The following is a 72,089-nucleotide window of genomic DNA, read 5'->3' as shown; positions in this document are numbered from 1 at the left end:
CAGCAGGGAACACCTTAAGGGGAACCCTGAGGTATGCCTTTGAAGCAAGAAGCCTTCCTGTTATATTTGTTACATATATTTTGGCCATTGGAGGTCAGTTTCATTGCTCTGTAGATAAGATTTTTCTTTTTCCAAATGTGACGGGGAAGAGGCCTCAGAAGTTCAGAGAAGGTGAGTATAAATGAGGGAGTTAAAACCAGACAGTGGCAAGCATGACTGATAAATGTTCTCCATCTCCTTAGCTGCTGGGATGGCCACCTCATTTTGGGTGTTATCACAATTGAGTTTTCCTCTCTGACTCTGTTAAAAAGAGACTGGGGCTGTACAAGTGAAACAGGTGATCTCTGATACCTGATACACTGTGTTTTACTTTGTATTAACAAGGTGCTTTTATTTAAAAAAAATTTTAGCCACACTTGACAGCATGTGGGACCTTAGTTCTCTGACCAGGGATCAAACCATGCCCCGCTGCAGTGGAAGGCAGAGTCTTAACTACTGGGCCACCAGGGAATTCCTTTAACTTTTAAATCCTTGCTCTTTACCATAAATTAATTTTAGTTATTAGTGCTTTGGCATTGGCTTGAATTATTGTGTTAGCTGTGAGAAGATCATTCAGAAAGGGGTTCTGTTTTTTATAAAAGTTACCCATGACTGCTCCCTGAACTATCTCACATACAGTATTAGACACAGGTAGTTGGTACATGGGCTTCCCTGGTGGCTTAGCAGTAAAGAATCCTTCTGCCAGTGCAGGAGATGGGAGATTGATCCCTGAGTCTGTAAAATGCCCTGGGAAGGAACCCACTCCAGTATTCTTGCCTGGGAAATCCCATGGACAGAGGAGCCTAGTAGGCTAGAGTCCATGGGGTGGCAGAGTCGGATACGACGTAGCGACTAAACAACAAATCAGTACATGATTTTGCTCCATGACTGAAAAAACAGTGCTGTGTGCAAACCTGCTTTGTGCCAGGGGCTCTAACAAAGCCTAAGTTATGTTTTAAGTGTATTGTAAGTGGCTTGGACTGCAGAGGAATAAATTAAGATGACTGTAAGGGGGATGTGAGTCCAGCCACATTCCCACCTCTCCTGCCCTTATGGTGTGTCTGTTGCAAGCTGTAGTCTCCTGGGGATGTATTTTTACTTCTCAGAACTGTTCACAAGCTATTACAGTGTTTGCAGTAATGAAGGACAATACAGGATATTTCCCCTCCCTCTGAGTATGGAAATGTGTTGAAATGTACAGAGGAACTTCTTTGGCAGTCCAGAGATTAAGACTTCACCTTCCAATGTAGAGGCTGTGGGTTGGATATCTACTCGGGGAGCTAAGATCCCATGTGCAAAAAACCAAAACATAAAACAGAAGCAGAATTGTAACAAATTCAATAAAGACTTAAAAATATACAGAGACTTACTGAATTTGTAATAAATGTTGAACTCTTTAAAGTGCTTTAGAGAAATCATGACCTGGTGAGCAGTTTGCATCTGCCTTCAGAAAAGGGGTAAGCCTTTTCTTCACTGGGCTTTTTTTCTTCGACTCAAAGGATAAATAGCAGTAATGCTGTGATACTGAGACAAGAGCAACAGTAGTCTAGTAATGAAGTAGAGGGAGTCTAGAAAATTCTGGAAATCTTGGTAAAAGAACAGGATTCAGGATCCTAGAATCCAGAAAGCCACAGAATCAGTAGCAGTGACTTCAGCAAGTGATTATGGAATCCAGGATATCTGGAGTAGGTGCAGACTGCAAAGGAGTTCTTGAAGATTTTACCTGTTTTAATCTTTTTAACCTTCAAGTTGGTGTGTGCTGAGAAAAGGTAGTATCTCTCTAGCATGGAGGTTAATGTATGGGGATTTATGCAGTGGTTTTCAAATCATGGTCGTGGAACCAGCAGCATGAGCATCATCTAGAAGTGCAAATTCTTGGGCCAGATCAGACAGTAGTGAACCAGCAGTTTGTTTGAACACGTTTCCAGGTGATTCTGATACTCGTGCAAGCAGGAGGGCCACCTGTGTATACACCTTCAGAGGATCCCACCCATAGGTAAGCGGGACTGTCAGACGAACTCTTGGTGAAGTGGTGAGATGACAGCTTGGTTTGTGAGCTCTCTGGTAGTGAATGAGTTAATAGGAGTTAATAGCCACTGCGTTTCAGTGGCTAAATTTGTCCACATATTTAACAACAAAATTTCTTTCTCTAAAATCTGGGAGATGGCTTGTCACTTCAACATAAAATACTCCTGAAGCTAAGAAGGAAGGTACTGACTTAAGGAAGATGAAAAAAGGGTGATTCTGGGAAGCATCCAGACACACACCTGACTGGCTGTCAGTTGACAGTATGAAAATCACTGTGCCCCAAAGAAAACTTATTCGATGATATTCAATGAAATGTTATCCAAATGAAAGCATTTGAAAAGTAAATATGGGTGGATAATTGCCATGAAATTGTTGAATTTCAGTAAAGGCAATTTTCATTTGTGGAAATGACATTTTTTAACTCTCTACCAGTTCAGAGGCACCATCAGCAGGAAGAGTAGTCATGGGATTTTTAGTCATTTTTAAGCCTTGGATCAGTTATGTAAAAAGTCTAATGAGAATCAAATGGTATGAAGATTAAATATGAAGGCTCTCTTGCAAATCATTATATGTGTAACATGTTCTTCCTGTTAAAGTCAGTTCATTTGGTGAATATAAGGAATTCCAGTTGGATTATGGAATCTGATGGATATTTTCCTTCATAAGTGTAACCAGAATTTAAGGGGCTGCCATGAGGGCAGAAGAGTATTAATGTTCTCATTCTTTCTCCAAACAACAATAGAAAGTGTCAGCCACATTCATATGAAGGGTGAATAAGGTTTTTAATTTTATTTTTCAAATCTTCTTTATTTTTACAACTTTTTGTTTTATGTTGGAGTACAGCTGTTTAACAGGGTTATGATTGTCTCAGGTGGACGGCAGAGGGACGCAGCCGTAGATATACCCGTGTCCATTCTTCCCCAAACCCCCTCCTGTCCAGCTGCCACATAACATTGAACATAGTCCCATGTGCTCTATACCAGAAGGCAATGGCAGCCCCCTCCAGTGTTCTTGCCTGGAGAATCCCAGAGACAGAGGAGCCTGGCGGGCTGCCATCTATGGGGTTGCACAGAGTTGGACATGACTGAAGCGACAGCCGCAGCAGCAGCAGCTGTATGCTAGGTCCTTGTTGATTATTCATTTTAGATATAGTAGTGGTACATTGCTGTCCTTCAGCCCCTAACTCGTGTCTGACCCTTTGCAACCCCATGGACGGCAGGACGCCAGGCTTTGCTGACCTTCACTATCTCCCAGAGTTTGCTCAGGTTCATCTCCATTGCATCAGTGATGCTGTCTAACCACCTCATCCTCTGCTGCCCTCTTCTCCTCTTGCCTTCACTCTTTCTCAGAATCAGGCTCTTTTCCAATGAGTTGGCTCTTCACATCAGATAGCCAAAGTATTGGAGCTTCAGCTTCAGCATCAGTCCTTCCAATGAATATTCAGGGTTGATTTGCTTTAGGATTGAGTGATCTGATCTCCTGCTGTCTAAGGGACTCTCAAGAGTCTACTCCAGCACCACAGTTTGAAAGCATCAAGTTTTCAGCAGTCTTGTTTATGGTCCAGCTTTTAAATCTGTATATGACTACCAGAAAAACCATAGCTTTTACTAGATGGATCTTTGTCAGCAAAGTGATGTCTCTGCTTTTTAGCATGCTATCTAGGTTTGTCATAACTTTTCTTCAAAGGATAAAATGTCTTTTAATTTCATGGCTGCAGTCACTGCCCTTCATGGATGACTGTCCTTCATGTAGTCACCCTTTCATGGATCACAGCCTTGTCATGGCAAAGGGGCTTCTATGACTTGAAGCTACCAGCCATGCCGTGTAGGACCACCCAAGACGGACAGGTCATACTGCAGAGTTCTGACAAAATGTGGTCTAGTGGAGGAGGGGATGGCAAACCATTCCAGTAGTCTTGCCACGAGAACCCTATGAACAGTATGAAAAGTGTGCACATGTCTGTCCCAAACTCCCTAAATATTCTCTTCCCTTCATTCTTGAAGGGTGAGCAAGATTTTTCACTACAGCATTACACCAAAATGAAAAGTATACAAAATTAAATGCAAACAAACTTTACCTCAAGAAAACTGCTTTTGGAAATAAGAACCTTTATATGCATAAGGAGAAACCATATGCAAAACTAAGAATATCACCTTAGGAGTGCCTTACCTTTGAGATATGAGGCTCTTAATTTTCTAAAATTACCCTTCCTTTGTGTGGTATTATCTGCTGAGTTAATGATTTCTCACTGAGCATCCTTTTTGAATGAATAACTCCCCTGTCAAGCTATCCTGGAATGGCGAAGACTGAAATTGATTTTGAGAAGCCTGAGTATATCAGACACTGCTGAAAAAAGAATTCCTCAATTCCTCACGTATCCACTTCTTGACTTATTCTTTGGATTATATGTGAGTCACTTTTGTAAACAATAGTCTTTTGAATCTTTTTAATAAAATGTATGCTTTCTGCTACTGGGTGTCTAGAAAACAATGGAGTAATATATCTTCCTCAGAGTTCTAGTGAGGATTCTTTTATGTTAATATTATTTTTAACAAATGAAGCTTTAGGATAAAAGTCCAATTCAGCAACATCTGTGGGAAATAAATGATAAGCCGGAGACCATATTTAGAAATGTGATCAGAAAAGAAGGCTAGTGTTTAACTTAGGGCTGGTTGAAGCTGGTGGAACATAAAGTTGTTCTAGAGTTCTGGTCGTAGGGAAATACATACATACATTATGTTTATCTAGCATATATATCTAACTAGGCAATATGACCTCTTCCCATAGCAGGCCAAAATCATTATGGGAAGAAAACCTTCATTATATTTATTTTTAAATTTTATAATATTTTAATTACATAATAGAGCAGCATGAATTTATGTAAATTGAATGTAATATCTGTGATACAATTTCTTGTATTAAAAAAAAAAGAGTTCCATATTTATTTCTGTGTAAATTCTCTATGGGCACTTTTTCTCCTAAACAACATATACATTACTTTTTAATTAAAAAATTTTTTTCCCATTTATTTTTATTAGTTGGAGGCTAATTACTTTACAACATTGTAGTGGTTTTTGTCATACATTGACATGAATCAGCCATGGATTTACACGCATTCCCCATCCCGATCCCCGCTCCCACCTCCCTCTCTACCCGACCCCTCTGGGTCTTCCCAGTGCACTTGTCTCATGCATCCTACCTGGGCTGGTGATCTGTTTCACCCTAGATAATGTACATGTTTCGATGCTGTTCTCTCGAAACATCCCACCCTCGCCTTCTCCCGCAGAGTCCAAAAGTCTGTTCTGTACATCTGTGTCTCTTTTTCTGTTTTGCATTTAGGTTGAATATATTGATTTGTACTTTCCTATTAAACTTATATATGCAAGTAATAGATCACTTATTTTTTAATTGTTCGAAATTGGAGTGTAAGAGCTCTACAAGGTTGGGTCAGTTCCTACTGCACAATAACCTGAGTCAGCTGTAAGTAAACATGTGGCCTCTCCGCCCCGCTGCCTGTCACGCACTTCTGGGTCATCACGAGCACCACGCTGAGCTCCCATGGTGTCACACGGCAGCTTCTCTTTTACACAGTCATTATATTTAAACAGTTGGAATATGTGAAATTAAGACTTTGGAAGGCAATATGTGGGAATAAACATTAAAATGAGAGGAGGAGCTACTATTTCAAACTTAAGTCACCCAATTGTGTCTGACTCTTTGTGACCCCCACGGACTGTAGCCTGCCAGGCTCCTCTGTCCATGGAATTCTCCAGGCAAGAATACTGGAGTGGGTTGCCATTTCCTCCTCCAGGGGATCTTCCCAATCCGGGGATCAAACTCGTGTCTCCTGCATTGACAGGTGGATTCTTTACCCCTGAGCCACCCGGGAAGCCCCAAGTGTTTTCTATACATTATATCATATAATACTCAAGAGGAGCTTCAAGGATAGTATCTCCATTTTACAGATGAAGTTTGGAGGGATCAATAATATCCTCAAGATCATGGACTAAAAATAGGAATTTATTGCAGAAATCTTAGCAAAGATCCAAATCTGTGGTGCTGGGATGGTAAAGTCCATGCAACCCAGAGCCCTGATGGGATAAACAGTTGGTGAAAATATGTGTACTCTGGCCTTTGCCCTTCCTCATTTACTGCCTTCTGTCAATGCTGCTATTTACTTTCTGAATTTACAGATAAAATCTTTGGCCAAAGAAATTGTTCAAAGTTGGTGGAGAAAAAGTCCAATATTCAGAATAGATAAGTAACTCTTACTTATCAAGAATTTATCAACTTATCAACAATCAACAATAAAGAGACAAAAAACCCAGTTAAAAATGGGCAAATAATCTTGAATAGATAGTTGTCCAAAGAAGATTGACAAATGCCAATAAGCAAATGAAGAGATGCTCAACATCATTAGTCACCAGGGAAATTCAAGTCAAAACCATAATGAGATACTTCTTCATACCCATTAGGGATGTGGAGAAATTGAAACCTTGTTCATTTTGCTGATGAAAATTTAGACTGGTATAGCCACTGTGGAAAAGTTTGGCAGTTCCTTAAAAAGTTAAACAGATTTATCATCTGATCCAATCATTTGACTCCAAGTTATATACTCAGAACTGAGAACATGAGTGAGTGAGTGAAAGTTGATCAGTTGTGTCTGACTCTTTGTGACCCTATGGACTGTAGTCTGCCAGGCTCCTTTGTCCATGGAATTCTCCAGGCCAGAATACTGGAGTGGGTAGCCTTTCCCTTCTCCAGAGGATCTTCCCAAGCCAGGGATCGTACCCAGGTCTCTTGCATTGCAGGCAGATTCTTTACAGTTTGAGCCATCAGAGAAATCCAAGAATACTGGAGTGGGTAGCCTATCCCTTCTCCAGGGGAAATTCCTGACCCAGGAATTGAACCAGGGTCTCCTGCATTGCAGGAGGATTCTTTACCAGCGGAGCTACCAGGGAAGCCCCACTGTAAACATATGTTCACACAAAACCTTATATGTGAATTAAAAAAATTATTTATTTATTTGGATGGGTCAAGTCATAGTTGTGGCTCATGGGATCTTTCTTGTGTCCACTCACTCTAGTTGTGGCACGTGGGCTTGGTTGCTCCAAGGCCTGTGGAATCTTCCCTGACCAGGGATCAAACCTTCTTCCCTTGCATAGCAAGGCAGATTCTTAACCACTGGATCACCCAGAAAGCCCCTACATGAATGTTTATAGCAGTATTATTTTTAATAGTCCCAAAGGTAGAAACTCAAATATCTATCTTATGAATGGTTCAAGAAAATATGATATACCTATGCAATGGAATATATTCCATCATAAAAAGGAAGAGGCACTATCTGCCACAACATGGACGAACCTTGAAAACACTATGCTAAGTGAAAGAAACCAGTTATAAAAGGCTACTTATTCTATGATTCCTTTTATATGATAGGAAATTCATGGAGACAGAAAACAGATCAGTGGGCTAAAGAAGGAAGTGGAAAATGATGGCTTATGGGTATGGGTACTCTTTTGGGGGTAATGAAAATGTTCTTGAATTAGATAGTGGTAATAGTTTGCACATTCTCCCAAATATACTAAAGACCAAATAATTGTCCTAAAGGAAATCAGTCCTGGAAATTCATTGGAAGGATTGATGCTGAAGCTGAAACTCCAGTACTTTGGCCCCTTTATGCTAAGAACTGACTCATTGGAAAAGACCCTAATGCTGGGAAAGATTGAAGGTGGGAGAAGGGGGCGACAGAAGATAAGATGGTTAGATGGCATCACTGACTTGATGGACATGAATTTGAGCAAGCTGAATTAAACAAATTTTATGCTTTAAAAGGATGGATTTGACGGCATATTAAAAAGTAATTAAAATATTTATAGCCCCCCAGATAAGAAATAAAGCCAAAGGTTGCTTCTTTGACTAGATAAATTAGATTAATCAGTTCAGTTCAGTCACTCAGTCATGTCCGACTCTTTGTGACCCCATGGACTGTATGCAGCACACCAGGTCTTCCTGTCCATCACGAACTCCCGGAGCTTACTCAAACTCATGTCCATTAAGTCGGTGATGCCATCCAACCATCTCATCCTCTGTCATCCCCTTCTCCTCCTGCCTTCAATCCTTCTGAGCATTAGAGTCTTTTCCAATGAGTCAGCTCTTTGCATCAGGTGGGCAAAGCATTGGAACTTCAACTTCAGCATCAGTCCTTCCAATGAATATTCAGGACTGATTTCCCTTAGGATTGACTGGTTTGATCTCCTTGCAGTCCAAGGGACTCTCAAGAGTCTTCTCCAACACCACAGTTCAAACGAATCAATTCTTCATGGCGTTCAGTTTTCTTTAGAGTCCAACTCTCACATCCATACATGACTACTAGAAAAACCATAGCTTTGACTAGATGGACCTTTGTTGGCAAAGTAATGTCTCTACTTTTTAATATGCTGTCTAGGTTAGTCATAGCTTTTCTTCCAAGGAGCAAGCGTCTTTTAATTTCATGGCTGCAGTCACCATCTGCAGTGATCTTGGAGCCCCCCAAAATAAAGTCTCTCCATGTTTCCATTGTTTCCCCATCTATTTGCCATGAAGTGATGGGACCAGATGCCATGATCTTAGTTTTCTGAATGTTGAGCTTTAAGCCAGCTTTTTCACTCTCCTCTTTCACTTTCATCAAGAGGCTCTTTAGTTCTTTTTTTCTGCTATAAGGGTGGTGTCATCTGCATATCTGAGGTTATTGATATTTCTCCCAGCAATCTTGATTCCAGCTTGTGCTTCTTCCAGCCCAGCATTTTGCATGATGTACTCTGCATATAAGTTAAATAAGCAGGATGACAATATGCGGCCTTGACATACTCCTTTCCCGATTTGGAACCAATCTGTTATTCCATGTCCAGTTCTAACTGTTGCTTCTTGACCTGCATAAAGATTTCTCAGGAGGCAGGTTAGGTGGTCTGGTATTCCCATCTCTTGAAAAATTTTCCAGTTTGTCGTGATACACACAGTCAAAGGCTTTGGCATAGTCAGTAAAGTCAGAAGTAGATGTTTTCCTGGAACTGGAACTCTCTTGTTTTTTCTATGATCCAATGGATGTTGGAAATTTGATCTTTGGTTCCTCTGCCTTTTTCTAAGTCCAGCTTGAACATCTGGAATTTCATGGTTCACACACTGTTGAAGCCTGGCTTGGAGAATTTTGAGCATTACTTTGCTAGCGTGTGAGATGAGTGCAATTGTGCTATAGCTAGAAAATTCTTTGGCATTGCTTTTCTTTGGGATTGGAATGAAAACTGACCTTTCCCAGTCCTGTGGCCACTGTCGAGTTTTCTAAATTTGCCTGCATATTGAGTGCAGCACTTTCATAGCATCATCTTTTAAGATTTGAAATAGCTCAACTGGAATTTCATCACCTCTGTTAGCTTTGTTCGTAGTGATGCTTCCTAAGGGCTACTTGACTTTACATTCCAGGATGTCTGGCTCTACGTGAGTGATCACACCATTGTGGTTATCTGGGTCATGAAGATCTTTTTTGTATAGTTCTTCTGTGTATTCTTGCCACCTCTTCTTAATATCTTCTGCTTCTTTTAGGTCCGTACTATTTCTTTCCTTTATTATGCCCATCTTTGCGTGAAAAGTTCCCTTGGTACCTCTAATTTTCTTGAAGAGATCTCTAGTCTTTCCCATTCTCTTGATAGAGATTGATAAACTCTAACAAATGTGTTGGGGGAAAAGAAATTAAATAAAATTAAATAAGATACAGAAGGAGAATGGTCAAATAAATAGACACAACAGAAATATAAAAAAAAATAACAAAAATTATAGAAACACTTCGCAATGATATAAACTTGATATATCAGGATTGAAGATGTATCCTGCCTGTGTTCTCAATGGCTGTGGTCTTTAGTTTTAATCTTTTCTGGGAGGTCTGTGGTGCGAATGTGAAGGTGGGGTCGGGGGGGAACAGCAAACAATCTCTGAAGAGACCTCAAAGTGAGCAGGAGTCCGTTAGCCTAAATCTTCAGCATTGGACCGCCAGCAAACTGGGGAATTCGTAGAATTTCTGCCTGTTAAGTTTTGGCTAACTTGGGTCTTAGAATTGTTGCAATCTACGATATAGCCACTAGATGGCATCACAGTGCAGCTAGCCAGGATAAATCTGACCTCTGCAGTGTTGCAATTCCTGGTCCCCGGTTGTAAAAGTTCATCCTGAACATTTTATTAGTGTCACAGTTAAATATCTCTTCATTTACATGACTAATTTTTAAAATTAATTTATTTTAATTGGAGGCTAATTACTTTACAATATTGTGGCTTTTTGCCATACATTGACGTGAATCAGCCACAGGTGTACATGTGTCCCCCATCCCAAACCCCCCTCCCACCTTCCTCCCCATCCCATCTCTCTGGGTTGTCCCAGTGCACCGGCTTTGAGTGCCCTGTTTCATGCATCTAACTTGCACTGCATCGAACTTTACATTAGTTTTTAATGCTTCCATTATACTTATGGCTTTTTCTCTGCTATGAATAACTATATGTGAGTGAACTTAAAAAGTAGGTGAAGTGGATACATTTCTTGAAAAATAGAAGATGTCACAATTAGCACAAATTTAATAGAAAATTTAAAGAGAATCATAAATAAATATGAAATAAACTGAAATGGAATTTAATGGCTTCCCCTCTCTAGAACTCTAAGCTCAAACTATTTTTCAGGTAAAGTCTAAGAAACTTCCAAGAGACAGTTGTTTTCTAATGTACACTGGTTGTTCCAGATAATGGAGAAGGATAAAAACTGCCTGGCTCATTTTATGAACCCAGGGTAAGAAATAAGATTCACACTGTGTATGTGAGTGCACCCTCTGCTGGGGGCTGTGGCTGTCTCAGCGCCAGGGAGACATTGGAGCCTGGCCTTTGCCTACTGAGTCCAACGATGTGCCACAAAGATGCCAGGTCCTTCTCTCTCCCTTCTTCCCCGACCTCTCCAGCGGACAAGAGCTCCATGTACTCAGGTTGGGAGACCTCAGCTGGTATGTGGGGACTTCAGGACCTCCTGGAGAGAGGACACTTGCAGAGAGAAGGGGGCAGCACGTTTCCTTCCTAGGGTAGCTGGGTCAGAATGTCTTTCCTTGGTCTGAGCTGAAATCTGCTTCGTTAGGGCACTCCCTGAGTGCTTGATCTGCTTGAGCAGCTCAGCTGGGACAGTGAATAGCAACCAGCTGGGAAGAAACAGGGTCTTCAGGTCTGTGGTGCTGCAGTTACAGATCAAGTTCCAAGAAGATACTGGTTACCATACACTGGGGACCTGAAGCAGATGGAGGACAGACCAGGAGAGTGAAGAAGGGTTTTGATTGGAGGGGCCCACGGCAGCTGGGTTAGTTGTTCTGCACACAACTGCTGTTTCTGAGTAGCACAGGATATGAATGGTGTTGAGAATATCCCATATTAACCAGAAACTTCTCAGTTATACTGATATCATTTTGTAAAGTATTTATTTATTTATTGGCTGTGCCTGATTTATTTATTGGGCTTCCCTTGTGGCTCAGATGGTTAAGAATCTGCCTGCAATGCAGGAGACCTGGGTTCGATCCCTGGTCTAGGGGTCTAGGAAGATCCCCTAGAGAAGGGAATGGCATCTCACTCCAGTACTCTTTCCTGGGAAATCCATAGACAGAGGAGTCTGGTGGGCTACAGTCCATGGGGTTGCAGAGAGGCAGAAGCCACTGAGCATGCACTGCACCACCTAGTCTTACTCGAAGCCCATGGGACCTTTGATCTTCTTTGTGGCATGCAGGATCTTTAGTTGCAGCATGTGGGACCTTAGTTCCCTGAGCAGGGATTGAATCCTGGCCCCCTGCATTGAGAGCAAGGAGTCTTAGGGAAGTCCCTAAGATACCAGGTAAGTCCCTGATATCATTTGTCTATCAGTCTGTGTATAGGAACATCTGCAAGACAGACTGTATCTAGGAATTAATTTATCCAAGATTATGCACGTGCTCTATGGGGAAAATTTTTTAAATGTAAATAACATAGAAGATGACCTGAATAAATGGAGAAATATTTCATGCTCTTGGATGAAATGGCTAATATAATGAAGATGGCAATTTTTCCTAAATTATGTATAATTTCCATTCAATCCTGATTACAATTCCATTTGGATTTTTGGATGAATTTTATAGCCTCTACTTGAAAATTTAGTAGAAATTTCATATAGAAAGCTGAGCGCTGAAGAATTGATGCTTTTGAACCATGATGTTGAAGACTCTTCAGGGTCCTTGGACAGCACGGAGATCAAACCAGTCAATCCTAAAGGAAATCAGTCCTGAATATTCATTGTAAGGATTGATGCTGAAGCTCCAATACTTTGGCCACCTGATGCAAAAAACTGACTCATTGGAAAAGACCCTAATGCTCAGAAAGATTGAAAGCAGGAGGAGAAAGGGATGACAGAGGATGAGATGGTTGAATGGCATCCCCGACTCAATGGACATGAGTTTAAGCAAGCTCCAGGAGTTGGTGATGGACAGGGAAGCCTGGTGTGCTGCAGTTCATGGGGTTGCAAAGCATCAGACATGACTAAACAACTTAATTTGAAAATTTATACAGAATAATAAAAGTGCACAAATAGTAAGCCAATATCTTTTTAAAAATTGTAGTAAACACATCAGATCGTTGCTCCTGACAAATGTACAGTACAATAATGCTACCTATAAGCAGAATGTTATACAGCAGATCTCCAGAACTTTTTCATAATAAGCCAAGCTTGCAGAAAAAAACGGAATATAGCATTTCCTGGCAGATACTGAGACAGACTACCAAGTCATAGTAATGAAAACAGTGCGATATTGGTACAAGGGCAGGCAAATTGATCAGTGGAACAGAATAGAGAGTTCTACAGATTCATGTATTGATTGGAAGTTAATATATTGTAAAGGTGGTACCACATGTTGATAGGGAAAGGAAAGATTGTATATTAGACAGTACTGGATGAACAGGCTCATTACACAGAGAAGAATAAGGTTGATCTTGTCAAACATCATATACAAAGGCAGATTCCAGATGACTAAAAGACCTAAATGTAGAAGTTTAAACTGTACAGTTATTAGAAGAAAATGTAGAATTTCTTTGTGACCTTAAGGTGGGGATTTATTAACGAAAAGCTCAAATGTGAGATCTTTAAGAAGAAAAGTTGATTTTGTTTACCTCTGAGCAATGTTATTACAAAGATTAGAATGTTAACAGACTATGAATAAAGTTCTAAGGGCAACAAAGGACTGATGTCTGAAAACTACTGCAAATTAACAAGAAAAAGGTACAATCTCTGGTGGAAAATGGTGACGTATAGGAAAAGAAAATTTACAGAATAAATGCAAAATTTTACAAGAACATTTGCAGATAAAAGAGTATACGTTGTTTATAAAGAAGGGGAGAAATGCTGGTGGGCCATGGGGACTTAAAATATGCATGTGAATAAACAAAGGAGTAAGTGAATAAGAGAGGAGTCTGTGGACCAATGAACTGAGCCCCACCAACTGAGGCATGGCATCACCTTCTTCTTCTCTGAAGGAGACCCAAAAAGAAAAGGAAAGCAACATAATTGAAGGTATCTGTCTTTTTAAAGCTTTGAACCCTCCCTTTCCTTCCTAGTGTTAAAGCAACATAATTGAAGGTATCTGTCTTTTTAAAGCTTTGAACCCTCCCTTTCCTTCCTAGTGTTATCCCTTGAGGCCCCGTAAACATCTTCCCGCTAATTAGGTGACCTCAGAGACTGTCTTGATGATTATCTGAAGTGATGTATGTAGGGCACCATGCACAGAGAATATCCTCAAATGCTAGTTTCCTGGTCCTTACTTGAATATTTTCTTTTTCATCGGCTTTCCCCCCAACAGTGCTTCATTTAACATTTAAAAATCTTTCACCGTTGGGTTCTTTCTTCTCTGGTTTTCTCTATTGCCCTCCATCACTCTTTCATACTCTATCTAAATGTGGTCACCTTAGTTTTCTCCTTCATGTGTGTCTCCCTTCTGGAGATCTCATGTCTGTGAATGCAGCCTGGGAGAGAATAAGCCACATCACCCTGATGGCTCAGGTGGAGTACCCCCCCATCCCTCCGTCCCCACCCCAGAATCTACCAAGTTACTTCTACTGTCAGCAATGTTTATTTCCCACCCGCTCTTTGTGTCATACTTTTTCAGCCCAATGAAGAGAGGTTACCTGTTGAATTTCATCTCATTAAATTTGCTCTCAGCCTGTCAATTGTGCTATCAAAGAAGGTCTCCAGCTTTGTATCATTCTGGAATCTGATACATGTATTAGGTAGATTTCCATGGTGATGTGGGCAGAGCTAGGCCAAACTGAGGGATGGTCCAAAAGGCAGGTTTAACTTCAACATAGAGAAGACTTTGAAAAATCAGAGCTGTCTCAACATGGAATGGGTTTCCCTGGAAAGTAGTGAGTTCATCATCAGTGGGGGTGTTCCAAGTGTGGTTGCTTGATCAAGGCAGGCTGGTGGAGTCCTGAGGATCTCGATTCTCCTGTCACATTAGAATCGTCTGGTTGTTGTTGTCATTTAGTCACTAAGTCATGTCCAACTCTTTGTGACGCCATGGACTGCAGCACGATAGGCTCCTCTGTCCTAGCTCCCAGAATTTGGTAAAACTCATGTCCATTGAGTCGGTGATGCCAGACAATCATCTCATCCTCTGTTGTCCCCTTCTCCTCTTGCCCTCAGTCTTTCCCAGAATCAGGGTCTTTTCCAATTAATTGGCTCTTCACATCAGGTGGCCAAAGTATTGAAGCTTCAGCTTCAGCATCAGTCCTTCCAATGAATATTCAGGGTTGATTTCCTTTAGGATTGACTGGTTTGATCTCCTTGCAGTCCAAGGGACTCTCAAGAGTCTTCTCCAGCACCACTGTTTGAAAACATCAGTTCTTTGGTTCTCAGCCTTCTTTATGATCAAACTCTCGTATCCATACATGACTACTGGAAAAACCATAGCTTTGACTATACGGACATTTATTGGCAAAGTAATGTCTCTGCTTTTTAATACACTGTCTAGGTTTGTCATAGTTTTCCTTCCAAGGAGCAAGTGTCTTTTAGTTTCATGGATGCAGTCACCACCCACAGTGATTTGGGGCCCGAGAAAATAAAATCTGTCACTGCTTCCACTTTCCCCCTTTCTATCTGCCATGAAGTGATGGGACCAGATGCCATGATCTTAGTTTTTTTTTTTTTTTTTTTAATAATCTGGAGAGTTGTTTAAAGCTCACTTTCCCTAAGATAGCCTGATTTAATTGCTCTAGCATGGGACCAGACATCAGCTTTAAAGCTTAAGGCTCCCCAAGTGATTCCAATGTGCCCATAGAGCTGAGAATGCAGAAAGAAATTAAAGTTAGGAAAGTTGGGTCTGACAACCTAAAACTGTCTTTCATCTCAGAAATATTATTTTGACATTCTATGTGGTATCAAGTTGGTGTGTTGTAGCCATGAATTCTGGGAAACAACTCACTCAGAAGGATAATGCAGATAGTGGAGTGCAGTTTATTACACCAGCAGGCCCAAGACAGATTCTCCTCTTAGTCAAGGACCCCGACCAGTTTTTGTGAAAACCTTATATACCTTAAGTGTATATATATGCTCAAAGCCACCTCCCCAAATTCTTTGAAACTAGTCTTAACAAAGGAAAAGAAAGATACAATCAATGTTAACCCATGATTCATAGATTTTAAGCCTAGGTAGCTAACAGTGGACAATTATCAGTAGGCCTGTGGTCATACCACAATAAGCGTAATAGAATTTATGATTCTATTCGGTTACACAGATAATTAGGGTGTTCTTTTAGGCAATGGAGAGTCTAGGTACGAGCCCTGGGGCTCTTCCATGGGGGGGGGGGGTCTGGTTTTCCAGTTGGTATGTCGTCTCCATAGATACTGGCATATAGCTCAATATCCACAGTCCAGCCCAAGATGGAGTCCTGCTTTCAAGGTGGAGCCTGTTCTGTCTGTTTCCTCCTGTATTCCCCACTCTTGATGATCTTAACTCATAATATGAGCATCACTCATAGGGCTATATTGCACCTTGGCTCTCTGACTGCCAATTTGGGAGAACGACACCAACCTTTGGGTTACAAAGTTCATAATACATTGTAAAATGCAGGGTCCACCAAGCAGAACTATCAAGGCAACTGTAACAATGGTAAATATAGTTTTCCACCCATCACCCCTCACCCAGGATAGGACTGAAGTCCAGAAAGGGATCTTTTCATTTGACATTGCTTTTACCTGGTTTTTCATGTCATCTAAAGCAGCTGATACCTTGCCGCAACATTCAACCTTAATTATAGCACAGGTCCCTCCTTGAGCAGCTGTGAGCATGTCCAAAGCCATTCTGTTTTGAATAACTGCTTTTCTCATTTGAATTTGTTCTTCATTTAAGGCTTGGGTGGCTTTAGCACCATCTAGGAGGGCCTGTTTTGTGAAACTAGTCAAGGCCTCTACTTTAATCATAATATCTGTTGTCCCTATGGAAGGTACAAATAAGGCAGCAATATACTCATACCATTGAAACACAGACCTTGTCCACCTAGCATGTAAATAAGGTAGATTTACCAGAGCTTGTGGTAGGTTAGGCTTTATGCTGCCATGGCAAAAGTGAATCCCAGTGTGCAGCGGCCTGCCCAGTCGATTGGTAACCAAGGCCAAAGGTTAGGCCCACAAAGTCAGTGGGTTCCATTGGGCACCATCCAGTGGATTCCAGGGTTATATTTCCAATCAGAGCCTGGCCAATGGATGGACTGGTTGGGGTGGTATGTGACCTTTACATGTTCATTTACATTGTTCGGGGGGTAGGTACCCCATATATTTTAGTTCTTCTGGGTCTAATGGAGGTCACCAAACCCTAACCTTTGTTCTTTTAGTTCCAAGCATATAGCAGTGGGAGTAATTGATTGACCCTTTTCTGGGGTCATCCAGAAATATTCATCCCAGACTTGGTAGAATTGTTCAACATACCTAGAGGACCTTGCTATTCAGGGAGCTTTCTTCCTTTTTGTTCATTAAATATGAGGTATAGGCTTTTGTTACTCCTATGAAACTGATGTTTACCTCAGATGTAACCCCATGATCTGCGTCTATTGACTGTAGATCTGGCTTAGACCAACAGAGCAGGGAGAGATTATGTTTGACAAGAGAAAGGAAGGTCTCTTTTTGTTATCCCAGAGAAGAGCAGGTTTAAAATCTCCTTGGTAGAGCAGTAATACCAAGGAAGTCCATCCATCACAGACAGAGGCATAGCCCCACGTACCCAGCAGTTGGAGGTGTTGTGGAAGTCCGCGTAGGAATGTGCCCATGAGATGAAATGTTGTCCTGAGTTAAAACAAAGTTAAATTCAAAATCCCGTTGTGAAGCCCAGCAGCAGGAGGTGATTATGCAGCTTCATCCTGAAGGGGCTCATCCCGGATCTTCTTTTCCTTCTTCTTTTTAAGGATGATCTTAGTCTCTCGAGGGTCAGTGGGGTCCCTCTGCGCAGCCCACTCAGCGCTTTCTGGGTCTGCGTGGTATGTTCTCTTCATCCGCATGTGGATCCAGGGAGTGACACCTGCAACTTTAACTGCTGCAGGGGTGGTTAGAACAACAGTATATGGACCCTTCCAACGTGGGCCAAGGAGTCGTGTTTCCAGTCCTTGACACGAATCCCCAGGCACACATTCGTGAATCTGTTCCCCTAGGGGGAACGGCACCCTTTCTTGTACAAGCTTAGTTACCTGATTTATTACCTTATCCAGTTGTTCCATCTGCTGTGAAATCTCACCTCCCCTTACCTGAGGCAGGTTTGTTGACACCTGTTTTATTATGGGAGGGGGCCTCCCATACACAATTTCGTACAGAGAATAGCCATGGGGCCGTGGGGTCATCCTGAGTCTGAGTAGAGCCGTCGGAAACAGGTCCACCCAGGAGCAGTCAGTCTCTGTGATCCCCTTGGAGAGTCTCTTTAAGTGTCCGATTGGGTCCTTCCACAATCCCAGAACTCTGGGGCCTGTATGCTGAATGTAATTACCACTCGATGTTTAAAGTTTTGCTTACTTGTTATACTAAATCAGCTATGAAAGATGGGCCATTGTCCAATCCGATGCAGGTAGGAAATCTAAATCTGGGCACTATCTCCCTAAGCAGGCACCGGGCTATTTCTGATGCTCTTTCAGTCCAGGTAGGAAAAGCTTCTACCCCATCCCGAGAACGTACATACCATGACCATCAGGTAACAGTAGTATTGGTGAGGTTTCATTTCAGTGAAGTCCACTTCCAGGTGTTCAAAGGGCATCGTGCCTTTTAGCTGAACCCCCGCAGGTTTCTGTCTGTGCCGAGAGGCAGCACTGACCTGGGAGCAGGCAGTGACTTCTGAGATTCTGTCCTACATAGGGAAGAGAGGCGGAGAACCAAGAAATATTTTCGAATTAGCTCTTCCAGTTTATCATGGTGGGTCGCTTGGTGTGTTTGGCTTACCAGCGTGGGTGCCAGGTCCTCTGGTACCAATAATTTGCCACTTCGCAATTCCCACCATCCCTTTTCAGTCTTGATGGCCCCATCTGCTTTGGCTAGTTGGTTTTGGGCTTTAGTGTATATTGGAGAGTCCAGCGTTAGCTCAGGCAGCTCCACCAATATGAGAGCATTAATAGGGGCTTCACTTGTCACCCCAAGCCCTCGGCTGCTTGTTTAGTGGTCTTATCTGCCAGTCTGTTCCCTGATCCCGGGGCGTATCCTCTTTTTGATGTCCTTGGCAGTGTATGACTGCAACCCTTTCTGGTTCCCAGGCAGCATCTAAAAGGGTCTTAATATCCTCCTTATTTTTAATATCTTTTTCACTAGCTGTCAAAGGCCTCTCTCCTTACACAGAGCCCTGTAGTGTGGCAGAAGCTTGCCTGGAGTGTGTGTAAATGTTTGTCTTCTTACCTTTTGACAGCTGGAGGGCCTGGATTAGAGCATATAGTTTGGCCCGTTGAGTGGACCAGTGTGAAGGCAGAGAGCTAGCCTCGACGATGGTTTCTTCCTTGACTGCTGCATATCCCGACAGTCGTTGTCCTTCTTTCACCAGGCTGGTGCCATTGGCGTACAGGACCAAGTCTGGGTCTGGGATTGGCTGCTCTCTCAAGTCAGGTCTGCAGGCATATTTCCTTGCAATCATGTGAGGACCCACCTTCTCCCACAGGAAAGAGAGTGGCCAGATTCAGAGCCTGACAAGGCTCAATAGTAACATGCGGTTCTCACATAACAGTCCCTGGTATTGAGTAATCTGGGATGTTGACAGTCATTTATGGGGGTCCCCTCTCAGGAGAGTGTTGACTTCATGTGGGACTTTTACGATCAAATCTTGGCTGAAAGTCAACTTGGTTGCCTCCTGGACCAGTGAGGCAACTGCAGCAACTGCTCATAAGCATAGTGGCCACCCAGTGGCAACGTTGTCCAGCGGTTTCGGGAGATAAGCCACGGGTCTGTCCCACGTCCCCAGAGTCCGGGACAGCACTCCCGTAGCCACCTCGTCCTTTTCAGTCACGTGGAGTAAACAGCTGGGCAAGGTCTGGCGGGCCCAAGGCGGGTGCTGACATAACTTTACTGGGTTTGCGTTCTGTCACCACTGGGACTAGTTTTGCAACCTGGGGGGAGGGGGCTTCCTCTGCCCAGACCTCAGGGAATAGTTGAGTTAACTCTCTTCTCTCGACTGTTTAGCCCATTCGGTTTCCCTTCCGGGAGATCGTGCAACCTCCTTTCCTCTTGAGGGGTTACCGAGAGGGAGAGTAAATAGGTGGTTGAGCCCACTCGAAGAGTGGCTCTTTCGTGGGGGGAAGGTCACTTGTGCCCCCAATTTAAACAGCAAATCTCTTCCCAACCAAGGTACTGGGCATTCAGGGGTGTATAAAAACTCATGAGTCACTTGGGGTCCCCCATCTGACTTCAGGGTAGACGAGACACAAAGGCTGCATTTGTCACCGTCTGAGGCCCAGCAGCCTCTGGATCTGTTGGCGTATAAAGCCTACAGGCCTCACAGTCTTTCCTAGAACCCAGAGGGTGATTCGCTTCCCCTTTGACTCACTGCAGAGGGCTTTGCCCTACTCAGAGGTTTTCAGGCCCCCTGGAGACCTTGTAAAGTAGCCGCCCGCTAGCTCCCCAGGTGGCCCCGGCCTTCCGCTGGGTCACAGTCCCAATCCGGCCCCTCATCGGGGCGGCTAGTCCTGCCCCCACCGCGGCTCTGCAGTGCCCCCAGGTGCCAGTTCTCTGAACCGTTTTCTGGCCTCAGTTAGGATCCTGTGTGTTTCCTCAGTGCTGAGAAGGGAGACGAGTAGTTGGATTGTGTCACATGTAGGGCGGTGGGTTCGAAAAATAGTCTCCATTAGCCTGATCATGGCTTGTGGCTCCCCCGAGTACGGTGGCGTGTGTCTCTGCCAGTTAATACATCCGTAGAGGAAAATGGTTGGTAATAATAGGCTACGGGGGCTGATGGTAATGCCCACATGCTTCCTGAACCGGAGGCTGTTGTAGCTCTCTGAGCGGCATCTGTAGTGGGGTTCTTTCCCCCTGCTCCTTGGCGGAGCGCAGCCTCTGTCTAATTCCTGTGTTTTCTTCCCCCCTCCCATCAGTACTCACCGGGACAGGGGGATACAACCTAGGAGGTCTGGCTGAGGTGGAATTCTGGGGGCGTTGACCAGAGGTCTACATCGCTGGGATCAGAGCCTGCTAAAACAGCAGCTCTACAATCTCTGGGAGAGCTGCCAGAGGAGCAGTGGCTGCTGCAGGAACTTCACCTGGCCCTGGACTGGGCATTAAGGCAGCCTCCGGTCCTGGTGGAGCACTTGGAGGTGGGCACGTCATTATCCAGTATGGGGGAGGGTTCAGGTCATCCCCATCCAAATCCTGCAGAATCTCCTTTTTTATCATCAGTCATTTTTTGTGCCATTAATATTTTTCCCTTTCCCTTCTAGATACAGAACCTTGTGCAATAGGAGGGTCTTGAGCTAAGCCTAGCCATGAGGCAATATATGGACACCTATCCAGGTGTCCTGGCCCTCCTGTGACTACTGTATAGACTGCTTCACTATTTTTAAGTTCATGATGTTCTCTGGTGGCCATTCTACCCCCATAGGGGGCCATTTGACCTCACAGAATGTGTGGAGGCGGTTAGGCATCATCTTTAACCCATAATCTCCTCCAAATCCCTTCTTTAAATTTTTCATCATGCACTCTAATACAGTTGCCTTAGATTCACTTCCTCCCATCTTGCTTACCTTCTTGGACCTTCTTCTACTTTTCAATCTGTCTGTGAAGTTCTCAGTACCCTATGTACTTCTGATATTTCCACGCGGTGAAATACTTAATTTGCCATTCCTCCTCCTTCCTAATTGGGATGAGAAGAGACTTCCCTGCCGGATCCCAGAGGGAGAAGGGGGATCAGCGTGTCTTCACCTGCCGGTCAGCACAGTCAAACCAGAACATACGTGATCCAAGACTGTTTCTCCCTTAACTTTTAAAGTCCATTCAGCCTCGGTGGGCTTGATCAGGTGCGGATGAAAACGCAGATGGGTTAAATATCCCATGTCCCAGGCCATCTCCGGAAAAGCTAATTCATACTCACTTTTGTATCCCCCCCCTTCTAGCCTGACAATTCCGAGGGGGTCAAGAATCTCACAGCAGGTGGGACACCTGCAGAATATAGCACCCAAAGACCAAGTTTCTTCTCCTAACAATCCCCTGGCGATTGCTTGGTAATAATTTCTCCCAAAACAGCATGGACACCACCTCCTAAATGACATTCACAAGTTTCCTTCCTAAGCCCTACACGCTCGTCAACCTGTATACCAAGCAATCGCTGCCACCTGCTTATTCCAGGCACCTGTGGGTCCATGCCCCTTCTAGTCCCTCCCAGGGGGTGATCAGGCCCCCTCTTCCACCCTACTGGGTGGGTTCCTCCTCACTTGAGCGCTCAGTTCCCCTGCTGCCGTCCGCTACATGCTAACGTGACAGGTCAGTGCGTTGAGAAACAGAATGTTTCCAGAAGGGTGAGGTGCCTTCCCCCCACTCTAGAAGATTCAAGCCACAAGGCCTCGGAGTAGTCCCAAATGGGATCTGTCTCCTCAAACTGAGGAGTTTCCTGGCCAATGCACCAAATGTTGTAGCCACATGTTCCGGGAAAAAAACTCACTCAGAAGGACAATGCAGATAGTGGAGTGCAGTTTATTACACTGGCAGGCCCAAGGCAGAGTCTCCTCTTAGGCAAGGACCCTGACCAGTTTTTGTGAAAACCTTATATACCCTAAGTGTACGTGCTCAAACCCACCTCCCCAAATTCTCTGAAGCTAGTCTGAACAAAGGAAAAGAAAGATAGAATCAAAGTTAACCCGTGATTCATATGCCTTAAGCCTAGGTAGTTAACTGGACAATTATCAATAGGCCTGTGGTTAGACCCCAATAAGCATAATAGAATTTATGATCCTATTTGGTTACACAGATAATTATGGTATTCTTTTAGGCGAGGGAGAGTCAGGGGTGGGGGGAGGCGGTCTGGTTTTCCAGTTGGCATGTCGTTTCCATCGATACTGGCATATAGCTCAAAGTCCACAGTCCAGCCCAAGATGGAGTCCTGCTTTCAAGGTGGAGCCTGTTCTGTCTGTTTCCTCCTTCAGGTGCTTAGGTGCTTTTTGATGCTGACCTCCTTCTCCTCCCCATGTTTTCTTTCAACTCAGCCCTCCTTGTGTCCACCTGGAGCATACTGTGGATGGCAGGCCCCCGATGCAGTCGCTCTCCCTCTCGGGTACCTGCATGTTTTGCTCTGTTTAAGATTGATCGCCGTAAAGTGCCTTCTTGGCCTTTCACACTGGAAATCACAGCACTTTCTCTAGAGGGACAATTTTCTGCAGGATTGGCTATTTTAAATAGTAGCACAAGAGTGAAGAAAACACATTTAACTGTGGAAAGGGTATCGGCAGTAGCCCTAAGTGTAAATTTTCTTTTTGGGACCCACTTATTGAACTGGTTTGGAAAACCCCAGATTCTTGTTAATTTAGACAATTGGAAAAGAAATTAAGGAATGACTACAGGGGCCTCTATTTAGCGGTGCTTGTTAATTATCTGCATCCTAAAGAGAAAACGATGAGGTGGGGAGGAGGAAGAGAATAGTGGGAGAGAGAGAGAAGTCTGCTGCAGGACCCCAGCCTGTAATAGAAGCAACGACCTAACGTCCCGTAATCACAGAGTGCACGTCCTGTTTTTCTGCAAAATGCACTTATCATGAAATTTGAGATGCCCCTTCCCCTCTGTCCTTTTCAGACTTGCTGTCTGCTCTTTCAGTCTTTTTAGCTCCCCCGAGGGCAGATGGATAGGCTGGCTCTCTGTGACTCAGTGCCATTTTATAGAGTTAATTCTTCTGTCTCTTGCCTCCTTTCAAGATAAAGATCAGGGCTTGACATTATGGCAGGCCTCCTTAAAGACCTGTGAGAGGGTAAGGTTCTTTAAAATATAATCACTTGCTTCCAGGCAAATAGCAATAGTTCCTGTTCCCAAACTTTAACCTTCCAACTATTAAATGTTAAATGTAAACAAGATAAACCTTTATATTGCATTAAATACCTTCCTTTAAAAAATTTCCTTCTCAGATGAATTTCTCCCATGGATTTCTTTCCTTAACCAAAGAGTTTGCTGTATTTACTCCTTCCTATTTTTTAAAAATCGGACTATAGTTGATTTACAATGTGTGTTAGTTTCAGGCGTACAGCATAATGATTCTGTTATACACACATATGAAAGAACAGATGTATTATTTTCAGATTCTTTTCCTTTATAGGTTACTACAAAATATTGAGTATAGTTCCCTATGCTATACACTAGGTCCTTGTTGTTTATCTACTTTATATATAGTAGTATGTATATGTTAATCCCAAACTCTTAATTTATCCACTGCCTTTTCCCCATGGATAACTATAAATTTGTTTTTTATGTCTGTGGGTCTATTTCTATTTTGTAAATAAATTCATTTGCATCTTTGTTTTGGTTGCACATATAAGCAATATCCTATGATTTTCATCTTTGTCTGGCTTACTTCACTTAGTGTCATATCTATAGGTCCATCCATGTGGCTGCAAATGGCATTATTTCATTATTTTTTAATGATAATATTCCATTGTATTGTATATGTGTGTGTACCATCATTCGTGTGTCAATGGACATGTAGTTTGCTTCCCTCTTTCCTAAATTCTTAAGATGGAGTGCATGAGTATATATATATGTATATTTTTAATTAATCTTATTGAAAAACTGTATAGTGTAAGTTGCTTTACAATGTCATGTTAGTTTCTACTGTACAGCAAAGTGAATCAGCTGTGTGTATACATATATCCCCCCTTTTCTGGATTTCCTTTCCATTTAGGTCACCACAGAGTGCTGAGTAGAGTTCCTTGAGCTATACAGTAGGTTCTCATTAGTTACCTATTTTATGCATAGTATCAGTAATACATGTCAACCCTAATCTCTCAATTCATCCCACCTCACTCACTTTCCCCCTTTGGTGTCCATGTTTGTTCTCTACATCTTTCTCTCTATTTCTGTTTTGCAAATAAGATCATCTATACCATTTTTCTAGATTCTACATATATGTATTAATATATGATACATGTTTTTCTCTTTCTGACTTACTTCACTATGTATGACAGTCTCTAGATCCTTCCACATCTTTACAAATAACACAATTGTTTTCCTTTTTTTGACTGAGTAATATTCCATTGTGTATATGTACCACATTTTCATTATCTGTTGACAGGTATTTAGGTTGCTTCCATATCCTCGCTATTGTAAATAGTGTGTCTTTTTAAAAAAATAATTAATTAATTTTAATTGAAGGCTAAGGCTAATTACTTTACAATATTGTGGTGGTTTTTGCCATACATTGACATGAATCAGCCATCAGTGTAAATGTGCCCCCCATCCTGAACCCCCCTCCCACCTCCCTCCCCATCCCATCCTACAGGGTTGTCCCAGTGCACTGGCTTTGAGTGCCCTGTTTCATGCATCAAACTTGGACTGGTCATCTATTTCACATGTGACATACATGTTTCAGTGATATTTTCTCAAATCTTCCCACCCTTACCTTCTCCCAAGGTCCAAAAGTTTGGACCAAAAGTCTGTTCTTTATATCTGTGTCTCTTTTGCTGTCTTGAATATAGGGTCATCATTACCATCTTTCTAAATTCCATATATGCGCATTAATATGCGTTAATATACCATACTGGTGTTTTTCTTTCTGACTTGCTTCAGTCTGTATAATAGGTTCCAGTTTAACCCACCTCACTAGAACTGATTCAAATGCATTCTTTTTAATAGCTGAGTAATATTCTGTTGTGTATATGTACCACAGCTTTCTTATCCATTCTGCTGATGGATGTCCTAGCTATTGTAAACAGTGCTGTGATGAACACTGGGGTGCATGTGTCTTTTTGCATTATGGTTTTCTCTTGGTATATGCCCGGTAGGGGGATTGCTGGGTCATATAGTAGTTCTGTTTTTAGTTTTTTAAGGAACCTCCATGCTATTCTCCATAGTGGCTGTATCAAGTTACACCCCACCAACAGTGCAGGAGGGTTCCCTTTTCTCCACATTTATTAGTAGATTTGTTTATAGATGGCCTGTGTGAAGTGATACCTCACTGTAGTTTCAATTTGCATTTCTCTAATAATGAGTGATGTCGAGCATCTTTTCATGTGTTTGTTGGCCTCTTTTTGTCTTCTTTGGAAAAATGTCTGTTTAGGTCTTCTACCCACTTTTTTTTTTTTTCTACCCACTTTTTGATTGGGTATTTTTTTCTTCCTCGTTTTTTTATTGAGCTGCATGAACTGTTTGTATATTTTGAAGACTAATCCTTTGTCATTTGCTTCATTTGGAAATATTTTCTCCTATTCTGAGGGTTGTCTTTTCTTATTGTTTATGGTTTCCTTTGCTGTGCAAGAGCTTTTAAGTTTAAAAGGGAGTATATTTTTTAAGTCATGAGGAAAATCCTGTTTGTCTGTTATCTCAGTGATAAGTGCTCCTGTTTTTGCTGGGTTGGCTTGATTGAGCTAAGGCTGAACTGTGATACTCTCCACCCAGCCATCGTATTGCCCTCCTGGAGCCTCAATTACTATGTCGCCCTTGGTTGGAACTCTGGATTCAGAGGAGGAGAATCTGAAAGATGAAAACGGGGGCTTCTTAATTATGGAATTATGCTTTTTCCTTGAGCAAATAGAGAAAAACATGAGTTCGTATTTACGTGGATCATTTTAAACTCATATGTTTTTCGAGGGATGTTAAATTGATGCTCACGAAACACAGAAGTGCTAGGCTTCAACTGTGTGCCTTTAGCATAGCTGGCTGACATGCAGTGCCCAGCAGCCTTCCAGAGAACAAACCAGGATGATGGTTCCCCAAGGAGGTGAGGAGTTTCACTTTTGGCTTAGCTTTAATTGCCATCCAAAGACTTCACTTTAGAAATCTGGTCCTCCAAAGGGCTGGAGATGGATAGGTGCTTCTGGCTCCAGGATGTTCTCAATAGTTTTGAGCTCACTTATGAACTGTTTGCATGACTGTAAGCACGAGGCTTCAAGAACTTCCTAGCCAAGAGCAGTGCCCCCTTGCTGGTGGAGGTCGACAGTGTTGGCATGACCAAGTGAACGAGGGACAGATACATGACCTCCTCAAAGCTTCTAGGAGCCTTTCATCATGGAGGGTGCTCTTACCCTAGATAAATGGGGACCATTAAATCAGAAGGAATTGTGGCATCCCGGCCCAACATCCAGTAAGAGGTGCTAAGAGCAGCACAGCCACCTAGCCTCTGGGTCCTGGCTGCCTGGAGCTTTTGATTCACTTTAAAAAAATGACCAAACAAAATCACACACACACAAATGAGCTCATGCTGAATGAGTGGCAGTTACCAGGAATCATGCTAGCAGATATGATGGAAATGAGTTTTATTAAATGTGTAATTTTGAGCTATCTGAGTTCAGCTAGTTACATCAGAACTGTGTGATGAATCAAGAGATTATGAGTATGAATAATGCCTTGGCATGCATTTGCCTCATTTCTGAGTTAAGTTCCTTGTTTATATGATAATCATTGATCTTCTCTAGCTACCATGCAAGTTCAATCCCTGGGTCTGGAAGATCCATTGGAAGAGGAAATGGCAACCCCCTTTAGTATTCTTCCGTTGGGAATCCCATGGACAGAGGCGCCTAGTGGGCTACAGTCCATGGGGTCACAAAGAGTCAGACACAACTGAAGTGATTTAGCGTGCACGTATGCATTATCAACAGTTCAGGCAGTCTTCCCAATTATGTTTTTGTTTTCTTGTGACCTACTTCTGAAAACGTGTGGATGTGTTTGATCTAGACTATGGTGGTCTTGGACCTGCTCTGCCTGGGTTCCTTTTTTGTCCTTCCCCCGTCGAGTTCTCTATCATGAAGAACTATAGAGGCTTCTGCAGGGCTACCTACAGAGGCTGTGGTTCACCAAAGTCCTGTTTGATGGCTTCTCATTGGGTTGAGCCACTGGAGGCCCTGGTGAGAACCTGGAGGAGGGAGATTGGGAGAAGCCGGGGTAAGTTCCCTCCTCCTTCTGCTCTGGGCTGATGCTCTGGCAGCAGGGGAATTTTTCCTGTGGCTCCAGCTCCCACTGTACACGCTGTCCGTGGTTCCAGCTTTGTTGGCTCATGGACTCTCCTGAGTTCCAGCAGTACTACCTCTTGTCTCTGTTCTGCAACCTAAAGGTGGGATTGGCTTCCAGATGTTGTTGACATCTGGGTTATGTCATCATTTCCTGTTTGACTCTCAGCTTTTCCATCACCTGTGTAACCCTTTCTGCACCCTCAATCCCTTCTGTTTATTCAATACTTGCAGTGGTACGTCATACACCTCCTCATTTTGTGAAGAGGAATTTGGGGCCCAGAGAGGTTAAAATGTGCTTCCTAAGGTTCTCTGGAAGTCAGACTCATAGCACTTCAGTCACGGACAATGCAGTTAAGAATCCAGAAGTAAGTAAACAGTATAATTTCCTTAATGTGAATAGCTATCTGAAAATCCTCACAGTAAGGTCCAAACACCAGTCTCTCTAAGCAGACATTCATTAAGCCTATTATTTCTGTTTTTGCAAGTAATTATTCAACTTGTTGTCACTAAAATTCTCCTGGGAAACTGGTGCTTGTATTTGCTTGATGACAGCATTGCTCTTAGGCTGTTGTTTCATTGACTAGAGCTCTTATGGCCTGGAATTGTGGCGAATGTACAATTGTGGTGAATGGTACCGTTCCCTCAGGCACCTAATTCACTGTTAACTGGAGTCTCACCCAATGTAATCTGGGTTGATCATTTATAGAAGCCAAGAGAGCTGAAATCCCCAGACGGAGAACTGAAGAAATGGGTGGTTTCCCTTTCCTCACCCAGTGAGGTGGGATTGCCAGCAGCAGTCCCAGATTAAGGATGTTAGGACTGAGCCTGTCACTGTGGTGGTGGCTGTGGGCCCACTGCTGCAGTCTTCTTTCAAGAAAGAATTTCCCATCTGGAGAGATTCCAAATGTAATGCTTTCAGGATCCGCCTCAACTTTCCATCCAGGGCCACACTTTTCCCAGGCAGCCCCCAAGGAATGCCTCAACATAGCAGGAGGCACTTGGGCATGGCCATTTCTGTGCAATATAGGATTCATCAGATAGACAGTTTCCACTCTGGAGGGTCCCATTGGCTTTGCTGAGATTTTTGTCAGATAGGCATTTCAATTCAAGGCTTCTCCTGTTGAATACTGCCTTCTTCCCTCTTTCTTTTCATAAGGGTAGTCACATTTTCAAATGAGAAAATCTGAAGGATTTCGTGGATCAACCCCCACCACCCCCCAACACCACTTTTGATCTTCACCCTCCCAATAATCCCAGAGTTGCACTCCTAACTCTGATTCAGTGTCTGCCTCCTGGAGGTCCTAACTGGCTGCACTCCTCTTGATCCCTCCCTACTATTTTGTTAATTGAATATAACTGATGTATAACATATGTTACAGATGTACAGTATAGTGATTTGCAATCTGTCCATGGGATTTCCCAGGCAAGAATACTGGAGTGGCTATTTCCTCCTCCAGGGAATCTTCCTGACCCAGGGATTGAACCAGAGTCTCCTCCATTGCAGGCACATTCTTTACCATTTGAGCTACCAGGGAAGTTGAGTTATGCTCTGTTTACAGTTATCCTGAAATATTGACTATATTCCCTATGTTGTCTCCTTGTCACTTATCTTATATTTTTCATTAAATTAAAAAAATTTTATAGTGAAGTGTGGTTGAATTTTATGTTAACTTCAGGTGTGCTGCAAAGTATTTCAGTTATTCATACACATGTCCCTATTTTTTTCAGATTCTTTTCCCATTTAGGCTATTACAGAATATTGAGTTGAGTTCCTTGTGTTATACCCTATGTCCTTGATAACTACCTGTTTTATATATAGTAGTGTGTTTTTCAAGCCCCCATTTGTTTACTTAACTTATATGCAGAGTACATCATGTGAAATGCCAGGCTGGATGAAGCACAAGCTGGAATCAAGATTGCAGGGAGAAAGATCAATGACTTCAGATATGCAGATGATACCACCCTTATGGCAGAAAGTGAGGAGGAGCTAAAGAGCCTCTTAATGAAAGTGAAAGAGGAGGGTAAAAAATTGGCTTAAATCTCAACATTCAAAAAAACTAAGATCATGGTATCCAGTCCCATAACTTCATGGCAAATAGATGGGGAAACAATGGAAACAGTGACAGACTTTATTTTCTTGGGCTTCAAAATCACTGCAAATGATGACTTTAGCCATGAAATTAAAAGACACTTACTCCTTGGAAGAAAAGCTTTGACAAACCTAGACAGAATGTTAAAAAGCAGAGACATTACTTTGCTGACAAAGGTCCGTCTAGTCAAAGCTATGGTTTTCCCAGTAGTCATGTATGGATGTTAGAGATGAACCATAAAGAAAGCTGAGCTCTGAAAAATTGATGCTTTTGAATTGTGGTGTTGGAGAAGACTCTTGAGAGTCTCTTGGACAGCAAGGAGATCAAAACAGTCAATCCTAAGGGAAATCAGTCCTGAATTTTCATTGGAAGGACTGATGCTGAAGCTGGACCTCCAATATTTTGGCCACCTGATGCAAAGAACTGACTCATTGGAAAAGACCCTGATGCTGGGAAAGATTGAAGGCAGGAGGAGAAGGGGACAACAGAGGATGAGATGGTTGGATGGCATCACCAGCTTGATGGACAGGAGTTTAAGCGAGCTCTGGGAGTTGGTGAAGCACAGGGAGGCCTGGTGTGCTGCAGTCAATGGGGTGCAAAGAATAGGACATGACTGAGTGACTGAACTGACTGATGTCAATCCCAGTCTCCTAATTTCTCTCTCCTCCACCTTTCTTCTTTAGTAGCCATAAGTGTGTAGAATGGTAATCCCACCCCCAGCATCTCAGCACTGTGCCTGTGCTTCAGTAGAATGCAGAACTACCAATTGATTCTGTCCTTCTTTTAGGAAATTTTACTGCCTTCATTTCTTAGGCCAAAGCTGTGTCCTGTAACCATAGCAACCACAAAGGAGGTGGGGAAATGTTTTTGTTTTAGCTAAATGTATAATGGTCCCCACAAAACTGAATTCTGCTACTGAGAAAGAGGAAAAGAATAGGTATTCTGTAGATGAGTGGTCCCCAATCTTCTTGGCACCAGGGACTGGTTTTGTGGAAGACAGTTTTTCTACAGACTGGGGTTTGGGGATAGCTTTGGGATTATTCAAGTGCATTACATTTATTGTGCACTTTACTTCTATTATTATTAAATCAGCTTCATCTCAAACATCAGGCATTAAATCCTGGAGGTTGGGAACACCTGCTGTAAGCAACAAGTAGTTTTTGCCCCACCTTACCTGGAGAATTCCATGGACAGAGGAGCCTGGCAGGCTACAGTCCTTGGGGTTGCAAAGAGTTGGACATGACTGAGCAACTATCACTCACTCACTTATTTTCATTTCTGGAAAACCTTTTTTTTTTTTTTTTAATTGAAACAGTTGATGTATGCAATTATGTTAGTTTAGGTTACTACATAGTAATTTGACACTGCATATATTATAAAATGATCACCATGATAACTCAAGTAACCATCTGTCCATGTACAAACTTGTTAAAATATTACTAATCATATTCCTTATGCTGCTATATTCCGGTGGTTTATTTATCATCTAACTGGAGGTTTGTATCTCTTGTCTTCTGCATCTGCTTCACCTTCCCTCCCCACCCCTGCCTTCTGGAAATCACCTGTTCTCTCTATGTATGATTCTGTTTTCATTTCATGTTTATTTGGTATTTGTCTTTCTCTAACTTATTTCACTTAGGATAATACCATTTAGGTTCATCCATGCTGTTGCAAATGACAAGAGGAATATTCCATTGTACTTTTGTCATATCCCACATCTTTATCCATTTGTCTGTGTATAGACACTTAGGTTTCTTTTGTATTTTGTCTACTTAAATAGTGCTTTAATGAGCATTGGAACACATATATCTTTTTGAATTAGTGTTTTTGTTTTCTTTGGATATTACTCACAGGTAGAATTGCTGGAATGTATGGTAGTTCTCTTTTTGATTTCTTTAGGAACCTCCAGAGTCCCACCAATGATGTGTGAGGATTCCCTTTCATATATTTCTTGTTACATGTTTATTGGTTGTCTTTTTGATGGTAGTCATTCTGACAGGTGTGAGCTGGTCTTGCATTGTCATTTTGATTTGCATTTTCCTGATGAAAAGCAATGTTGAGCATCTTTTCATGTGTCTGCTGGCCATCTGTGTGCCTTCTTTGGGAAAATGTCTGTTCAGATCCTCTGCCCATTTTTTGATCAGGTTGTTTGTTTTTTGGAATTGAATTGCATGTGTTCTTTGTGTAATGTATTTTGGATATTAACCCCTTGTCAGATATACTGTTCTCAAATATATTCTCCTCTCAGATTTTTTTTTTCTACCTTGAAAAGGAGAGGGAGCCAGAGCAGACAGAATAAGCCTTATCTCTCCTTTCAAACAACACTTAAAAGGGAAATAACCCATTTGCTAGGTAGTATATAACAAGTTCTTTAAGAATTTGTCTTAGCAAGTTACTTTTGAACAAAATGTGAAAAATGAGATTGAGAACTATTTTGAACAACCATCTCAGTGTTTATAACAAAGCCTTAATTTGTCACATTCTTTTTGGAGAAAGTTGTCTTTTCTAATGATGTCACCATTATTTAAAGCACTTTTGAGTTCTGGTCTTACTGATTTCGGAACCACTTTATAAGTTATACAGAAAGTTGGTATCATTACCTGACAGGGAGATTCCAGTTGATCAAAATACCATTTACTGATCGCCAGTCCAGGTTGGATGCATGAGACAAGTGCTCAGGGCTGGTGCACTGGGATGACCCAGAGGGATGGGATGGGGAGGGAAGAGGGTGGGGGGTTCAGGATGGGGAACACATGTAAATCCATGGCTGACTCATGTCAGTGTATGGCAAAAACCACTACAATATTGTAAAGTAATTAGCCTCCAACTAATAAAAATAAATGGAAAAAAAGAAAAAATTTAAAAAAAAGAAGAAAAATACCATTTACCGTATTTTCCTGATCTGGCTCTAGATGTTTGTCTATCCTCCAGATCTACTTATAATATGATGAAAATTTGTCATTACTGAGTCTGTGTCATAAACTAATGGAAATTTTAAGAGGTGTTCAAAAATATTTTGAGTAAAGGCAGTATTGTTGGAGTAAAGTCAAAGACTCCTGAGGTGTCTGATTGGAAAAGATGTATATACCCTTTACTTTGTCAGATATTGAATCACCTACTCTATGAACAGTTTAAAAGCATATTCAGATAATCTCTATTCAAATTAAGAATTTTTTAATTAAAATTTTTTTATTGAATGAAAATTCTTTAAATTCTACAATGCTTTACAATTTTCAGAAGTTTCACACACACAATTTCATATAATCCCATGATATAACAACCACATTTTTAATCCTATAGGGCATGCCTATAATGCCCCTCTCCCTCCTCTCTCCCCACTGGCAACCACCAGTGTATTCTCTGTTTCTGCTAGTCTTTCTCCTTTTTGTTTTTATTCACTGGTTTGTTGAGTGTTTTAAATTCCACACGTAAGTGTGGAAACTTTTACTTAACTTTGTTCCATGAATATTTCTCATTTTTTAATGAAACACTTATTAATATCCTATAAAACATTAGTTTGGGAGATATACCATTAAACCAGTTCTTTATTTCTGTCACAGATTGAAGGGGTTGTTTTAGAATTTGATGAAATTAGGAAATTTTAAACAGTTAAACATGCCCATTCCCAGCTCTTAAAAATATCCCAAAGAGTAAAGCAGTTATCCTCCAATTAAAAATAAATAAATGTAAATAAAATTCCAAAGAAGTTAATTCTAATACTAGACATCAGAATGTGGCAAGGATGAAATGATGTAGAGCTTGGCAAGATGTTATGCGATAGTAATTACAAGATTTTTTCCATGCTAAGCACAGATCATTTTCAGAAAAGGCTGAGAAGTATTTGTTTTGACTTTCAATAAAAATTAAAGAAAATGTAATTAAAGTATACTTAAAATGTATTTCAGTTTTGAATAATTTCTCTAGGGATATTATATAAATGTAGTATTTGATCCATTGCTTCAAGATAATGTTTATTGCTGCTGTGAAAAAAGAGGAATTTACCATAATAATATCAGTGTCATTTTACATTGAATATAGCTACTATCAAATTGTCTATTACCAGAGTCAGATGAGCATCCCAGGAGTAGATGTAATGAAAACAGAGAAATGAAGGGAGCTGGCCCTGCTGCTGGACTTTCTGTACAGCGTCATGCCTCCTTGGAATCCCTCCCATCCTGCCACTCCCCACCTCCCCCGCCAACCCCACCATGCTGTTCTCCCTGTCTGTGTGGATTGACATATTGTCCAAAGCTTAACTTTTATCGTGGATACCACCTCCTCTGTGAAGTCTTTTCTGATCTTCTCCAGCGGCCTGTTCTGTCTCTGCCTCTAGACCCACAGCACTGGGGAGTCAATACATTTATCTTATGGCATTTCATTCTGCATTGGTTGTGGTATATGTGATCTTGTCAAGACCCTTTCATGCAACCCACATGCCACCTTGAAATCCTTATTTGCATCTCTTGTGTTTAGCCAACACATAGCTAGTGTCCAAGTTTTATGAATTGAATTGTGAAAAAAAACAAACAAACCTGAAATACCCAGCTGCTTCCTGTAAATACTCTCATACTGAGAGCAACTGGTAAAAACATAACGGGCACCTGAGGGCAGTCCCCTCAGTGTTTTGTGTTGGTATTAGCGTTAATGTCTTCCCAGCACACCAGTAGGTACCTAAGGAGGAACTTAAAGTCTGTTATTTTATCATTGTGTCTCTAAGGGACAATGCTAATTTAACCAGGAGAGTATTTCTCAGCATTTCTAATGCATGGGCTGTTTTTTTTTTTTAGTGTGTTATTATCTTATGGTATGTAAATTCTTGGCAACTGTCTAGATTAAGTAAATAAACAAAAACAAAGGATGCTATGAAAAGGTCCATTACCTCTTGACTTTGAGCAATTGCCTAATTACCTCAAGTTCAAAGCTTATCCATGGAATTCCTTGTAATAATGACTTACATTTGTCTAGTGGTGGGAGATTTATAAGGTGCATTCATCTGTGGCATTCATTCAATCAATCAACTTGTCAATTAAGTTAATCCTTCAACAGACATTTCTGTACAGCCTATTACATACCAACCATTGGCAAGCATGATCTGAGGAATCCTAAAATAAATAAGACAAAGGTTCTGCCTTTGTAAAAGTCTTCAGTCCGGTGAGGGTTGACAGAAATACAAGTAAGCAGATGACTGAAGTGCTGTGATTGACGCTTGTAAAAGCCTTAGTGGCGGCAAAGGTGGGGAGTGGGCCATTCTCACTAAAGTCAGGTGAAAGTCGCTCAGTCATGTCTGACTCTTTACGACACCATGGACTATACAGTCCATGAAATTCTCTAGTCCAGAATGCTGGAGTGGGTAGCCTTTCCCTTCTCCAGGGGATCTTCCCAACCCAGGGATCAAAACCAAGTCTCACGTATTGCGGGCAGATTCTTTACCAGCTAAACCACAAGGGAAGCCCAAGAATACTGGAGTGGGTAGCCTATCCCTTCTCCTGCAGATCTTCCTGACCCAGGAATCAAACTGGGGTCTCCTGCATTGCAGGAAGATTCTTTACCAACTGAACTATTGGGAAAGCTACTAGAGAAAGTGGACAGGAGAGCATTCATAGCAGAGGGGTCACTGAGTGAAGTCTTATCTGATTCTTACTAGTGAGAATCTGGCTTAGGTGTGAAGCATCTTCTCTGAGGCAACCCTGTTCTTAAGACTTCAGAAGTGACTTGTCCCACTGCACAGCATAGCTCTCCTGTGCCCCGTGAGATTTCTGGAGTGTGACTCTCCTGTTCTAGTAGTGATGATAAAGGGAAGGTAAAGTCAGAGAGCCTGAAAATGAGGATTAAGTTTATGCAAAATGATCTTGGTTCCCAGAGTAACAAGAAAAACAAACTTGATTGAACATGTTATTCATCCGTAAAGAAAGACAGAAAGCCAAACCCAGAGGCAGGGTTTAGAGCTGGAAACAATGGCTTTGCTAAGATTTACAAGCCTGTGGGATTTCTCAGTTGCATAGGGTATTAAGGAAAGTTATCTGAAAAATATTCAAATTATTTGGACATTATTTTCTCTAGGCAATATGGAAACTCACTTTTTGGTGGTTGGGTCTCTATTAACATAAAACCGTGGAGGAAATGAGGTTTAAAAGGATGACCTACTTCTTCTGCTGTCACCACCCACAGACTCCAATTTAACTTCTGTTCACCAGAAGCCCCTAGTTTTTTTTTTTCATGGGATGGATGCTTATCTCTAGTCACACTTTTGGTGTGTGTGGTCACAGTCCACTAGGTTGGTGGCACGCTGATTGGTGAAGTGCCTTAAGAAGATACCCACAGTCATTTAAGATAACCTGGCAAGAGCAACTTAGTGCTGGCACGTATTTTTTTTTTCTTTCTAAAAGGAAGCTTAATATTGGATGTTAGAATGTAACATCATACAGAGATTTCTAATATGAGCTAAGACTGCCTGGATAGTATGGTGGAAGGGGATTTGGTCTTTTTCTTTGCCTTCGCACTTCATGTCATCACCTAAGCATTAGGAGCTGGAGTGATGCATTTTATAAGCTATTAAATTGTAAATCACAGTTAGGAAAGCAGGTATTTTAACGTACCTGAAAACGAAGTTCCATTGTTCCAGTGGGCTAGGTGACCCCATACTTTTACAGTGAGTTACAGATTAGAAAATGTTTCAGATATTCTCTTTTGGCCCTCACAAGAATTCCAAAGGGAGGCATATGAAATCTGTTTAGCTGCAAGATTTTTTTTTTTTTTTTTAACTCATGAGGAAACTGAGACCCATATAGGTTAAGGCTAGGCTCTAGCTAATAATAAGGCTTTTTTGGGGGGTATCTTCTGGACTAATGTTGCTTAGTTCTGTCTAAAGATAAATTGAAAGTGAAAGTTGCTCAGTTGTGTCCTACTCTTTCCACCCCATAGACTGGCCTACCAGGCTCCTCTGTCCTTGGAATTCTCCAGGCAAGAATACTGGAGTGGGTTGCCATTTCTTTCTCCAGAGCATCTTCCCTACCCAGGGATGGAGCCCAGGTCTCCTGCGTTGCAGGCAGATTCTTTACTGTCTAAACCACCAGGGAAAGATAAATTGAAGCATATTCAAATTTTGAGTTTATTTTAGCAAATTTGATTTGAATCAGACAGCACCAAATGGGAAGTGGTTAGGGTGCTCCACATACAGGAGCTGGGAGACAGACTTTATAGAGAAGATGGAAAGGAAGCAAAGGAAGGGAATTATCTGATTGGCTGAAGCAGGTGCATTGTTTGGAAAAGTTCAGTTGTCTATTTATGATTGGTCGTCATTAGGTTTCGCTTTCTTAACCTTGAGACATTGCAGCCTTAGGTTTTGGTTTACTTTCTATAGCCTGCTAATGTGTTAGTCTCCTTGTTTTAATTGATTTAACAGTTCCTTATATTGCTTCTTTGCTGGGAAATTCTCTCATGGACACGCACTGTGCCTCTAGCATTGACCTGCTATTTCTCAAACCTGTGTGATTAGTTGTAAAGGAGCCTGGGTGAGAAAATGGATGATTCTGTACCAACCTGTCTCACTTATAAGAAAAGCAATACAAATCATATACTCCTGTGGTATGGTAGTTTGAATTACTTTAATATACAACAAGCAGCACATAATTGAATTCTAAGAATCAAGAATTATATTTCTTGTACTGGGAACTCCTGCATCAGGAGAGCATTCGTCTGGATGAATAAAGCCCACTAGGGATGCTCATTACAAAAACTGTGCAGATTAAACTGTAGAGAGATAACAGAAAGAGGTGATGTTACCAGTGTCAGCCCATTTTCTCAGGCCATGCTAGCCTGGAGTTTTAAAAGGGGTCACATCAATGGTAATAACCAGTATTTTAAACTTTTTATCTCTTTGGCTGTTACAAACCTCTTCACCCACCCCCAGTGAAGTCCCAGGGGTTGGCGCCTCCATGTGCCCCAGTTCTTTCCACCTCCTGTGGGTTTCATGATGTGTTTTCTTCTTCCTCTGCTTCAGCCCCCACGTTGGCAGCCTGGCTGCCCTCAGAGGGGGCACAGATTTTTCTCTCAGTTGGCAGCCTCCCTTGGTACGATTCTTACCTCCACCTCTGAATTCTTTCTTGAAGTTGTAAATGTGAGCCAGGCAGAAGCTGGACATGCAGTCTTCTCCCTTTTGGATCTCAAAGCAGGGCAGGATTGTTAGTACCCCTTGTCTTTAATTTTAGAGGGACAACCCTCTTGTTCTAGTCCATGAGGGTAGGTAGGCCATGGACAAACTGGAAAACATCAAAACTATATTAAGACTGTCATCTTGTCCTCCCCTTAGTTCTCATGAAAATACTAGTATTTTCTAGCAGACTAATATCTGTTAACTTCCAGACAGGCCCAGAATCTCAGACCAAAAGAGAGAGCTAGACTCAAGCTTAGGGGACCCCAAATATCAATATTTGTGTTCAACTCAGGGCTGATTCTTCCCCTTCTATTTTCTGTGCTCTCTTTCTTGTATTCTTGGCTTCTATTTCTTTGGTTAATTGGGGGAGGGGGAACAACCTAGCTATAGAAGTGAAAATTGCTTTCAAAGGCAAAATGCCTTAGGTCAAATCTGTCTTCCTGGTTGAAGGGAAGGAAACATAGGAGACCCATTGAAATTCAGTTAGTATTGCCAATCAGAAGGGGAATATTCTACCTCCCTCCATGGTGAGTGAACCAAATCAGCTGGAAAGGATTCTCAGTCCTAGGGCTAAGGAGTAAGGCATCTGGAACTCAGTGAAGCTGTACATTTAAAACAAAACAAATCTAAACTGGAACATAAAATCAACAGTAAAAATTAACCATGGGAGACAGAGCTTGCTGGATTTGGATTTGTGGATGGCGAGTATCTGGGTGCAGCGCCCCTATTTCACTGTCCAGAGTGAGGCGAATAGCATCTGCTCTGAGCTGGGGTTTCGTTGCAGAGCCATCCTCTCTCTTTACATCCCCAGCATCTTCCTAAACCATCCTGAGCCCACTTTTCTTTATTCTCACTTTATTAAAGCCTCTGAGAGGCTCAGAGGTCACCTGAAAATCTGAACTCTGTTTATAGGAAGGTGTTTCTTAATCAAGACTACACTTAAAAGGCAGTATGATGTGGGGAAAAGAGGATCTTCAGGGTATCAGGAGACCTGGAATTTTCATTTCTGCTAACTGTGCCACCCGACCAGGGAAGCTCCCTTCTCTGCCTCTCGTCCCTGCTCTCCTGCTTCTACCTCTATCGGTCTGTTTCTCTGTAACCAGGTTTGATCTGTGTGATCCCTCCTTCTCCTAAGTTCTGAGTGTATAATTTTGAAAGGTTCCTCCCACCCGAGGAGTTTCTACATGCCCCAAGGAAATGTTTTTAGTTATGAGAGCTATTTTCTTGTGCATGTGTTGAGCACCTCCTATGTAGCAGGTACAAATGACCATTCAAAGTGTTCTTTCCGCGTGTCATTTAATCCTTAATGATGATAACAAACAATTACATAGCACTTGCTCTGTGCCAGACTCTAAACAGTTTATATACATTCGCCCATTTAAATCCTCATCACAAAGTGTATGAGGTTGATACTATTATGATCTTCATTTTGCAGGTGACCATTGAACCTTAAAGGGGAAACAAACAGGGCCCAAGGGCCTCGGGCTGATCTCTGTATTCATAAGCCAGGACAGGACAATCATCTTCTCTTGACCAACGAGGAGGCTGGGGTTCTAACAGACTCAGGTACACTGCCCACAGTCGCAGAGCAAATAAGTAGCACACTTGGAAATCAAGCCTGCGTCTAACTCGTTCCAGAGCCCATGTTCTTTCCATTTTGCTGCTTGGCCTCCCAGGGGCATCTTTTGCTTTGTCATAAACCGCAGAGCCGAGCATGGCACTTTTAATGATGGAAAAGTTTGCCAAATGAAAAGCAGATTAGTGAGATATTTGGGATGCTTTGCAGTAAATAAATCTCTTTCAGAATTCTCATCTTCTCCCACTCACATTGCTAAAGCCATAACAGTAACAATTACCTCAGCCTGCTTGAGGCCGTGTGGGAGTGAGCTCTCTTAATTTTATTGCTCAGGGAAGGCACTGGGAACCCACAAACCTTTCCCTGAGCTGACTGAGCCATAGGTCAGAAATTGGATATATCGGAGGCTGACTTTCCCCATCAGAGCCTCCTCTGTTCCCTCCTGTTATAGCTGTGTCTTGAAACACCATTACTTGAGGAGAGAAATAGAGCTAAAAGTTGGGTCAACATTAAAAGTGTTAGAAATGTCAGTGCCAACCTGTTTTCCTGAATAGATGAGCCCTTGAGCCACATTTGAACACAACTGCCTGAGACTTGAGGAAAGTCTCTCTCTCTCCCCATGTATATATACATATATAAAATAAGCAATCTCAGCTACTCTATGAGAATTTAAGAATATCCCTTTGAAACTGAGAAGCCAGAACAGAAATGTAATTATTTCTGTATGATATACAACTGAATTCGAAGCCAAATGCTCACATTTATATTCAAGAGGAATGTGTGTGTACTCAGGCTGGGTGTTGAGGGTTTGAGGGATGTGAAGACAAGCAAGTCCCAGGCCCTTTCTCTAAGAGCTTGGAATCTATTAAGGGAAGTGGAGCGCAAACTGGAATAATCTGTGCTGCGTGGGGAAGCTTAATATTTACTGCCCATCCTCCACAGGCCAGGAACTGTGTCAGGCACTTTATAGAAGACGTGGCAAGATCAGAGTATCATCCCCCTTTCTAGGGGAGAAAGCAAGGCTTAGGATAAGCTGTCCTGGGTCAACATTATAAATATGGCTGGGCTTCAGAATTAGGTGGTTCAGATGACATATTATCTCCTATGTTGTTCTAATAATATTAATTACACGGGATTCATTTAATGGTTTAATGTGTTAGATATCCTTCATGAGGTTTAAAGATTTATGAAATAGTTCACCAAGGTGCATCATGTTTTGAGATGACAATTTTTGACCTGGGGTATTTTGAGGAATCAGGCAAATCAAATAACTTTCAACTTCCTTAAAGGAATGTACAAGACAGAAAACTTTACCCATTTCTCACGCTTTTATGTTTATTGGGCGAGGCTTATGGATGGTCTTTGGGTGGGGGAACAGAAGAGGTCTGGATAACCTATAGAGCTACACTGTGAAAGTGAAAGTCACTCAATTGTGTCTCACTCTTTTCAACCCCATGGACTGTAGCCCACCAGGCTCCTCTGTCCGTGGAATTCTCCAGACAAGAATACTGGAGTGGATAACCGTTCCCTTCTCCAGGGGATCTTCCCAACCCAGAGATCGAACCCAGGTTTCCTGCATTGCAGGTGGATTCTTTACCATCTGAGCCACCAGGAAGCCCATTTTGTTGTTAGTCACTCAGTTGTGTCTGACTCTCTGTGATCCCATGAACTGTAGCCTGCCAGGCTCCTCTGTCTAGGCAAGAAGACTGGAGTGGGTTGCCATTTCCTTCTCCAGAAGCCTATTACTTGGTAAGAAATAATGGTTTTGAATTTTGAATTTGTTACTTTAAAGTGGCTGCATCAGCTCAGTAAAAGTTAGCAGAGTTTTTTTTTTCTTCTTCTTAAAAAAATGTTTATTTGGCTGTGCCAGGTCTTAGTTGCAGCATGCAGAATCTAGTTCCCTGACCAGGGATCCAACCCAGGCCCCCTTGCATTGGGACCATGGAATCTTAGCCACTGAATCACCAGGGAAGCTCCCAGAGTTAGCAGTTTGATGTGGCTACCAAAAAGCCAGTCTTAACAGAATCGTCTGTGATGGGTAAGGTAAGAACCCCACCCTATTTTGCCTTGGTCAGACCTTGGTTGGAATACTGTGTTCAGTTCTGGCAAATGAGCATGCATGCCAAGTCACTTAAGTTGTGTCAGACTTTTTGTGGCCCCATGGACACCATGGCCACCAGGCTCCGTCTGTCCATGGGCTTCTCCAGGCAAGAATACTGAAGTGGGTTGCAGGGATCAAACCCACATCTCTTATATCTCCTTCATTGGCAAGCTTGTTCTTTACCACTAGTGCTACCTGGGAAGTCCTCCGAGGAATGTGAATTAAGACCAATATAAAGCAACTAGGACATATTCAGGAGAAAGTTTGGATCTCAATGAGGAAATGAAGTCTGGATGTTTGAGGGAATAGGGTTGTGCTGCTGAAGAAAAGGCTTGGAGGTCTAAGATAACAGTCTTTGAATATCAGAGGGACTGCCTTAGAGGAATGTAGTGTGTGGGTTTTTTTTTTTTTTTTTTTTGTGGTCTGTGGAGAGAAAGATGCAACTGGAAGCAACAGCCTCTGGAGAAGTAGATTTGTCTTTGCAAGGGAGAATTTTTTCTGTTATATTTGCCTGAACGTGTAGGTTTTTTAAAATAAAGTGATGGATTCCCCATCCCTGAAGGCCCTGGAACATGTGCCTAGTAATTACTTGGTGGAGCCATGGCAGAGGAAATTCAGAGGTATCATGGGTTGGGTTTCACAAGCATCAGAGTCCTTCCCAACCCTAAGCATCTGAGCACCTATGGACTGAGCACCTTCCAGGCTTTGGCTTCACTTTTGTCACCAGGGTTGGAATATATTTTGGGGCATAGATAGATGGATGGGTGGCCAGGAATATGAAGAATCTACAATAGCAAAGCAGTACTTGGTTCCCTGTAATTGGGTCTGCCATTTAAAAATTTTGCCTTTCCTATATACTAATTTGCTTGCCTTAAACTGTGGGCACCTGAAGGTCTTTGCTGTATCTGTTTAATTTGTGATCCTCAACATAGCACCTCATTCCATGCAATTGGGTTCTTATGAAAGTTATTTGACAATGATTTTACCAGGTATCAAGTATTGTCAGGCTCTAATAGTAGGAGAGTCTAACTTTGCTGTATGTATAAACTCTAGATTTGTAAAACTTGTGACTGCATGCTCTACCTGGGGAACCACAGAACCTGAATTCTTTCCCAGATTTCAACAAGATGGCAATTTCAGGACATCTAAGAGACAGAGAACCAAAGTGACTCACACTTCAAATTAACCTTAAAAATTACCCAGATTCTATTTGCACTGTTCCCAGCTCTGTGTCAGGTAGGCGTATTCAGCTGTTTTGAAACTCTAGCTCTTTTTACCCATTTAAGTACCAAAAGCAATTGACAGACATATTTTGCTTACAGCTTATAGATGAACTCTTGAAGTGTCAACAGTAAATATTCCAGCAAAAGGAGTAGCGGTTTGACCAACTTGCTTTCTGCAGGGCAGACTCTGGGCTCATGGCAACATCTAATCTTCAGTGACGCGAGTTGTCATACCTAGGAGTAGGTTACTAATTCTTTTCAGAGCTATAGACAGTAGAGAAACATGATTTATAGACTAAGAGGCATTTTAAGCATGGTATCCATGAATGTTTCATATTCCCTCCTTCATTATGGATACTTTGTCCATTCTTTGGAAGAGACTCTGAGATCTTGGTTGGATTCTGTTAATCTCATTTACTTCCATGAATTGATGTCAAGTGGATTAGATTCATGGAGGAGATTTTCAAAACTCTACCAAATGGATTTAGAGGAAGATAGAGCTCAATTCATATTAATCCTTTGGCCCAGAGGTTTTTCTGGGCACTAGTCATCATCTGAGTTTGCTTTCTAAGGCAGCTTCCTCTGCTTAAAGTTCATACTTAGCAGCTAAGTCTCTGATGGGAAGACATCCTTTACAATTGTGAGTTTACCCCAATCTCTGGGATCCTTTATAAATAAACTTAGAATGCTCTTCTTATCCCTAGCTATTTGAACTCTCTGAGTCTTAGCTCAGGTTACCGACAGTATTAATTTCCAGTAGATAAATATGTCTTACATCCTTAATACATTGTTTCACACAGGGGCACCATCTTAGAAAGATTTCATCCGCTGAAAATTTATGAGGATGTTGACTATTTATGTTGGTACCTTTTCACTGTCTCTCTAACATCTACCTCTATACCAGATAGCATTTCTTTTTTTCCTCATCATTATATTTTCAAAAATGTTTTAAAAATGGCCTAATTCTTAGCCTGTTTTTCCTTAGTCTTTGCTAAAACTGCGACTGACAGTGAGTTAGGTTAAGACACCACTTCTTATGAGATTATTTGTATTTTAATAAAAATCTTTGAAGGGTAAAATATTCCAAGTACTGACTCTCTATGGTTAAATTTTAGGTAGTGCAAAAATAGTTTCAGATGGAGATGAAGGGGTTTGGGTGGGTTATATAGGACATGGGATGAACAAGTCTCCCACTTTTGTTCAAATGTATGAACATAGCGAATGAACATCTTTCTTAGCATAAAGAGATGGCACTTCTGTGCTTATGAGGGAACAAATAAGAGAGACTACTGGTCATGCATGACCTTGTTTGGCCTAGGGAGGAAGAAGATCCACTACTTTGGCAATTTATTTAAGCTTTTAATTTTTGTGGGGTCGAGGAGCAAATAGGCGAGCTCATTCTTGAAGCTGAATCCAGCCTCTGCACCCTGAAAGTGAAAATGTAGTACGACTCTTTATGACTCCTTGGGCTGTAGCCCACCAGGCTCCTCTGTTCATGGAATTCTTTAGGCAAGGACACTGGAGTGGGTTGCCATTCCTTTCAGGGGATCTTCCAGACCCAAGGGTCAAACCCAGAACTACTGTATTTCAGGGAGATTCTTTACATTCTAAGCCACCAGGGAAGCCCAACTGACATTGAGTTAAATCTCAGAGACAGAGTTTTGGGTGAAGTAGAAGAGAGTAGCTTTATCCCTTTGCCAAGCACAGGGGACCACAGTGAACCACTGCTCAAAACTGTGTGTCCCTGACTTGGAGGGGGAGGGGAGGAACTTTATAGAAATGGTTCAAAGAGGGCATGATCAGCTTGTGGACATTCTTCTGATTGGTTGGGGGGTGAGGTAAGTGGGCGTGAACATCATCAGCCTTCTGGTTCCACCTGGTCTGGGCTTTACATGTTTGTGGCCAGCATACCCTTAACTTCTCCCACCTGGTAAAGATTTAAGTATCTGCAAAACAGCTCAAAAATACTGTTATATATATCCCTTGAGAGGGAACTAGGACCCTGCCCATGGCTGCACTATTGTTTAACTGTTCTTCGCTTGTCTCCTCAACCTCTCCCTTTCCTAGTTATCAACTTTTTGAACCTGGAACATGTTAGAACTCATATCACATGCTAGCAAAGTAATGTTCGAAATTCTCCAAACTAGGCTTCAACAGTGGAGAAGGCAATGGCACCCCACTCCAGTAGTTTTGCCTGGAAAATCCCATAGAAGGAGGAGCCTGGTGGGCTGCAGTCCATGGGGTCGCTAAGAGTCGGACACGACTGAGCGACTTCACTTTCACTTTTCACTTTCATGCATTGGAGAAGGAAATGGCAACCCACCCCAGTGTTCTTGCCTTGAGAATCCCAGGGATGGGGGAGCCTGGTGGGCTACCATCTGTGGGGTTGCACAGAGATGGACACGACTGAAGCAACTTAGCAGCAGCAGCAGGCTTCAACAGCGTGTGAACCGAGAACTTTCAGATGTTCAAGCTGGATTTGGAAAAGGCAGAGGAACCAGAGGTCAAATTGCCAACATCCATTGGATCATAGAAGAAAGAAGAGGTCCAGAAAAACATCTACTTCTGCTTCGTTGACTATGCTAAAGCCTAGTCACACTATGCTAAAGCCTGTAAATCACATCAAACTGTGGAAAATTCTTAAAGAGATAGGAACACCGGACCACCTTACCTGCCTCCTGAGATATCTATATGCAGTCAAGAAGCAACAGTTAGAACCAGACATGGAAAAATGAACTGGTTCCAAATTGAGAAAGGAGTATGTCAAGGATGTATATTGTCACCTTGTTTGTTTAACTTATATGCAGAGTACATCATGCGAAGTGCCAGACTGATGAAGCACAAGCTGGAATCAAGATTGCAGGGAGAAATATCAGTAACCTCAGATAACCAATGATACCACCCTTATGGCAGAAAGCAAAGAAGAACTAAAGTGCTTCTTGATGAAAGTGAAAGAGAAGAGTGAAACAGTTGGCTTAAAACTCAATATTCAAAAAACAAAGATCATGGTATCCAGTCCCACCACTTCATGGCAAATAGTTGGGGAAACAATGGAAACAGTTACAGACTTTATTTTCTTGGGCTCCAAGATCACTGCAGATGGTGACTGCAACCATGAAATTAAGATGCTTGCTGCTTTAAAGAAAAGCTATGACCAACCTAGACAGCATATTAAAAAGCAGAGACATTATTTTACCGACAAAAGTCCATCTAGTCAAAGCTATGGTTTTTCCAGTAGTCGTGTATGGATGTGAGAGTTGGACCGTAAAGAAGGCTGAGCACTGAAAAATTGATGCTTTTGAGCTGTGGTGTTGGAGAAGACTGTTGAGAGTTGTTTGGACAACAAGGAGATCAAACCAGTCAATCCTAAAGGAAATCAGTCCTGAATATGCATTGGAAGGACTAATGCTGAAACTGAAACTCCAATACTTTGGCCAGCTGATTTGAAGAACTGACTCACTGGGAAAGACTCTGATGCTGAGAAAATTGAAGGCAGGAGAGAAGGGGATGACAGAGAATGAGATGGTTGGATGGCATCACCAACTCGATAGACATGAGTTTGAGCAAGCTCCAGGAGTTGGTGATGGACAGGGAAGCCTAGTGTGCTGCGGTTCATGGGGTCACAAAGAGTCAGACATGACTGAGCGACTGAACTAAACTGACTGGAGCTCAGGGAAGGACATGTAAGCTGAATGAAGCCTATTTCCTATAATCAAGACGAGGGGGACCCAGAAAGACTTTTTTTTTGCCCAGGAGTCCCACAGGGTCCTGCTCGCTATCATACTTAGTACAAGGAGCTGTGGAAAATTTGGATATAAGGCATCTTGGCCTCTACCTTCCAAGGGTTCACATCCTGTGTTGTGAGGAACTCAGACACATCTATTAAGAGTCTCCTCAAATAAAGAATATAAGAATTATCACAGAGGTACAAGTAACTTGCTATGAAAATGTGTGGTCCATTCTCAATGGGATGTCTGGAAGAGCTTCTTGTAGAAAGTTGGGATTTTAGTTGAACTTAAAAACAAATTGTACTTTGAAAACTTGCACTTTTTAAAGAAGTGACTTGAGCAAGGGGCTATCCTCTGATTGAGGGTGGGAAGTTTGACGTAGCTGAGTGAAGGCTGGAAGGCGAGTGTTATGTTTAGCTTGGAAAACTCAGTAGGGTCTTCAACCCTGCTGGGTGTTGTATGTTTGGTTGAATATTTTAGATTTTTATTCTTCTCATGTTGAAAAGCCATTTAAGATTTGAGCAGGGGAACAATATTCTTAAAGAAAATAACTATGACTAGGATGCACTGAAGGGAAGGGGAATGACATACTCATTTATCTACAATTTGCGTAAGAGAGGAAGATTGCCTCTAATTCATTAGATGTGCATTGTATCTGCAGGAGCAAAATAAGCAGCATATCTTAATGCATAAATCTTCCTCCCATGTACACGTTCTTTTTCATCACGGAGCAAGTATTTGGCAGCCCAGTCATCTTTAAAGTAATAAGAACAAAGCTATTTGGAATAAATGTTTCAGAACCATTTGTTACTTTGCACAGACCTATGAGCAAATAGGGACTGAGCTAAAGCATTTACCCTGTAATGTGGTTCTGCAGGGGCTGCCACACTATCATATATACTTTTATCTTGGCTAAACTCTAACTGTTTCCACCACTATTACTCAAAGAACTGAAGTGTCAACAAGATAATCAGAAAGCAAAGTGGGAGTCAAGAGTTTTTCTGTCATTGTTTCTTAAAGTCTCAGGAAGATTGTTTTCTTTGTATTCCCTATATTCAGAATATAAAAGCCTCCCAGACATCTAATCTTTACCAGGTCAAACATTTCAAAAGACAGTGAGACTATTTTCAAGTTGCTTTTCAGTTTAAGGTAAGTGTTTTAGGGGCTTCCAAACCCTCCCTCTTGAATCTATTTATAAAAAAGAAACAAAACAAAGAATGAAGTAAATGCAATATTATCTCAGCTACATTGTCCTGGTATAAAAATTCTAACAGAGTCTAGTGGAAAAAGGTTCTGAATCATGATCTAAGAGATCTGAGTTCTAGCTCTAATTTTGTGAATGCATAGCTTCACAAAAAGCTATGTCTTGTCTTATATTTAATGGGGAGATATTAGAATTTTTCTATATAGTTTCTGTGCTATTCAGTAGTATTGTTCACAATTATTTTTGCCTAATGAATCTAGAAAAAACCACATACAATAAGATTGTGGTCCACAGTTTTGGCTGGACGTGATGTGTGTTACTTTGGGGCCAGAACTCCAGAATTCTTTCTGTCTACAAAGATGATTAAGAGTGATAAGCTTTGTCAGCCTGGGTCCAGGAATAAGGACTATGAGGATCAGAATTCCTAGCCAGCTCATAATGGACATGCACAAGGAGTCAGAAATGAACCTTTGTTTTTTTAAACCACTGAGATTTTGGGGAATTGCTTGTTACAATGAAATGATGAAGTTTATTCTGATGGATATGGTCTCCAAAGAGTATAACTGGGGTGCATGGGGTAAGCCTCAGGGATATTGAAGTTCCTTCATTTTCTTAAGTTTTCTATAGATCAATGTCAGAGCTGCTTTGGGGGGGATTGTTTCCTATCACTGAAAATACTGAAATATAGACTGTACAATCTCTTGAAGGCAGTGCTGTGGGAATGAAAGTGGTTGTGTGATATAATGAGGCATTGATGTTTGGTCTTCTATATTTTTGGCACAGAGCTCTGAAAACCTTTGGAATTTCTCAAGTGCTGAGAGCAGTGAAAGTGTCGTTTGTTACATTAATGAGGTGACTTTTGGAAACCAACTAAGGGTGGAGGCGGGTTGCTAGTGGAGCCAGCCAAGTGATTAGAGGGTTGAAACCTTCTTTCTCACCCCTCTGAGGAGGTCAAAGAGGGCTGGAGGTTGAGTGATTCACCAAAAGCAAATGGTTTAATCAATCATGTTTATTATGAAGCCTCCATAATAACCCAAAAGAAGGGGTTTGGACTGCTTCTGAGCTGGTGAACATGTGGAGACTTGAGGAAAAGGCATGCTCAGAGAGCAGGAAAGACTTGGATCCTTTCCCAATGCATCTCTTCCATCTGACTGTTCCTGAGTTTATATATATATATATATGTGTGTGTGTGTGTGTGTGTGTGTGTGTGTGTGTGTAACATTATATATATATAAAATTAGTAATATGTAGTAAGTAAAATGTTTCCCTGAGGTCTGTGACTCCACTTTGTGTGAATGAACTAATCATGCTCAAGGCAACTGAAGCACAGGTGGCAACCTTGATTTGCTACTGGCATCTGAGTGTGTGTGTGTGTGCACGCGTGTGCTCTTGTAGGACTGAGCCCTTCATCTGTGGAGTCTGACGCTGTCTTTGACTAGGTAGTGTCAGAACTAAGTTGCATTTGTACAACCCTTGGTATGTGGTCCCACTTGGTGGTATGGGGAACACCCTGACCCTCCACACTGGACTTGGAACTATAGCTGACTCTGGAACACTGTGGGTTTGAACCTGTGAGTTTGAATCCACTTATAGGTGGATTTTTTTTTTTCAGTAAATACACATCTTTAGAGTCAACCAAACATAAATCAAGTTTTTATCTGAGGTTGGTTGAATCTGTGGATGTGAAACTTGTAAATACAAAGGGATCAACCTGACAGTACTTGAACTCACTGGTCAATCTTAACTTCATTAAAAATGGGACAATTTTTGTACTTTCTGTTGCAAAGCAATAGGATAGTTACACAGCATCACTTACAAAATAAGCTTGTAGTAACGTGAAATTGCATCTAAATCGAATTAATTCTTTAGCTCTGACTGTTTATAAGGAAAATTAGGTAAAAGGGCGCATCTTAAATAACATCACAGGAATATAGTCAATAGACTTCTGTGGAAAATTCTACAGGATAAATTACATAGTTTCTTCAATAAATCAGTGCCAAAAAGGGAGGGAGACTAACAGACACACCCGCCAATTGCAACAGGTGGACCTTGTTTAAATTTTGATTTCAATGGACCTTGTCTAAAAAAGACATTTTAACCCAGTTGGAGGAAATTGAGTATGGCTTGGTTATTGTGCTAAGAAGAAATGATGATTAAATTTTGGGGGTGAGATAATGATGTTGTTGTTATGTTAGAAACAAGTTCTTATCTGTTGGAGATAAATACTATTACATTTAAGGAGAAATGACTTGATGTCTGAGATTTGCATTAAAATAGAACACTTCCCCCACCCTCCCCAAACTCCTAAACTAAAATAAATGAGCAGAAAGCTAAGTGTGAGAGTGAGTGTATGTGTGTGTGTGTGTGTGTGTGTGTGTGTGTGTGTGTATGTAGCAGAACAAGAATGGCAGAATATTAATAATTGTTGAAATTGAGTGATGAGTAAACGGCACTGCATTCCTACTATATCATTCTCTTTACTTTGTGTATGTTTAAAAATTCCTACCACCAAAAATAATCAAAAGAAAAAATCCTCCCTGTCCCTTCTTTTCTTGGGATCCACCAAGGAACAGGAAGATTTACTCTCATCAGCAAACCCTCCGGAGGCTGTTGATGTCCTGTCTTCACTCCCTTCGCTGCCGGGAACTTTCAGCCATCCTGCAGTGCCCTTCCTTGCACGTGGGGGCCCGCCTCAGTCCCCAGGGTGTTTCTAATGAAAGCAGTGACTTCTGCGAGCCCACCCCACCCATGTGTGCCAGCACCTCGAAATGAGGTGTACCCTAATTCTAGAGTGGAGTCAGGAGGATCCAGATGGATTGCCACTTTTAACTGGTGTAAATTACAGACCACAAGCAGAGGTGTGCAAGAAATAGTATGACAATTTTTTTTTACAACTCCATTTAATTTGTATTTTAAGCCTTGATCCTGCTGGTGTCCTGTTTGGATTTCCACCCGTCCCTATTTGGAAGTCATACAGGGCCAAGGTTTTGAGGGAGGGGTGGTCGTTGTTGACTGCAGCACACAGTGCAGTGAAGACGTCCATCCGCTCGGACGCCTTCCCTCCTTTAGGTTTGGTGGTTTCTGTGCCATGCGGGTCTCCCTCGTGGCTCAGCGGTGAAGAATCCACCTGCCAATGCAGGAGACCCAGGTTCGATCTCTGGATCAGGAAGATCCCCTGGAAAAGGAAATAGTAACCTGCTCCAGTATTCTTGCCTGGAAAATCCCATGGGTGGGGAGCCTGGCGGTCTGTAGTCCATGGGGTCAAAAGGAGGCAGACACGGCTGAGCAGCTGAGCAGGCATGTGCCAGATGTGGGACAGACTGCCATGATTCTGCTTGCATGCACACTACAGCCATCTCCTTCTAGAACTTTTGCCCCATCTACCCCTCCAGCCACACTTGAGAGGCCTTTTCTCCTCCAGGATCCACAGACATCCCTCTCTGACTTAATTAGCGCCTTTCAACACTCCAAGAGGGAAACAAGTCTGTATGTAATTTAAAAAACCTGCTTCTGTTACATTTCTGCTCAAGTATTGTCTCTTTTCCATGGTGTTTGGGATTTCAGAAATAAAAGCCAAGATCATCAGCATGCCATTGTTGCCACACCCTGCCCTGTTCTTCCACTGGCCTGTGAACGCAGGCTCTGCTACCCACTTGAATGCAGAAGGGAAGAAGTGAAATAAAGGGAGAAAAGAAAAAAAAAAATAAACAGGAACAGATTAACATCTCAAAATATCCTGCTACATTTGAAAGATGTGAGAGTTGAATTCATGGGCGAGGTTCTACGGGGAAAAAGGAATTGTTCTTGAAACACGAGGTCTGTGCTGTTGCAGAGACAGCATTGCCCCTAGGTCCACAGAACGCTCTGATGTCATCGCTGAGGTCAGAGAATCCTGCCGTGGGCCTGGCGACCTTTGAACCTTAACAGCCCTGCACTGTGGAGAGCGCTGGGCAGTGCTGCTGCTTTAAGTGGTCCGAGTTCTTCAGCCACTTCGGAGACTCGACTGCTTTTACTCGATTTAATTATCAAGTCATTTCAGCGGGTCTCCGGAGAGCCAAGAAGGGCCAACCTGTAGCGAAGAGGAGGAGCTGGACGTGTGGCATCTTCTTCGAGGGGGTCTTCTAGCTGGGACGATGAAAAGGCGACAAAAGAGGAAACACCTGGAAAATGAAGAGTCCCAGGAGACTGCCGACAAGGGAGAAGGTATGTGGGGGCAATTTGTCTGGGGCACAGGGGTTTCTGCCAACTTGAGCCTTCTCTAGGAAGGGGGCACTGAGAACCTGTTACATATGAAGCAGGGAGCAAGATTCCATCACAGTCTTGGTGATGTTGCTGTATCCAGCCAGGGGGAGGTCCCCGTGGTGTGAGATGGCCACAGAAAGGCCAGATGCGCCAGGCAGGTGGGAGGTCGGTCCTGCTGGTTTGAGGACTCTCCAGGGGCCGCAGGCCTGGGGCTTCGTGGCACTCACAGAGGCTGTATCCTGCCCGCGTAGACCTAGACATGCAGCTTTTCTCAATCTTCAAGTTCTTTCTGCTTCTCTTTGCTTTTTCCCCTGGGGTCACGGGCTAGGGGATGTGAAGGATGCTGAGACAGACCCATGGGTTGCTTGGCCCCTTTTACCAAAGAGGAAAGAGAAGCCCCATGAGCTGAAGGCCTTGTTAGAAAATATCTCAAGGAGTGGAATGCTCTTCAAAAGGAGGTTGTTCGTCTAGGGATGGCGTCCTATGGAAAACACGGAGGTTTTATTCATTCGACAGGAAGAATTTCCCAAAGGAGATCAAGGGAGAGGGGAAGGGCCTTCCAGAACCTGAGACAAGGGTGGGGGTAAAAAATGTTAGAGTCCTGTGGGGAGCTCTGAGAGCCACGGCTCCAAGGTGCCTGCGTGCATTAAGTGTAGGTGAGTAGTCACCCTGGGAGAGGGGGTGGTCAGGTGAGGAAGTGGGGCAGAATGGAGCCCACCCCAAAGTTCCAGCTGGAGGCCAAGGCCCCAGATTAGAGCCGCACCTCCCACCTCCCACCGGGCCCTGGCAACTGTAGGATGGGACCTGGGAGCAGGCAGCAACTGGGACAGGATGGGGAAAGCAATGACTACCCTGCCGCTTACACATCAGAATATTTGTGTGTGTGTGTGTGTGGTGGAGGAGGGAGCGTGGGGAGAATGGGGGTGGAGTGCTTATCAGATATAAAGTCTGCATGGTAAAGTTCTTGTCACCGTGCAGGGACCTGGGTGACCCTCAGAGTATGTAAGGGGTGTTTAATGACACAGTCACTCATATACTCATATACACTGTGATATAGCAGAAATATCACAGCTCTCCACACTTAAGCTCCTTATTAAACCACACATTGAAAATTGGGTGTCCTGTATTTTTGTTTGCTAACTCTGGCACCTGCTGACATATTATGTACTGATTATATTTTTATATTATTTATATATATTTTTTAGTGTCTGTCTTCCCCCACTAGAATGCTCAGCTTTACCAGAGACCAGAATAATGGAATAGTGCCAGATACATAGTGACTGCTCACTGAATCTTATTGAATGAATGAACACAAACCATAAATACAAGCCACACCATGTAATGAGGAAGAGTTACATGTCCCATAATTCCTGAACTGTAAACAGAAACCATACATACAAATGCCACAGACACAGATACACACATTTGCACTGTGCTTACCACACTGACTCCACACTTATCACAGACTTAACTAATACACATCACTCATATTTCTATATACTTATAGTCACCTCTCAGACCTACATTCCCCCAAATACACCAACAGAATAGTTATTGATTTTAATTGAATTCCTGGAGTATACCAGGAAACATGCTCCAAACCATGTGTATTCACTGCACCTAACATGTGTCAGACACTCGGTAAATATTTGTTGGACAGATGACTGATGAGCAAACGTGTCCAAACCACTCTCTCTCTCAGCCTCTAATTTCTCTCCCAGGAATCTCAAAATCACAAGAGGAACCCCCTCAGCTAGGATGCACTGCAGTGGCCCAAGTCTGCCCCCAAGGGGCAGGGGAGGTCTCTTCTGCCTCTGAATACTTCTCCTGTGTTTCTTCTCCACGCAAGCTCATCCACGGTGGTAAGGGTTCGGGAATCCTTGAGTGTAAGGGTGCTTGGCTCTGGAGCAGGGACGCATAGGTCCCAGCGAGGCTGAGCAGAAACCCAGGGTTCTCAGAGGTGGTCAGGGCCCTGTGGAGGAGCCTGGGGAGGACATCTGAGCTATTAGGAGGGTGTGGACCAAGCTCAGCATGGGGGTGTGTGAGTCTTGGTCCCACCATGATGGGGGAGTTAAGGAGAGGGGTTGGAGAGGTCTGGGCTTGAAGTGGAGGGCAGAGGGACCAGGTTTAGCATCTTCGGAGGGACATGTAGCGCTCGTCTGCCTTTGTTTCCAGAGAAGGACAGAGTTCTTGAGCTCAGCCCAAGGGCAGGACCATGCCGCTCAGGTCCACACACCTCCCACGTGCATCCGCTCTCCACTCATAGCCATTCTCAGTCCAGAGACCAACCCCAAGCAGGCGATTCCCCAGGGGCTTCCTCCTATACCACACAGCCTACCTTCCACAAGTAACGCATCAGTGATATTCCCCAACTCACCTGCTCCTTGTAAACACACACACCAGCATTCCTCACATACCACAGCATGCCCCGGCACCACACTCCACACCCCTGCACACAGATGTGGCTCCAGGATCTGCTCCCCCGCCCACAGATGAAGAGCCCACAGGTGCCAACACATACCCCACCCCATCCTGTGGCCAGCAAACCCCAAGCTCATGACACAACTGTGTCACGTGGATGTCCCTCCCCATACCTGCACCCTCGGCTCCTGGAAGGACCCATGCATGTTCCTATGTTTCTAATTCCTTTCCCAGGAATCTGGAAGTTGCATCGAGACAATCCCCAGCCTAGAGCACCCCTAGCCCATCTTCAAGAACAAGGGGAGATGGCTCCCCTGTCACCACGTGTCTCCTTCTCCTCCCCTTCATCCTACCATACCTGTGCAACCTCTCTGCATATGAACAAAGAGAAGAGGGGCATGAAAATATACTACATGCAGGTACAAATGAAAAAGGGCGTTGCTGTCTCCTGGGAGGCAGAGAAACCCTCGGGGTCGCTAGAAAAGCAGCCGAGGATGGAGGAAGTGACCCTTCCTGAGGACGTGCGGGTGGGGACTCCCCCCTCGGACGTGTCCACCAGAAACCTCCTGTCTGACAGCGAGCCCAGCGGGGAGGAGAGAGAGCACGAGGAGCGGGCTGAGGCGGACAGCCCCGGCCTAGGGTCACCCACCGCGGAGGAGAGACCCCGGGCGCGGACACCCGACTGGCTGGTGACCGTGGAGACCGGCTTCCGGTGCATGGCCTGCTGCCGGGTCTTCCCCAGCCTGGCGGTCCTGCAGGAGCACGTGCAGAATGGCATCCGCGAGGGCTTCAGCTGCCACGTCTTTCATCTCACCATGGCCCAGCTGACAGGCAACGCGGAACCGGAGAACACCCCTGAGGAGGAGGTGGAGGACGAGGACGAGGATGGGAAGGACGAGAAGCAGGAGGAAAAGGAGAAGGAGGAGCAGCAGCCTGTGGGGGAAGATGTCAGCTTGAGGAGGCCCTGGAGCCAGTGTCCGGGCTGTGTGTTCCATTCTCCCAAGGACCGGAAGTGAGCAGGGCCCAGGGCTGCAGCGGGAGCTGTATCTTCTCCAGTCCTGTCTCTCCACCCTGGCCCAGAAGGGAGAGTGGGGCTTTCTCACCTCAGGGGACAACCGAAGCGGGTAACTGGGCCCCTTGCTTCTGGCCCAGGCATTTTAATAAAGTCATGACTGTAAGAGGGAATTTATCCTGAGCTTTTCAGCTTCCCTTGGAAGTTCTCTTTAACTCAAAAGCATCTCTCTTGATTTCCACACAGCAACTGATAATTCACGGGCCAGAAGATCCTGGAAGATGGTGTGGCCTTCTCTCGGAAGAGGTGAGACCTGAGACTGGCACAGTCTTCTGAGCCTACGTCACAAGGGCCCAGAGGAGTCTAAGCGAAGGGGCCAAGGAGATGCGCTGGGTTACCTGATGACTCTGCCGTCGCATCACCTTGGGGCCCATGCAACACTTGGGAGGGATTGACCTCTGTTGATTTAGACAAGAAGGTGGAATGTTTTGATTGAGTTTTCTCAGGGTCTCCATGATTGACTTCGACTCTAAGAGGATGTATTGCCAGTAGCTCGTCTTGGTAGAGAGAGCCAGGAGTGGTCTGGAAAGAAAACAGGGGCCTCGCAGGACCCCCAGTTTGAGGTCTTGAGAACCTGTGACCTGAGCCGGTACCTCACCCTGACCACTCTACCTAGCCTTCTGTGACAGAGGAGAGTGGAAGAGGGAGTCATATGGAAATGAGGTCCCCTGAGGTCTGGAAATATATCCCAGAACCTTCATTGTGTGGTCAGTTCAGTTCAGTTGCTCAGTCATGTCTGACTCTTTGTGATCCCATGGACTGCAGCGCACCAAGTTTCCCTGTCCATCACCAACTCCCAGAGCTTGCTCAAACTCATTTCCATTGAGTCAGTGATGCCATACAACCATCATTGTGCAATAGTTTGATCTGGAGCCCGACTCTCTGTGGTGTGTGTGGCTCTTGAGCTTCGAGGCAGAGATGAAGGGTAACTCTGACCAGCAGAGCTCCTGGTGCTTCTTGTCTCTTCCTGTCCTGCCTCATTTGTTTTCTCCCTTCCAGAGAGAAGAAAGGGCCCTGGAGAGAGTAGCAGACAGAATGCCACTGGTATGAAGGAGGATGAAGGGGCTGGCATTCAGTCCAACATCATATGACAGTATAAACATGATATGTAATAAAGGGTGTTTCCCAAACCTTTCCTGAATATTTTATTTAATTACATTTATCTACCTATGCATCCATCTATCAGTCATCTACATCTGTATCTCTAGTGGTTTGCTTGTGAACAAAGTTTCACAGAAGCACCAAAGACGTCCACCAGCCTTTTCCAGAAGCAGCAATCCCCAAGCTCCCAGGTTTGATGAGGCTTCTGTGTGACTAGTTTTCGAAGACTGGATACCATGTTTTACATGAAAACATGGCAGACCACACTGAGTTCAGGTAAAGTCACTGGGAAGTGGCAGGTGCTGTGGGAGCTGTGTCCAGTCGGTCATGATTGAAAATGCTGTGACCAGTAACTTCAGAGGATGGAGGGTGGTGTATGTGTCTTCAGGGCTAGCTTAGGAGAGAGACTTGCCTGGTTTCACAATGAAACGCTGGGACAGAGGAGGAATTCCTCTGTATTGAAGCTATTGATGGAACAGTTTCCTCCTGAGATGGTAAGACATTATTATAGTGCTGAAAGAAGGGCCATCTGACCTCTATCAGGAATTTGGAGAAAAGATCACCATGTTAGGAGTCTAAGCCAATTCTGATGCATTTCATTTTCTAAATAAATTCTTATTCTGGCCTCTCAAGGTTTTGACCGCATCACCTCTGAACTATGTCTTCTCATCACTGCTACCACCCAGTGGATTCAAAGACTCTGGGAGGCACGGAAGACTCACTTTGATGTATGATCCATGGTCTTTAAGGTAAGGGAGGAATAATGTATCTTCCTCATCTGGGTAAGGGGCCAAAATCAGGTTTTGGTAGGACTGTTAGAAGGAAGTCATTTTGCAGTTCAGAGATTTTTGTCAGTTTAAGCAGAAAGGTTTAATTCCAAAGTCCCATGGGTTTATTATTTTTTTCCTCAGGATATATAAGGAGACTTCCACTGGGCTTCATTGAATCAACAATGATTCCAGGGATCTGGTTTTGTCATTATTATTGAGATAAAAATAATAAGTCAGCTTTCCAAACTAAGCAGTCTTGAGAAAGAAGAATGGAGTTGGAGGAATCAACTTTCCTGAATTCAGATTATACTACAAAGCTACAGTCATCAAGACAGTGTGGTACTGGCACAAAAACAGAAACAAAGACCAATGGAACAAGATAGAAAGCCCAGAAATAAACCCATGCTCCTATGGATGGGTTTATACTTGACAAAGGAGGCAAGAGTATGCAGTGGGGCAAAGACAGCCTCTTCAATAAATGGTGCTGGGAGGAAGACTGGAGAGCTACATGTAAAATAATGAAATTAGAACACTTCCTAACACTATACACAAAGATAAACTCAAAATGGATTAAAGCCCTAAATGCAAGACCAGAAACTATAAAACTCTTAGAAGAAAACATAGGCAGAACTCGATGACACAAATCAAAGCAAGATCCTCTATGACTCACCTCCTAGAGTAATGGAAATAAAATCAAAAGTAAACAAGTGAGACCTGATTAAACTTAAAAGCTTTTGCACAGCAAAGGAAACTATAAGCAAGGTGAAAAGACAACCCTCAGAATGGGAGGAAATAATAGCAAATGAAGCAACTGACAAAAGATTAATTTCCAAAATATACAAGCAGTTCATACAATTCAATACCAGAAAAACAAATAACCCAAACAAAAAGTGGGGAAAAGACCTAAACAGACATTTCTCCAAAGAAGACATACAGATGGCTAACAAACACAGGAAAAGATGCTCAACATCTCTCATTAGTAGAGAAATGCAAATCAAAACTACAATGAGTTATTACCTCACATGGATCAGAATGGCCATCATCAAAAAGTCTACAAACAATAAATGCTGGAGAGGGTGTGGAGAAAGGCACTGTTGATGGGAGTGTAAATTGATAACAGCCACTATGGAAGACGATATGGAGATTCCTTAAAAAACTAGGAATAAAATCACCATATGACCCAGCAATCCCACTCCTAGGCATGTTACTCTGAGGAAACCAAAACTGAAAAAGACACATGTATCCCACTGTTCATTGCAGCACTATTTACAATAGCTAGGACCTGGAAGCAATCTAGATGTCCATCAACAGATGAATGGATAAAGATTTGTGGTACATATATAAAATGGAATATTACTCAACCATAAAAAGGAATGCCTTTGAATCAGTTCTAATGAGATGGATGAACCTAGAACCTATTATACAGAGTGAAGTAAGAAAGAGAAAGATAAATATCATATTCTAACACATATATGCATAATCTAGAAAAATTTAGAAAAATGATACTGAAGAATTTACTTACAGGGCAGCAATGGAGAAACAGACATAAAGACTAGACGTGGACATGGGGAGAGGGGAGGAGAGGGTGAGATGTATAGAAAGAGTAACATGGAAACTTACATTGCCGTATGTAAAATAGATAACCAATGGGAATTTGCTGAATGGCTAAGAAATTCAAACAGGGGCTCTGTATCAACCTAGAGGAGTGGAATGGGGAGGGAGATGGGAGGGAAGTTTGAAAGGGAGGGGACATATGTATACCTATGGCTGATTCAGGTTGAGGTTTGACATAAAACAACAAAACTCTGTAAAGCAATTATCCTTCAATAAAAAATTAAAAAAAAGAAAAAATGTGGTACATATATATAGTGGAGTACTACTTAGCCATAAAAAGAATGAAATAATGCCATTTGCAGCAATATGGACGGACCTAGAAATTATCACCCTTGGTGAAGTAAATCAAACAGAGAAAGGCAAATATCATATGATTTACATGGAATGTAGAATATGATACAAATGAACTTATTTACAAAACAGGAACAGACTCATAGAAACAAATTTACAGTTACCAAAGGGGAAAGGGGATGGGGGAGGGATAAATTAGGAGTTTGGGATTAGCAGATATGAACTACTAAATATAAAATAGATAACCAACAGGGTTCCACTATGTAGCACAGGGAACTATATTCAATAAAAATAACCTATTGAAAAAGAACATGAAAACACACACATATATATACCTATATAAAAAAAACTGAATCACTTTGCTGTCCACCAGAAGCTAACATAACACTGTAAATAAACTATACTCCAATAAAAAATTGGCTTCATGTTCCCCAGTGTCTCCATCTGGGAAAGGATCTCTCATCCATACAAGCACATTCCTTCAGGGTCCTGAGTGCTTGCTCTCCACAGTCATCCCAATGAATTCAGAATTTGAGGTTTATCCCTCCCTTCCAAACTCATGCCACGTGGGAGATTCCACTCACACTATGACGTTCTCTGCACACTCCACAATCTTCATCTTGGTTCCTCTTCTCCTGCTCTTGAACTTACCAAGATTTATCCTTTCCCCCTCTTTTCCTAAATCTTTATCATCTCTTACTTTCTTGAGAGATTTTTGGACTTCTCTCTTCCACTGACCTCCACATAAATTGGTAGGATATTGGTTATTAAATGAGAGTTCTCACTGCTGTTCCTACTGGGATAGACTTCCCTGTAAGCATGGACTGAGGGTAACATGAGGGCCTGTAGGCAGGATTTAGCGTTGCAGGACGCAGTTATCACTGTGCTTACCTATTCTCACAAGATCCAAGTTGACTGTGGAAGAGGGAATTGAAGCCTGCAGCTTGAATACTTTTCTGACCACGACGAGTTCACATATCACAATGTATCTTCTCTGCAATGTGTGTTAAGTCACTTCAGTCACATCTGACTCTTTGTGTCCCCATGGGCTGTAGCCTGCCAGGCTCCTCTGTTCATGGGATTTCCCAGGTTAGAGTACTGGAGTGGGTTGCCATGCCCTTTTCCAGGGGATCTTCCTGACCCAGGAATCAAGCCCTCATCTCTTATGCCTCCTGCATTGGCAGGGATATTCTTTACTACTGGCACCACCTGGGAAGCCTATCTTCTCTGCAGGACCACTTACAAGTTTTGAGTTAAGAGCCTGAATCATGCTCAGAAGAATGTAACATCTGTGCAGTTTGAAGTCATATTTGAGCTTATCTTTTTTTTTTTTTGAACTGTTGGTTAGGATTCTAGCTCAGTAGATGCAACTGAACTCCCTGAAATCCACTTAACTGAACTAGAGCAAAAAATGAAAATATTTGGGGATTTCTCACAGTGAGGGAATGGCCACAATCCTTGCCACACAGACTGTGTGTGTGGCCCTCCTGACTTACACTCACTACCTCTCAGATTTTCCAGGGGGTCTGAGATGGGCAATGGTGGCCAGAGGCAATCATCACATTCAGGCTAGATGTCTTCAGAAACTAATTCTGTTCCTGGGCATATCAGCCTGGCCCCAAGCACAGTTTCCAAGTCCCCAGCCACAGGGATCTCCCTCCCTCAATCTTTGCCTCCCTCTCTCTCCTACCCCTCACTGGAGGGAGTTCCTTCTCAGTTGAGATGAGACTTTTTTTGTTCACAGAATTCTCACATGTTCTACTATGGCTCCTATTATTTTTGAACATTCCAAAGCTAAGAATTTTCTTTTTCTTATCCTAATTTCTGCAAAGTCTTTACCTTGTGAATGTGGTAAATTCAGAATGCCTTGCTGACTGGGTGGGGGAAAGAATCCAGGGGGCAAAGAGAAATAATAAAAAAAATCAGTTAATTATTCAAAGTATTCTCCAACAATATATTTTTAAAATTTAGGATTATTAGGAATAGTTTCTTTATAAATAATGAAATTATTTTTAAAGGGTATAATGTATAAAAGTCTCTCTTCATAACATCCCAACACTACTCCCAAGACTACTTCCTTCTGCAGAGATGATCATATTATTTTTTTGCAGAGATCAATCATTCAGTTCAGTTCAGTTCAGTCGCTCAGTCATGTCCAACTCTTTGCGACCCCATGAATCGCAGCATTCCAGGCCTCCCTGTCTATCACCAACTCCCGGGGTTTACTCAAACTCATGCCCATCGAGTCAGTGATGCCATCCAGCCATCTCATCCTCTGCCGTCCCCTTCTCCTCCTGCCTCCATCCCTCACAGCATCAGGGTCTTTTCCAATGAGTCAACTCTTCGCATGAGGTGGCCAAAGTATTGGAGTTTCAGCTTCAGCATCAGTCCTTCCAATGAACACCCAGGACTTATCTCCTTCAGGATGGACTGATTGGATCTCCTTGCAGTCCAAAGGACTCTTCAAGAGTTTTCTTCAATACCATAATTCAAAAGCATCAATTTTTCAGCGCTCAGCTTTCTTCACAGTCCAACTCTCACATCCATACACGACCACTGGAAAAACCATAGCCTTGACCAGATGGACCTTTGTTGGCAAAGTAATGTCTCTGCTTTTTAATATGCTGTCTAGGTTGGTCATAACTTTCCTTCCAAGGAGTAAGCGTCTTTTAATTTCATGGCTGCAATCACCATCTGCAGTGATTTTGGAGCCCTCCAAAATAAAGTCTGACACTGTTTCCACTGTTTCCCCATCTATTTGCCATAAAGTGATGGGACCAGATGCTAAGATCTTAGTTTTCTGAATGTTGAGCTTTAAGCCAACTTTTTCACTCTCCTCTCTCACTGTCATCAAGAGGCTTTATAGTTCCTCTTCACTTTCTGCCATAAGGGTGGTGTCGTCTGCATATCTGAGGTTATTGATATTTTTCCCGGCAATCTTGATTCCAGCTTGTGTGTTTCTCATGATGTACTCTGCATATAAGTTAAATAAGCAGGGTGACAATATAGAGCCTTGACGTACTCCTTTTCCTATTTGGAACCAGTCTGTTGTTCCATGTCCGGTACTAACTGTTGCTTCCTGACCTGCATATAGATTTCTCAAGAGGCAGGTCAGGTTTTCTGGTATTCCCATCTCTTTCAGAATTTTCCACAGTTTATTGTGATCCACACAGTCGAAGGCTTTGGCATAGTCAATAAAGCAGAAATAGATGTTTTTCTGGAACTCTCTTGCTTTTTCGATGATCCAGTGGATGTTGGCAATTTGATCTCTGGTTTCTCTGCCTTTTCTATTACCAGCTTGAACATCTGGAAGTTCAAGGTTCATGTATTGCTGAAGCCTGGCTTGCAGAATTTTGAGCATTACTTTACTAGCGTGTGAGATGAGTGCAATTGTGCAGTACTTTGGCCATTCTTTGGGATTGCCTTTCTTTGGGGTTGGAATGAAAACTGACCATTTCCAGTCCTGTGGCCACTGCTGAGTTTTCCAAATTTGCTGGCATATTGAGTGCAGCACTTTCACAGCATCATCATTCAGGATTTGAAATAGCTCAACTGGAATTCCATCACATCCACTAGCTTTATTTGTAGTGATGTTCTGTAAGGCCTAATTGACTTCACATTCCAGAATGTCTGGCTTTAGGTGAGGGATCACACCATTGTGATTATCTGGGTCATGAAGATCTTTTTTGTACAGTTCTCCTGTGTATTCTTGCCATCTCTTCTTAATATCTTCTACTTCTATTAGGCCCATACCATTTCTGTCCTTTATCGAACCCATCTTTGCATGAAATGTTCCCTTGGTATCTCTAATTTTCTTGAAGAGATCTCTAGTCTTTCCCATTCTGCTGTTTTCCTCTATTTCTTTGCATTGATCACTGAGGAAGCCTTTCTTATCTCTCCTGGCTATTCTTTGGAACTCTGCATTCAGATGGGAATATCTTTGCTTTTCGCTTCTCTTCTTTTCACAGCCATTTGTAATGCCTCCTCAGACAACCATTTTGCTTTTTTGCGTTTCTTTTCCATGGGGATGGCCTTGATCCCTGTCTCCTGTACAATGTCATGAACCTCTGTCCATAGTTCATCAGGCATACTGTCTATCAGATCTAGTCCCTTAAATCTATTTCTCACTTCCACTGTATAGTCATAATGGATTTGATTTAGGTCATACCTGAATGGTCTAGTGGTTTTCCGTACTTTCTTCAATTTAAGTCTGAATTTGGCAATAATTAGCTGTCTGATTTCAAGAATTTTGGTCCATGAATTTACATATGTAGGTGTTTTATATGTGATGTATAGCTTTACAGAGGATTTTGATCTATTAACTCTATCATACCATATCTATTGTAAAATTAACATTTTGATTAGAGAGTTTTGAATGTCTTTAATACAGAGATTTAATACGAATATTTTAAATGGTCAATTTCCCTATGGATTACTGACATTTTAAACTCTGCACATCAATTTCCCCCAATACCTGTAATTCTGTCATGGCTATTTCTCTACTTAAGTATAAGTAACTATATGATTGATTTCTTTATTTTTCCTGTCTCTTTCCAAGATACTGAATTTCATTGCATCTTATGTATTAGTGAAAAATGCTAGTCTTCGAGTTAAAACATTGGGCCTTTGATGAAGTAACTCAACCTGTCTGGGCTTTAGCATATGTATATGTGATCAAGAGGCTTAGGCTAGCCCATCTTTCAAGTGCTGTGCTTCTTTGATTCACTCTAACTTATTGATCTACTACTTGAGAAGAGAGTCTGTTCTCACAAAATAAGAACAATCTCTTTTTAATCACTGGGTTAGGCAGAGCTTAATGGGTCATACTCAGGTTGTTATTTACTCTTACATATGCTTAGCTCTTGATGAGGGTGAAAGAGGAGAGTGAAAAAGCTGACCTAAAACTCAACATTCAAAAACTAAGATCATGGCATTCGGTTCCATCACTTCATGGAAAATAGAAGGGGAAAAAGTGGAAATACTGACAGATTTTATTTTCTTGGTCTCCAAAATCACTATGGATGGTGACTGCAGCCGTGAAATTAAGACACTTTCTTCTTGGAAGGAAAGCTATGGCAAACCTAGACAGTGTATTAAAAAACAGAGACATCACTTTGCTTACAAAGGTCCATATAGTCAAAGCTATAATTTTTCCAATAGTCACATGTGGATGTGAGATTTGGACCATAAAAAAGGTTGAGAGCCAAAGAATTGATTCTTTTGAATTGTGGTGCTGGAGAAGACTCTTGAGAGTTCCTTGAACTGCTATGAGATCAAACCAGTCAATCATAAAGGAAATCAACCCTGAATATTCATTGAAAGGACTAATGCTGAAGCTGAAGCTCCAACTGTGGCCACTTGATGCAGGGAGCTGACTCACTGGAAAACACCCTGATCCTGGGAAAGATTGAGGAAAAGAAGAGGACGAAAAGGATGAGATGATTGGATGGCATCACTGACTCAATGGACATGAGTTTGAGCAAACTCAGGGAGATAATGAAGGACAGGGAAGCCCAGTGTGCTGCAGTCCATGGAGGTCGCAAAGAGTCAGACACAACTTAGTAACTGAACAACAACAGCAAAGGTCTCAATAGTTTATATAGTGTTTGTGACTATCTTTTTTTTTTTTTCTTATTTCCTCTTACAGCTTCTAATTTGTAATTGCCAGTGTAGAGGAACTTGCTTGATTTTTAAAATTTGTTGACTATCTGCCTGTTGAACTATCTTATTAGTTCCTACTAGTTTATCTATGGATTCATTTGGGTTTCCTAGATAAATGAAGCTATTAAATGCAAATAATGTTTTTTTTTGGATAAAGCTTATTTTTTCATCTTGGAATCAAGATTGCTGGGAGAAATATCAATAACCTCATATATGCAGATGACACAACCATTATGGCAGAAAGTGAAGAAGAACTAAAGAGCATCTTGATGTAAGTGAAAGAGGAGAGTGAAAAAGTTGCTTAAAACTCAACATTCAGAAAACTAAGATCATGGCATCCGGCCCCATCACTTCATGGGAAATAAATGGGGAAACAGAGGAAACAGTGGCTGAATTTATTTTTTTGGGCTCCAAGATCACTGCAGATGGTGACGGTAGCCATGAAATTAAAAGATGCTTACTCCTTGGAAGGAAAGTTACGACAAACCTAGATAGCATATTAAAAAGCAGAGACACTACTTTGCCAACAAAGGTCTGTCTAGTCAAGGCTATGGTTTTTCCAGTAGTCATGTATGGATGTGAGAGTTGGACTATAAAGAAAGCTGAGCACTGAAGAATTGATGCTTTTGACCTGTGGTGTTGGAGAAGACTCTTGAGAGTCCCTTGGACTGCAAGGAGATCCAACCAGTCCATCCTAAAGGAGATCAGTCCTGGGTGTTCATTGGAAGGACTGATGCTGAAGCTGAAGCTCCAATACTTTGGCCACCTCATGCGAAGAGTTGACTCATTGGAAAAGACTCTGATGCTGGGAAAGATTGAGGGCAGGAGGAGAAGGAGATGACAGAGGATGAGATGGTTGGATGGCATCACCAACTCAATGAACATGAGTTTGGGTAAATTCCAGGAGTTGGTGATGGATGGGGAGGCCTGGAATGCTGTGGTCCATGGGGTCACAAAGAGTTGGAAAAGACTGAGCAACTGAACTGAACTGAGTATATACATAGATAGCACTATGTTGAATTAATTTAAGTATTTACATAACAATACAATCTAACATCCTTTATCAATTATTTTCTTTCAATCCATATTATGTTTTCAAAATACATCCATATCCATTCATATAGATGTAAGTGTTTTATCTTTGACTGTTTGATAGTCCATCTATGGACATAGCATCATTTATATTCCATTCAATCATTATTGGACCACTGGATTGTTTCCCTCTCTTCTTGAGAACAAATAACATTTCCTAGACTATCCTTAAAGACATCTGACAGTCAAGAAAGGTCTGGCTGCCTGAAGCATTCCTGACTGCCTTTTGTTTTTATTGTTTTTGTTCAGTCACTAATTCATATCTGAGTCTTTGTGACCCCATGGACTGCAGCACACCAGGCTTCCCTGTCCTTAACTATCTCTAAGAGTTTACTCAATCTCATGTCCATTGAGTCAGTGATGCCATCCAACTATCTCATCCTCTATCACCCCCTTCTCTTCCTGCCCTCAATCTTTCCCATCATCAGGGTCTTTTCCAATGAGTTGGCTTTTCATATCAGGTGGCCAAAATATTGGAGCTTCAGCTTCAGCATCAGTCCTTCCAATGAATATTCAGGGTTGATTTCCTTTAGGATTGACTGGCTTGATCTCCTTGCTTGCTTTAGCTACCATTCCAACAGGCCATCTCCAGCAATCTGAAGCACAGAAAATCTCACCAAATGGGGAGACCTAAGGAGCTTTCAGAATGTGGGAGTTTAATGATAGGCACCCTACTGGCATCCTAGGGGAGTCTGAGCTGGCCAGAATCACCTCCTCCTCCATCCCTCAAGAGAAATGTGGAGAAGACTCCAAGAACTGAAAGTAGAAAGAGGGAGAGATGGGTGGTGGGGCAAAGCTGTTACTTAAGTCCTTGAGTGGGCTGTGAGGGTGCAGAAACCCTAGAGAGCCAGACTTTGCCTTCTGAGAACTTCTCCCATAAGGATGCTTATTATTAAGGTGATACCAGTCATGTAAAGTTGACTTGGTCCACACTGTCACAGAAATCTGCTGCCTTATCAGATTCTCTTCTTGTTCATATACCCTTTTTGTCCTGTTACTTGGTTATTGCCTTTAGTACGCCACTGATGTGAACCATGGTAGTTAGTCTGTCTTGCTCTGTGGCATTTAGTTCACAGCTTGAGGGGGAGGGTGGAGGCCAAATGTGCTCAAGAAGGAAAGATGGAGTTTGAAAGCATATCTGAGTTGAGGATGTTTTCTTAAGTCCTGATGAATAAAATCTAGGTCCAATGCCTCAAGGATCTAAAGTCCTGCTTGTTCTCAAGGCTGACCAGGGCTTACTCAGTGAAGGAAACATATGCACTTGGAATTTTCATTGCTTGCTCATATGCGCCCTCCTCTGATACACACTGTTTAAGACTGATTTCCCCCTCAAACAACCTTCCAAGTGCTACTGTCATCTCATGAACATATACTGCCCCTTCCTAGTGTCCCCCTAGAACATCACTGCAGCAAATTTATAGTTAGATAATCATGCTTCTTAACATAGTCTCAACTGCTTCTGATCAATTTTATCTACTTTATTCCATAGTCTTCACTTATCAGTGTTGTGTGTTGCTCAGTCAGGTTTGATTCTTTGCGAACCCATGGACTGCAGCCCACAAGGGTCCTCTGTCCATGCGATTTTGCAGGCAAGGATACTGGAGTGGGTTGCCATTTCTTTCTCCAGGGGATCTTCCCGACCCAGGGATAGAACTCTGATCTCCTGTATTGTAGGCAGATTCTTCACCGACTGAGCTATGAGGGAAGCAAGTTTCTAGTTACTGATTAATCCATTAGAAATAATTTCTTTTTCTTTCTCTTCTTTGGCAAATCCTTTCTATCTTTTAAGGTCCTTTTTTTGTCTCTCTACCATCCTGCCTTCCTGAACTTTTTTTTTTCTCTTCAAATAAACTTTGTCTCATTTCCTAACTTTCTTGTAAACATTCAGAGTTTTTTCCTCACAAATTACACAAGCGTTTATGAATGTCTCGGCATAATGGACTCAGAATAAGTTGGTACCCCTGCAGTACCTCTCGCTGGGGAGCCATGAGTGAATCATTTGCTGCTGGAGACACAGCTTGTATGTAGTCAGAAAGGCAGAGTGGTCTCTGAATGCTTGTTCTGCACATGTGTGTTTCTTCCTAGTCATTTTCCTTGTCCAGTCACCTCCAACATCTCTCCATCTGGCCTGGGGAATTATTTTAATCACAAGAGTAGAATGTTTTGTTTTCCATCAAGTTCTTTCCTCAAAGTTTGGTTGTAAGCTGTTCCTGTTCCAAAGACTCCTTTTCTCTCTCTTCACTTCTGTTCTATCATCTCAGTCCAGAATGGCCCACTGACTCAAATGTGTGCAGATTCAAAGATGGCAAGAAATGCCAACAATTCTGAAATTACAATACAGACATATTAGGAAAACTTGAAAACATTTATCCTGCCAAATTAAAGAAATTGCACTTACAGTGTGTTAAAAGTCTCAGCATGAAAACACAAATGATAAGAAATTGAATCACTCTAATTTTTTCTTTAGTCCTTTCCTGACTTATTCCAGTCATCAAAGTTGACATGAATAATTATTTGTTACATAAACTTTCAATCAGTTTCTACACATGCACACTTTTTTCTTTTTTTTCAAATAAGTGTGAACTAGGTCACTTTCAACATGCTGTGATTCTATGATTCATTCACTCCCACTGAGTCATCCACTGATAAAGTAGTGTTTTTTCACAGAAAAATATTTCCAATAGCTAATAGTCAATGTCTGTGGAGTGTTTACACAGTGTCTGTATCTTCTGACTATGTTATATATACTTTTTACAACATACCCATGGACTAGGTACAATTATAACCCCCTTATGACAGAAATACAGAGGTGAAGTAACTTACCCAAGACACTGGAACAAATTGAAATCCATGCCTCTATAATCATTTTGCTTTATTGCCTCCCTCAGGGAGGCTTGATGATTATGCAACTAAAACTTAAATACCATGTTACATTTTCGTATTTCTTACACAGGCATAGAGTTGTGATATGGGGTAACTAAACAGACAACTTTTAAAAACCCTTATGCACCTGCAATGAAAGTAAGCCAGGGACTGCAAGTTGTAGACTCAAGATTTCCTACCAGCTTCTAAAAATAGCTTCTTGAATTCAGTTTATGTAATGTCAAGTCTAAGATGTAGTCCAAATAGTAACAGAAAAATGGAAATGTGTAGAAAAGTGGTTAAAGTTGACAGGTACTAGGAGTGTAGTATTATGGGGGCCAAGGTAAAGGCCCACAGCAAAACTCACCGTTTCTGTCCTAAAGGGCAGAGCTCCACGTTGTAACTCTCTGGGGCTAGTGAGCTATTCTACTCACTGCTTAGCATAGCAGCATCTTCAGTTTGATAGATTCATAAGAATGCCATATACTTGGTTAGCAGTTCTACAGTCGTTTTTAAAATTTGTTTATTTCAATTGGATAATTACTTTACAACATTGTGAGAGCAGTTCTACATTTTTGATGCAATAATATTTTCAGGGTGTGGGAGGATATCAAGTTATGAAAAATAGCCTTAGAGAGGTCTGCTTATTAGCTTTGCTTTTTCGATCTCCACAATACTTTTCCTTAACTTTTTAGAATCACGTTGTTTTCCCTTTGTCTAACGAACTTTCAAATACTTTTTGATGAGCTATCGAGTTTGGGAAAAAAAATAAGCATCTCTTTAAAATGAAGATAGTGACAGTCATAAGTAGAAAAAAACTCTAAAATTGAGATACACTTCATCATAGCCAGTGAATTGGAATGCAGAGTTTGTGTTTACTGTTTAGGATGTCTAATTAAAGTCAAGGATGCTCTGAGGCATCTCTCAGATCTTTATAAGCCTCCATCATTACTGATGAGTAGGGTTGACACATAAAATATATGCTGTTTAGTTAAATATGAATGTCAGGAAAACAATGAGTACATTTTTAAGGTAAGTTCCCCGGTGGCTCAGTGGTAAAGAAAAATGCAGGAGACGCAGGTTTGATCCCTGGGTTGGGAAGATCCTCTGGGGGAGGTAGCATGGCAATACTCTCCAGCATTCTTGCCTGGGAAATTCCATGGACAGAGGCGGCTGGCAGGCTATAGTCCATGGGGTCTCAAAAAGTCAGACACCAGTATTCTTGCCTGGAAAAGCCCATGGACAGAGGAACCTGGTGGGCTGCAGTCCATGGGGTTACATGACTGAGCATGAGGGCATGAGAGTGGAGTGAGATGGGTTGGTAGCAATAAACTGGTAGAACTTAAAAAAAATAAAGAAGTCAGACACAACTCAGTGACTAAACAACAACAACATGCCCCAAATAATACATAGGATGTACTTACACTAAAAACAATGATTTATTTTTTCTGAAGTTCAAATTTAACTGAGTGTCCTATGTTTTTATTTACTAAATCTGACAGTCCTCTGATGATCCACAGTGGAGGCAGTTCAGAGATGGTACCTACCGGCTCTCAGACAGTCACAGATTGCTTCAGGAGATCCAGGTACAGTACAAAATTCATTTTGGATGTAGCTAAGAAGTCATGACTAGCCCTTGACTGCAAGTACGTCCTTGGGTTTCCCTGAGGTGGGATGAACCTTTCTCTTCAGTTCAGTTCAGTTGCTCAGTCATGTCCAACTCTTTGCAACCCCATTAATCGAAGCACACCAGGCCTCCCTGTCCATCATCAACTCCTGGAGTCCAACCAAACCCATGTCCATTGAGTCGGTGATGCCATCCAGCCATCTCATCCTCTGTCGTCCCCTTCTCCTCCTGCCCCCAGTCCCTCCCAGCATCAGGGTCTTTTCCAATGAGTCAACTTTTCACATGAGGTGGTCAAAGTATTGGAGTTTCAGCTTCAGCATCAGTCCTTCCAATGAACACCCAGGACTAATCTCCTTCAGGATGGACTGGGTGGATCTCCTTGCAGTCCAAAGGACTCTTCAAGAGTTTTCTCCAACACCACAGTTCAAAAGCATCAATTTTTCAGCGCTCAGCTTTCTTCACAGTCCAACTCTCACATCCATACATGACCACTGGAAAAACTATAGCCTTGACTAGATGGACCTTTGTTGGCAAAGTAGTGTCTCTGCTTTTTAATATGCTGTTTAGGTTGGTTATAACTTTCCTTCCAAGGAGTAAGCGTCTTTTAATTTCATGGCTGCAATCACCATCTGCAGTGATTTTGGAGCCCCCCAAAAATAAAGTCTGATACTATTTCCACTGTTTTCCCATCTATTTCCCATGAGGTGATGGGACCAGATGCTAAGATCTTAGTTTTCTGAATGTTGAGCTTTAAGCCAACTTTTTCACTCTCCTCTTTCACTTTCATCAAGAGGCTTTTTAGTTCCTCTTCACTTTCTGCCATAAGGGTGGTATCATCTGCATGTTTAGTAAGTCTGGAAGACCCTATCCAAAGGGAGCCCCCAAAGTCAGTTTCATCCTTACAACCATGTTTCCAGTTCCTGGAATTAGCTCCATGTGACTCACAAAAGATGAAGAAGTTTGTGAAAATCAGGAGTTACATATCTTTGACCCTTTGTGGGTGAAGTTTTGCCATCCTGGGAGATTTAGTAGGAGAAATGTGAAAGAGTCCAGGTACCCATATGGACAGAAATAATCGTGTTATACTTCTGTATATGTGACAAGTCTCTAATAGTTCACAAAGATCTGATCTTAGAAAGACTGATCCAAGCTTGGATGTTTCTGATGACAAGGCAAGGCCCTGAGTTTCAAGTTCATCTTTTATGGTTGTGGAGACAACAAGGAACTTCACATAGTTACCCAAAGGGAAGTCATGGGGGAGACCTTGACTTCATCCATTGGGCAGACTTTTATATTTGGTTCTATCTAGATTGTGTTTCAAAGATGGAGCTTGTTTACAACTATGGAGGTTCAGAACATTCTCTGATGTGCTTTTGGGGCCTTCACTCCTAGAGGGAGAGCAGTGCTGAGGCTATAGGAATGCCATGAATATTCAGGCTGTCAATGGCTTTCCCAGGTGCCATTTCCTTGGTTCTGCTCTCTGAATGTACAAAGGGATTGCCATCTGTTTTGTGGCCTGGTGGCCTGTCTTAGTGTTGTG

The 72,089-nt window shown here is 42.3% G+C and overlaps 1 protein-coding gene across 1 annotated transcript; it reads left to right on the top strand.

Moving 5' to 3' along the window:
- Positions 1 to 51,929: 51,929 nt before the first annotated feature.
- Positions 51,930 to 55,475, top strand: LOC136157201 (protein FAM170A-like). The gene is made up of 3 exons (XM_065919197.1): positions 51,930 to 51,999; positions 53,760 to 53,900; positions 54,694 to 55,475. Exons 1-3 carry the CDS (start codon positions 51,930 to 51,932, stop codon positions 55,473 to 55,475), a joined length of 993 nt encoding a protein of 330 aa, XP_065775269.1.
- The last annotated feature ends 16,614 nt before the right edge of the window (positions 55,476 to 72,089 follow it).

Source organism: Muntiacus reevesi, chromosome 1, assembly GCF_963930625.1.
Source record: "Muntiacus reevesi chromosome 1, mMunRee1.1, whole genome shotgun sequence".
NCBI classification, from domain to species: Eukaryota; Metazoa; Chordata; class Mammalia; order Artiodactyla; family Cervidae; genus Muntiacus; species Muntiacus reevesi.
The sequence above is the reverse complement of the archived record's forward strand: the minus strand, read 5'-3'. Positions and strand labels throughout refer to the sequence as shown.

What these genes read in the sequence shown, in the direction of transcription:
- LOC136157201 (XM_065919197.1), top strand. Translation starts at nt 51,930, where the DNA reads ATGAAAAGGCGACAAAAGAGGAAACACCTGGAAAATGAAGAGTCCCAG. An exon ending in GACTGCCGACAAGGGAGAAG is followed by an intron (nt 52,000 to 53,759) that starts GTATGTGGGGGC and finishes TTTCTCTCCCAG; the next exon opens with GAATCTCAAAATCACAAGAG. An exon ending in ACGCAAGCTCATCCACGGTG is followed by an intron (nt 53,901 to 54,693) that starts GTAAGGGTTCGG and finishes TTCCTTTCCCAG; the next exon opens with GAATCTGGAAGTTGCATCGA.